This window comes from Nicotiana tomentosiformis, chromosome 7 (assembly GCF_000390325.3).
Source record: "Nicotiana tomentosiformis chromosome 7, ASM39032v3, whole genome shotgun sequence".
Classification (NCBI taxonomy): Eukaryota; Viridiplantae; Streptophyta; class Magnoliopsida; order Solanales; family Solanaceae; genus Nicotiana; species Nicotiana tomentosiformis.
The window spans coordinates 112,180,320-112,252,408 of NC_090818.1; the positions used below are offsets into that span (position 1 = coordinate 112,180,320).

Sequence of the window (72,089 nt, forward strand, 5' to 3'; positions counted from 1 at the left end):
ACTTCAAAAAGGTAAGTGTCTTGCCTAACCTCGAGTGGGGGAATTACCCCTTAGGCATCGCGTCTTATGTGTCATTTGTGAAATGTGAAAAGCCGTGTACGCGAGGTGACGAGTACATACTCGGGCTTGTATTTCAAAATATATTGGGTTTAAGTCTTAGGCATATTGTGTAGTAAATTGAATAATTGTTGGATTTATTTAATCATCTATTTGCCATGCCTAAATCCTTGTTGGTTGAACTTATTTTTATATAACAATTTGATGCGATTGTTATTTGAATATTTATGTAATTCTGTGAGTTTGTTGGCTTGATAATTCTGGGAATTTAATTTCATTTTGAATTTTTTATATGCAAATAATTAATTAAGCAAGTTTAAGAAGAAGCGTTAATATAATTATCTAAATTTAGATTAATGAAGGCTTTGATTTATGCTGAATAATTTCTATCTATGTTGATTGTTTTTGTAGTGTTATACACGTTGTGTGGAGCCTTCGGCTATTTGTTGTGAAATTTATTGATTTGGTTGTATCTTTGGAATTTGGTTGTGGCCATTGGACAAATTGTGATATGAATTGATTTTGTTATGTTATCATGATAAATTCCCGTATAAATTATTGTGTTGTGTCAATTGTTATTTTGAGGATATAAGGGTGACATTTCATTGTTGTTATTTTGAGGATATAAGGGTAGTATTTCACTGTTGATATTATGTGGGTATAAGGGTGGCATTTCACTGTCGTTGTATTTGTTGGAATATTGTCTGGGCGGAGCGATAAGGCTGGCTATAGGAGCGATAAGGGTGGCAATAAGAGCGATAAGGGTGGCTATTGATATTGTTTGGGCGGAGCGATAAGGGTGGCTATAGGAGTGATAAGGTGGGCAATATGAGCGATAAGGGTGGCTATTGTCAGGGACGATATGTGATGATGTGAGGTTGTGGTGTTGATAATTTTCATGTGATGTTGTGATTTTCTTGTGTTTATTTCTATACCTTATGCAGTTTGTCTTGTTGTTAGTAAATTGATAACAATCTGATTTATGTTGAAATTGAGAACCTGTGGCCATTGCCAGGCGGATTATAAAAATGAAATGTGGGCATGAGGTGTCGTGAGTAAATAATGAGGATATTTGGCACGTGAATTGTCCGTGCAAATGTGATATGAAATGAGGGCACGAGGTGCCCGGAAAATATGATGATTTAATTATGGGCACGATGTGCCGTGGAAATATGAAAGTGGGTTGAGACCCGTGTTTATGAAAAATATAAAAATGGGTTGAGACACGTATTTTTATGATTATGAAATAAGGTGTCACATGGTGACTTTTTAATTGAAAGAATTATATTCAAAATATTTATTTGAGAGGATTTTTAATCAAAAAGAATTATATGAAAGAATTATATTTGAAAAATAATTATTTGAGAAAACTACATTTGAAAGAGAGTTATTTGGAAGAATTATATGTGAAGGGTATTTATTTGAAAAACTTGAATTAATTGGGCGTACATGTATTTATTAATTGTTGAGTGATATTTATGGTATTCTTGTTGTCTTGCTGCGCATACCACTGGTTGTTTTATCCTGCCCTTATTGCTATCTATTTCCTAGTATGTTGTATATTATATTGCATATGTTATTAGACTAGTGAGTGTCTTGACTGTACCTCGTCTCTACTCCATTGAGATTAGTCTTGATACTTACTGGGTACCGACTGTGGTGTACTCATACTATACTTCTGCACATTTTTGTGCAGAGCCAGGTATTGGAGATATCGGACTTGAGCTGAGTTACAGCAGGATCGTAAGGATTCAAGGTAGAGCTGCTTGGCCGTCGCAGTCCCTTGGAGTCTTTTCATTTCATTGTACTGTTAATTTGTAATCAAACAGTATTGTATATTCGGTCCTCGTGATCATTCTATGTATTCAGTTGGAGTTCGTGACTCAGTACTACCAGTCTTGGGAAGTTGCATATTCATATTTGTTCCGCTGTCAGTTTTGATTATTTATTTAATTAAAAAAAATGGCTTCAAAATGTAATTGAAATCGGCTTACCTAGTCTTAGAGACTAGGTGCCATCACGACGCCTATGGTGAGATTTTGGGTCGTGACAGAATCCATGGTTATTTTTAACATTTAATGGGTGAATTATGTTAAAAAATTTTAAAAATTCTCTTGGTTTAATTTGTAGATTTGAGGGTCTAGGTTATGTCGGAATTAGGTAAAATTTGTATGGTTAGACTCATGGTTGAATGGGCTTTCGGATTTTGTAACTTTTGTCAGGTTCCAAGACGTGAGCCGTACGGGCGACTTTTGGGTGAAATTTCGGATTTTGTTTGAAAATTAGTATTTTCATATAAAATTAATTCTTATAATTTGTTTTGACTGAATCAAATTATTTGTGGCTAGATTCGAGGCGTTTGGAGGCCGATTCGCGAGGCAAAGACATTGCATAATAAAGAATTACACGGTTTGAGGTAAGTAACAGTTCTAAATTTGGTCCTGAGGGTATGAAACCCCGGATTATTGTGATATGTGATTGGTTTTGAGGTGACGCACATGTTAGGTGATGCGCGTGTGGGCGTGCACCGTAGGAATTGTAACTTTGTCAAATTCCATGAAACTGAGTAGTTGAATAATCTGTTGTTATCTGTACATTTTTCATGTAGTAGAGAAATTGAACCACAAAGCATGTTTAGATTATGTGTTGGCACTGTAGGGACCCACAGAGGCCGTGTACATGTTGAATTGTCTGCTAAATTATTATTTTGTACTCAATCACAGTTTACTTGTTTATTTTATCTCAGTCTCTATTGTTCCTTGTTGATGCATCATATCATTTATGTTGGAGCTTATTTTCATGATTTCTGAGAGCCCGAGAGATTGGAGAGATTTATAACTGAGTGGGGCTGAGGGTCTGATTGTGAGATATTGATACTATAGCACGTGAGTTGTCCGTTCAGCACGTGAGTTGTCTGTGCGGATTCAGATATTATACTATAGCACGTGAGTTATCCGTGCAGCACGTGAGTTATCCGTGCGGATCTAGATATTGATACTATAGCATGTGAGTTGTCCGTGCAGCATGTAAGTTATCCATGTGGATTATAGCGCTTGGGCTGAAGAAGCCCCTCCAAAGTCTGTACACACCCCCAGTGAGCACATGTACCTACTGAGTGCGAGTGTTGAGTGAATGGAATGGCTGAGTGACTGCGGTCCTGAGAGGATGCATTTGATTTCATTATTGTTGCACTTCAGTTGTCTTATACCATTGTTTTAAAAATTCTGAGAGATATTATCTTATGTTTCAGTTGAACCTCACATGAAATTACTGTTTTGGCATTAAATGTTGAACTTGAAAGCATGCCTACCTTGTTATGTTGGAAATTACTGTAATTGGACTCAGCTGTGAAGCTCGTCACTACTTTCAGTTCTTTATTTAGTATTGTTACTTGCTGAGTTGGTTGTACTCATACTATACCCTGCACTTCGTGTGCAGATCTAGGTGTTCCCGAACATAATGGGTGTTGATTTCTTCGCACAATTTATTATCCAAAGATTTCGAGGTAGTTGTCGGTGTTTCGCAGACCTTGTCTCTCCTTCCTTATCTTCTTGATTACTGTATTTCGTCTCAGACTATTATATATCGTATTTTCCAGACTTGCGATGTATAGATGCTCGTGTACTCTGTGACACTCCGATAGTTGGGAATTCCACATTATGTTTTGGATTTTCTATCCCGATTATGAGGACTTTTACTATTAAAAGTGCTTTAAATTCATTCTTGTCAAAAGTGTTGGAAATATTTGTGAGAAATCGGCTTGCCTAGTACCACGTTAGGCGCCATCACGATAGGTTAGGATTTTGGATCGTGACAATTTTATACCTAAATAATACTAGATTTTCTCATGTCTTTCATCTCAAAATTAGAAGACGGAAAAAGTTTTTTGTGTACCAAATCAAGACTAGAACTAAAAATAAGCATATAATCCAAATAAAGACAAATAATTACACAATCATCATATTCACATTTTGTACAAATATTATCTATTTTAATTGATAAAAACCGATACTTGATCAAATTTTTCATGCTACTGTTTGGGTACTTGCGTTAGACCATAAACTGATTTTATCAGCTTACACACTTTATTTCTTACACAGTCACTATATATCCCTCAGGTTGCACCATGTAAATTTTTTCTTCTAAATTACCATTTTAAAAGGGAGTTATAATATCTATTTGATGAATAAAAAGTTTATAAATAGAAGCTAAGGCGAGTAAAATATGAATTGAGAAAATTCTAGTTACAGGAGCATGAAGATCAAAATAATCAATATTTTGCTTTAAATAATTTTTTTTGTTATAAGTCTATCTTTGTATTAATTAATGTGATCATCTCGATTGAGTTTCTTCTTAAAATTTTATTTACACCTAATAGGTTTAGCTCCCGGAGGTAAATCAACTAAAATTCAAGTTTTATTTTATGAAATTAAATTTATTTCTACATCTATAGCTTCTTTCCAAAATAAGCCATCAGAGGAAAAAATTGCTTCTAAATATTATAAAGGATCATTATCCACGAGATAATTATAAAAACTATTACTAAAAGACTTTTCTTTTCTTGGTATTTTGTTTTTTCTTAAATCTTCATTTTCTAACTCATTTTAAATAATAGGAACATGAGAAGTATTATTACTTTGAGTTGCAGAAGCATGAGAAATCTTCTCAAGTTTTAAAGAAAAAATATTTTCAAAAAGTTCAGCATTTTTATTTTAATAATAATGTTGTACTCAAGCACATCACTTTTGACAACTAAAAATCTATAAGCTATACTACTTTTAGTACACTCAATAAATATTCAATCGGATATCTTGGATCCTATTTTTTTTTTGAGGATCGGGTGGTATAACTTTGATACAACACTCCTACACTTTCGAATATTTCAAGTTTGAAGGATAATCTTTCCACAACTCATAAGGAGTTTAACCCGTTTTCTTATAAAAGATCCTATTTTTTCAATAACAAGCATATAATATGGCTTTACCCCAAAGATTGTCCGGAGCATCCAAACTAACAAGCATGTTATCTCATGTATTATGCCATCTTTTTCACAATAATTATTAAACAAAATAAATTCACCACCTTCATCAGATCTTAACTTTTTTTATTTTCATACTTAATTGATTCTCTATTTCTGATTTGTAGTTAAAACCTTATCAAAAGTTTTATCTTTATTTCTCAACAAACAAACTTTTATATATCTAGAAGAATCATCTATAATTATCACATAATATTTTTTTCTCCTCTAGTCATAGTTTGTTTTAAGTCTCCTAAATCAGTAGGAATTAAGCTTAACAATTTAGATTCTCTAAATACTAAAACACATAATTTCTTAGTTTGTTTGGCTTCTTCACAAGCTTCACACTTATCAATATTTGAACAGTTAATATTTAAATAAGACTTTCGTAATGCATCTTCTTAATTTAAGGTAAACTAACATGTCCTAATCTATCGTGCCATAATTAAAGAGTCAATCAAGTAAGTAGAAGAACTAGCATTTTTATTTATAAAATTGAGCACAAACAAGCCATAGTTATAATAACCCTTGCCAACAAAATTATTATTCTTGATCAACGCGACCTTATCAGATTCAAAAGAAATCTTCACCCCTATTTTTTCTAATAATCCCATAAAGACCAAATTGACTCGGGTACTAGGAACGTGCAATACATCATTCAATGCCAAAGGTTTTTCAGATGTGAGTTTGAGAAGAACATGCCTTTTTTAAGAACTTGAATAGTTCTTGAGTCACCAAGATATACGACTTCTTTTTCTTCCTCAACTTGGGTGTAAGAAAAGTCTTTTTGTTAGCACGTATGTGCCTAGTGGTATCAGAGTCTAACACCCAATCTTTCACGTTGGCCACGAAGTTCACATGGAAAACAACCACATCAATTATATCATCTGCTTTGGATTCAATCAAATTTACTTTAGCCTTAGCGAAATTGTCAGTTATAGTCTTTTTCTGGCATTGAGCAACATGCTGGCCATGTTTGCCACACACAAAGCATTTGTCTTTTTTCTTGAAAGTTTGAATATTGGTTTTGGGCTTATAACTATTTTTTTTTAATCATCCATGTTATTTGATTTGCTCTAGCGTTTGTTGTCCTCCACATGGTTGACTCTAGTAGCAATTTTCTTTTCTTTGTCAGCAACAACTAATTGCTTGCGGTTGGTATTTTCAATTATAATGTACCTAACCAAGTCTTTTAGCGACAATTGCTATTATGTTTGTGCTTAAGTTTATGTTTTTAGTCACTCCAAGATTTGAGAAATTTTTCCATAAGCATGCCAGCAATAAACTATTCAGGCAGGGAAATATTTCCAGACTTGAGATCTTCAATCGACTTGTGATATTTATTGATTTGTGCAGTTATGTCCTTGTCCTCCGTCATCTTTCACTTGTAGTAGTTTTCAATAATAAATTTTTGTTTGGTAATATCTTCAGCAGTGTACTTCATAATTATTGAATCCCAAATTTTCTTTGCCTCCTTGTAGGAAACACAGATATCCAACAACTCGTTAAAAAGAGTAGAAATTATATTATGCCTACATACCTTATTAGCATGAAGCCATAGACCTATCTATATATAAGATGCTTCAGTTGGCTTAGGATCAGTAAGGGAGAAAGCAACTCTATGCATATCCAAAACAAAATATATGCATTTCTGCCAGCACTTAAAATTACCTCCACCAAAAACTTTAGTTTTCAAACATCATGGAAATGTTTGGCTTAGGTAATTGGTGATAAAACATCAACAAAAACCGTTGGTGCAGCAGGTGTCGCAACATCAACAACACCATTAGCAGTGTTGTTCTCTATAATAGCAACATAAAGATATGCTTAAGATTGTTGTAAATATTAGTTATGAAAAATAAGAATTAGCTTGAGGCATACTAAGTATACTATCCTTAAGGATGTTTCGTCTACATAAAGTTAGGTGTATCCCCAGAATTCAACAAGCTCTTCTAGTATAAATTAGGAGCAAAAACAATAAAAATTAAATAAAAAAATCAGCACAATAAAATAAAATGAGAAGAAACGTTTTTCACTTTTTCCACACTCTTCAAAATAAACAAAATGAAATATATAGAGTTCAAAAAAGGAGGTGGACATCTGATGAAAACGTTGAAGCTATTAAGGCTAAATGATAAGAAACATTAAGCCTTTAAGACCATCAAATGGTCAATTGACTTGTCAAAAACTAACGGTTATATCTCAATATTATAGGTAGGGGTGTACGTGAGTCGGGTTTGTTCGGATTTTTTAATTATCAAATCAAATCAATTGTATCGGGTTATTAAATCTAAATACCAAACCAAACCAATAAACGTCGGGTTTTTTAATCTCGGGTTTTCGAGTTTTCGGGTTTTTTTGGGTTTTTTTTCATAAAGTCTTCATAGCACAAAACGTAAAATTAGTGCTCCAAATATTTCTTTAATCCTAGTAAGACAGAAATATATAAGGTATTTTTCAATAAAATAACATAAATATGAGATAAATCATGGCATTGTACTAAAATATTCAACAATAAAGATAATAAAATCGTATAAAATAAATATTATTAATAAGCCATAATGAAAACAAATATAATTTAAAATTATGACTAATAAGTACTATTATTTACATGACTAACCACTAAAAGAAAAATAATTTATACATTTTATCTAAACTATGAAAAAACTAAAAAATAGATATCCAACACTATTTTCATTCATAATACAATTGAATTGAATGTCTTTTATTAGTACTAGTATTGATTTGATTTTGATTTAGAAATATAATTTAAAGTTATACAAATTATTTGTTATAAACATCAACAATATATTTAAAATTATTAATATAATAAAGACCAGTGTCGGCTCAACCCCGGCGACTAAAGCGAAAGCTTTAGACCCCAAAAATAGAGGCCCCAAAATTTACTCCCTTTTTATATGTTTATAAACTATAACATACTGTTTTATCTATAAATATAAAATAATTACTACTAAAATTATGATTAATTATAAGAATTTTTCTTCGATCATTTACTGATTTTCTGCCAACTTACACAATCATTAGTCACGTAGTTACATATTTTATGTTATTTTTAATAGATGTGCTTGATGTAATTATGAATATAAGTGGTCGACAAATTAAATCTGCAGCTTCTTTATACTTATTTTATTCTAATTTGAATCACTTTTGTTTACAACTTTAGTTTTGTATAATTTTTTTCTTTTCAGGCTATTGCAGACACGTTTCCAGTAAATTAGCCCATGAAAAAACTCCAAATTAGAATATAAGTATTTAGCACATGATCATTGCTTTGGAAGGCAGTGATCAAAATTATAATTAAAAAATCTTATTTAAAATCAACAAAGTTTCAATAAAGATTAAGTGGATTGGTTACATTAATAATTGAAAAAAAAAATGCTCTATAAAAATTGATCATAAAAAAATAATTAGCAATTTTGCACCGTAAAAAGCTAAAAAATAAACTTCAAAAAGAAAAATATGAGAATTTTATTAAATAAATATTTGGATTTAGGTCACCTACTCTGCTGAGCCGCCTCTGATAGACGCATTAACAAGATATTAAGAGAATGAACGTACACATGATTTTGAATATTTCTTTTTGAGATATCAAAATTATTTTTCTATCATAATTATGTATAATTATATTGTTTACCCTGAAAATCGGATATAGTTGAAATCCGTAAGCTGACTCCGATCTCCTCTATGTTATGGGCGTCTCGAGCTACGGATCGAGTAACTCCCTGAATGCTTTTTTCGGTTCGGAATGTTGGTTCGCCTCAAGAGCCACTTGTGTATTGACATTTAGTGGTACTTCGACTCGGATTTCAGGTACTTCGACTCGAGCTTCAGTGACATCGTTAAGTGGCCTTCCGGCCCTGGGTATCAAGTTGTTGGTTTCATCCTGAAGGCCGGCTTCGTGGTCGATAGGTAAAGCTATGAATCGAGGGTTTGCCATTGCTAATTCGGAGTTGTAAACTGGTGCATATTGCGGATTTGTATAAAACAACCACTATTATCCTTAGCCCCATGGTGGGCGCCAAACTGTTTACCCCGAAAGTCAGATATAGTTGAATTTATAAGTAGTTCTAAGGATATGTGATATGGCTTGACATAAATCGTATGTAGAAGTGGAAATATTTAGATTCTTGGCTATAGAAATGGGATATAACTTATTGAACAAGAAGAGTAAGTATGCTGAATAAAACAAGCTCAAGAGATTTATTCTTCAATAAATAAAAGTAGTCTTTTTTTACAATGTGTGAACCTGCTTGTGCTTACAAGGATTCCCCCCTTTATAGTAGAGGGATCTTACTTTATTTATAATAAAAAATATATAGTGGAGAACCCATGATGAATTATCTCTTCCTTGATTCATGCCAAGATTCTCTCCCCTAGTGCGGTTGCAACGGATCCTATCTGCGAGCTCGATACTAGCTCGACCTCGGTATTGGGTCGAGCCCTCGGCCTTGAGTTCCAGTTCGACATCCGGGGTGAGTGTCAATCAGTCTGTGCATCTCCGACAACCTTCTCGTTGCCTTGCGGTTTGATTGGCCATGGGCTTGATAATGATACCAAGTCGATTCCTTGATCGGTCTTGGAGCTCGAGGCTTGTTTGTACTATCCTCGGAACTCGTCTCGAGCTCTCACTTCGATCGCTTACCATTCGAACTCGATCAAACGTACGGAGGCCGAAATCTATTTCGACCATATACAGATAGTCCCCTCGTTTCTCAGGAAGAATGTGGTGAGAAGCGATATGATTTTCGATGGCTCGATCAGATTATAAGCTGACATTTTCACTGGGCTCGATCGTGACGTATGTGATAGTTGTCCCGTCGATTTAGTCTTTCAAGGTATTTAATGCACGTCAGACGGTAGTCGGCTATCGCTGATACTGAACCACCATGGTATAAACCTATAAATAACCCTTCCATTTATCATTGACTACTTTTACATCTTCAATCTCCCAAATTTTCTTACTCTTTCCGCCTCTATTTTGCCGCTTGTAGAGCCACCTTCATCAGCGTTTGGCACCATCAACCTTTCATCTTCCTTTGCTTTTCTTTCTCTTACGTCAATGGCAAAAACTTCAAAAATCGTACCTCAGAAGGAGAAAGCTTCCTCTTCACGGCCGTCCGGCGACAAGGCGCCGGTGGAGCCGCCTCCCCATGAGTATGTTCCTGGCCCGTGTACTATAAAGATCTATTTTAAGGTTGAAAATCCTTCGTCGGTTTCGGGTCGATGTGAGCATGTGTCGATGTACATGTTCTCGATAACAGAGGGCCATCGCGAGACTGTGAGGAAAGACTGCAACTGGGGTCCAGAGGTTGTGTTGCAAATTACCTCTCCCGAAGAGAGAGTCATCACTTATGTGGAGGGATTTTTAAGTGTTTATACTTACCCCTTCACGTTGGGTCCCGTCGACCCAGTGATTATTGATTTTTGCAAAAGATATCAGGTCACCCTCAGTCAAATTCATCCTTCTCAATGGTGCATAGTAACCTTAATTCGCTTCTTCTCCAAAAAGAACGGGGGGCTGGATTTTACCCTAAATCACCTCATACGATTGTATCGGCCTCAAATCTTTCAAGGACTAATCAGGCTTCATCGTAGGGCATCAAAAGCTTTAATGTCGAGCATCGACGAAGATAAGGATCGGGGTTGGATGGGCCGTTATATTTGGGTGAGGACCCGTGACCTTATTCCTGAAGAGAAGATGCCGTTCCCCGAGGAATGGAATTTCGACCGTAAGTGGTTTTCATAAGGCGTTGCTTTTTGTATCTTTCTCCGATATACAGATTCCCCTTGGATGCACAAGCGGTACCTGACCTCGAGGATTGGGTTCGGAAGTTAGCCTCGACTTCCTCTTATGCCGAACGCGCTTGGTGTGATTTGGCAAAAGGTAGATGGGAGGCCAAGAATCACGGTAAGGGTCACTTCTCGTGTTCTTCAAAATGTTCGAAGGGTGAGGAGGAAGGCAATCACTCTTTCGACGGACTCGGTCCAACAACTGAGAGAAGAAGAAGAAGATGATGATGATGCTTTGGCTTTGGTGGTCCAATCTGTAAAAGCTATCGAGGTCGCCAGATCTTCTGAGCAGATGATGACTATACTGGTCGGGGTCGGTTTTGATACCCCGAGTTTCGATCAGAGCGTCCCGAGCAATTCGCTTGGGACTATGATAGTGGATCATTTGCCTTCTCTTCCGACCTTTTCTGAGGAGACATTAAAGGAAGATCGAGAATTGAAGACCCCCGATATGGGTGGAGGCTCCAGTGTCAGGGACCCTTTTTGGGATTGCTTTACTAAAGTCGATGATGCCTCCGATATTAGTGAAGTTTCTCTTCTCTTAGAAGAGGCCCAACGTTTCATTTCTCGGGTAATGATTTTACTATGCTTGGTTTCTTCGTTCTTTTCTAATCTTGACTTGTGCTTTTTCCCTACTGTGCAGGCCATTAGCAGGTTTCGAGTCGACCTCAGCCAGTATGAGGTCGAGCTTCAAAAGGTCTCGGGGGAGAGAGATTCTCTGCGGTTTTTTTGTAACCAAAACGACGAGGTTATAAAGGAACTCCAAGTAGATTTGGCTAAGGCTCGTGAAGAAGAGGCCGAACTAGATAAGAAGATGAGCCTCGTTCTGTTAGAGTATGGGTTTGACCCAACTGTGGAAGCTAACCCTTCGTTATCTCAGCTGCAGCAAAAGGTTGAAAAGATCGGATTGCTTCGGGAAGAAGTCGATCAAATCAAGGCCGAATGTGACCGGTGGAAGGAGACTATCGACCGCCTGGCTGCAGAAAAAGAAACCATCTTGGCCAAATTATTATCGGCCGATGTTCAGCTTCGAAGCATCAAGCAAAAAGGTTCGGCTCCGGCCAAGAGGATCGAGGAGCTTAAAACAAGGCTTGTTGAGGCCAAGGCGGAGGTTGAGTCGTCGAAAGTCATGGCGGACAAGTCTATTGACGTGTATCAAGCTGATGCCGAGGCTGCTCAAATGGAGGCAAGAGAGGCAGCGGATACTGCCGATACTCGAGCACATTGGGTAGCCAAACTTGCTAAGTGTCGGTCTCGGAGGGAGACCCTCGAAGAGATACACGCTCGAGGTTTCGACCTTGCTGAAGAGATAAAAAGGGCTAAAGAACTCGAAGTTGATGCTGAAGCCTTGGCTTCTGATGGCGATGATGATGATGATGATGATGGTAGCAAGAGCGGGTCCGAAGATGGGGGGAGCCCGGTGGAGAAGAGACCGCTCTCGATGATAACCCAAAAGCTTAGACCTTAGCTTCTTCTATGTTGCATTTATTTATGTAAACCATCTTTGTATATCTATACAAATATCTTTTTCTTTTACTGACTTGCTTCGTGAAGATTTCATTCATGCCTTGCGGATGTTTTCATGAGGATTTAGGTGATTTCATCGAATTCGGCCTTCGTAGCCTTTATGGCCGAGTGAGTGTTTGCTCGAGCTCAAAATTAAAGTAGCCCATAGGCTTAGTAGTCGAGTGGGCGCTAGCCCGAACTCAAAAAAATAAAAGTAGCCCACAGGCTTAGTAGTCGAGTGAACGTTTCGAACTCAAAGTAAGATAGCCCTTAGGCTTTAATAATTGAGTGAGTGATTGTTTCGAACTTGAATTCAGAATATCTTAGCCCGTAGGCCTTTATGATCAAGTGAGTAATTGCTCGAACTCGAAGTAAGATAGCCCTTAGGCTTTAATAATTGAGTGAGTGATTGTTTCGAACTCGAACTCAGAGTATCGTAGCCCGTAGGTCTTTTATGATCGAGTGAGTGATTGCTCGAACTCGAAGTAAGATAGCCCTTAGACTTTAATAATTGAGTGAGTGATTATTTCGAACTCGAACTCAGAGTATCGTATCCCATAAGCCTTTTATGATCGAGTGAGTGATTGCTCTAACTCGAAGTAAGATAGCCCATAGGCTTTGATAATTGAGTGAGTGATTGTTTCGAACGCGAACTTAGAGTATCGTAGCCCGCAGGCCTTTTATGATCGAGTGAGTGATTGCTTGAACTCGAAGTAAGATAGCCCTTATGCTTTAATAATTGAGTGAATGATTGTTTCGAACTCGAACTCAGAGTATCGTAGCCCGTAGGCCTTTTATGATCGAGTGAGTGATTGCTCGAACTCGAAGTAAGATAGCCCTTAGGCTTTGATAATTGAGTGAGTGATTGTTTCGAACTCGAACTTAGAGTATCGTAGCCCGCAGGCCTTTTATGATCGAGTGAGTGATTGCTCGAACTCGAAGTAAGATAGCCCTTTATGCTTTAATAATTGAGTGAGTGATTGTTTTAAACTCGAACTCAGAGTATCGTAGCCCGTAGGCCTTTTATGATCGAGTGAGTGATTGCTCGAACTCGAAGTAAGATAGCCTTTATGCTTTAATAATTGAGTGAGTGATTGTTTCGAACTCGAACTCAGAGTATCGTAGCCCGTAGGCCTTTTATGATCGAGTGAGTGATTGCTCGAACTCGAAGTAAGATAGCCCTTAGGCTTTAATAATTGAGTGAGTTATTGTTTCGAACTCGAACTCAGAGTATTTTAGCCCATAGGCCTTTTATGATCGAGTGAGTGATTGCTTGAACTCTGTCACGACCCAAACTAACCCCTGTCGTGATGGCGCCTATCGTGGAACTACGCAAGCCGACTCATTTCCAAAACAAATCGATATTTTCATTTCAAAGATAATTTCAATGTTATTTAACACAAAAACCTTCGTAAAGGAGTTCCAATCAAAATAAAAGTGCGGGAGGAAAATCCCGACATCGGGGTGTCACTAGTCATGAGCATCTACAACAATCTGTCTAATAATATCAAGGCTAACTCAGCCTGGAAAATAGCTAAATACAACTAGAGGAAGATAAGAGGGAGAAGAGCGGGGCTGCAATCGCCAGGCAGCTACCTTGCTATCCCCGGGAAAATCTGCAATCAGAACATTCAACAACCGCTACCGTGTCCAGCTACACCTGGATCTGCACACAAGGTGCAGGGAGTAACGTGAGTACGCCAACTCAGTAAATAACAACAATAAATAAAGACTGAGCAGAAGTGACGAGCAGTAAAGCGTATAACATTCATATCAGGAAATCTCAGTAAAATACCACATGTTTTTAAAATCAGGATTTGAATCAAAACATCTCGTTTAAACCCAGATCCAGTAAAAATAATTTAGAGATATTTTTCAACAGTTTTCAAACAAAGGAAAAATGCAAAGGTGAGCAAAAATGATGAAATTATAAACAGCCCCTCGGGCAAAACATCACTCATATACAGCCCCTCGGGCAAACCTCACAGTCACTCGTGCCACTCGGGCATACCTCACAATCACTCTTGCCACTCGGGCATACCTCATAATCACTATTGCCACTCGGGCATACCTCACAATCACTCATGCCTCCCAGTCACTCGGCACTCGCACTCAGTAGGTACCTGCGCTCACTGGGGGTTTGTACATACTCCGGAGGGGCTCCTTCAACCCAAGCGCTATATCAAGCCAAATCATGGCCTAAATAACTCAGGCCCTCGGCCGATATCAAACATGATGTGCGTGTGCAGCCCGATCCCCTAAATATGCAACATGTTGCGGCGTGTAGCCTAATCCCATAAATATGCAACATGCTACGGCGTGCAGCCCGATCCCATAAATATCCTCACAAATCAGGCCCTCGGCCTCACTCAGTCATAAACCTCTCAAGCCACTCGGGCATTTCAGTAAAACATAGTGCTCAGCCCAAAAATATATTTATATACATCAAAATAGAGTCATAAAACTGAGTTATGCAGTAAACAAGTATAACCATGACTGAGTATAGATTTTCAATCGAAAATAATGAGAGAATAGTAAGAAAAGGCCCCTAAGGGTCCAAACAACACTAGCACAAGGTCCAAACATGGCATTTAGCCCAATTTACAGAAACTCTTTCTAAAACATAAAAGTATCATATAGTTTCAACAAAGTATGCAACTTTACAGTTGCTACGGGATGGACCAAGTCACAATCCCCAATAGTACACGCCCACACGTAGGTCACCTAGCATGTGCGTCACTAAAAATAGTAGAATGATACAAAATCCGGGGTTTCGTACCCTCAGGACTAGATTTACAATCGTTACTTACCTCAAACCAGTCAAATCTCTAACCCGCAATACTCTTGCCTCTGGAATCGGCCTCCAAATGCTCCAAATCTATTCACAATTAGTACAATACCATCAATATACACTAATGGAATAAATTCCAATGGAAAAGCTACAAAATTAGACCAAAATCCGAAATTGGCTCAAACCCGGCCCCCGGGCCCACATCTCGAAATTCGACAAAATTTACAAAACTAGAAAGCCCATTCACTCACGAGTCTAACCATACCAAATTCATCAAAATCCGACATCGTTTGGTCCTTCAAATCCTTAAATTACTTCTCCAAAAATCCCTAGCCCTAACCCCTCATTTTCACTAATTATAATGACTAAACAACGAAAAATGACCATATATACAAGTATTAGGGCTCAAGCAACTTACCTCACTAATAGCCCTTGAATCACCCTTCAAAAATCACTGCAAAAGCTCCACAAACCGACTTGAAAATAGTGGAAATGAACCAAGTTCGCGAAGTGATCTATTTATGGTTTCTGCCCAGGTTTTCGCACCTGCGGGCTCATTTTCCGTGCATGCGGGACCGCACCTGCGGTCAAGGTGCCACATCCGCGAACTCCACTTAATTCCCCAGCTTACGCACCTGCGCTCCAGGCCTCGCACATGCGAGCTCGCAGGTGTGGCCAAATCCTTCGCGCCTGCGCTCCAGCCTTGGCCTCATATTTTTCCGCATCTGTGCAGCAAATTCTCGCGCCTGCGCAAACGCACCTGCGCGCCCATACTCCGCTTCTGCGAAGCCTGCCCAACATCCCCTTTTCCGCATATGCGCCCTAGGTTTCGCGCCTGCGGGCTCGTAGATGCGACCTCCAACTCGCACCTGCGCAGCCTGCCTAGCCCAGCATTGCCCGCTCCTGCGAACTCCCCACACGTACCAGCGGCCTCGCACCTGTGAATCTTTCTTCCGCATGTGCGAAAATAGCAGTAGCAGCAGCTTCAACTGCATTTTCCAACTTCGACAAATCCGTTAACCACCCGGAATCACCCCGAGGCCCTCGGGAGCTCAACCAAAAATACCAACAAGTCATATATCAACATACAAACTTAGTCAAACCTTCGAATCACTCAAAACAACATCAAATCATCAAATTACCCTCAGATTCAAGCCTAAGCACTTCTAAATTTCCAAATTCGGTAATCGATGCCGAAACCAACCAAACCACGTCTGAATGACCTCAAATTTTGCACACACATCACAAATGACACTATGAACCTACTCCAACTTCCGGAATTCCATTCCGACCCCGATATCAAATTTTCGACTGCCGTCCAAAATCGCCAAATTTTCAAATTTCGCCAATACAAGCCTAATTCTACCACGGACCTCGAAATCACATTCCGGACGCACTCCTAAGTTTCAAATCACATAACGGAGCTAATAGAACCATCAGAATTCAAATCCAAGATCGTTTACATATAGGTCAACATCCAGTTGACTTTTCCAACTTAAGGTTCTAAATAAGAGACTAAGTGTCTCATTTCAGTTCGAAATCACTCCGGGCCCGAACCAACTAACTCGGTATATCATAATATAGCTTAAGAGCATAAAGGAAACAGAAATAGGGGAAATGGGGATATAACTCCCGAAACGACCGACCGTGTCGTTACATCCTCCCCCACTTAAACATACGTTCGTCCTCGAACGTGCCGGAAGTTGTTCCAAAAGCCAAGAAATGGCTGTGTAACTTTCCCATGCACATACCCGGGAGTGATCCCACGTCACCCTATCCCATACAGGTCTGATAGCACAGCTTAACTGAAATTCCTCAATTCAACCTAGCCCACAAGCCTTCGAATCAAATTTCCAACATCCGAAATTTCTTATAAGATCAGAAGTTCGCATCCACATACCGTATAAGTATGAACTAGATATACCAAAAGCCGTAACCATAACTCAGATACTCAAATTCAAATACCGCATAGCTCGAATGCTCGAAGCATTGATTTCAAATCACAGTATCGACTCAAATCAACCCAGTGCTGGTAAGAAACCTCATATCAGACAAAACCTCATTCTAAAACCTTCGTACATTGCCGATAATGAAAGTAACATACCGAATTCATAACTATTCATTAGACCAACAGGTCATGGAGCTCCCGTTCCTTCTACAAGAACTATAGCCAATTTCAAAGCCGGCTTCCGATATTATCCTCCCAATTATACCACAATTAAATCTAATAGCATCTATTCTAGGCCCAATGACCTCGTCTCATCCAACACGACCACTCTAGTGACATGACACATCAATACAATATAAAGCCACAACCCGTGCAATCCGTGCACCAGATGGCAACATTCCAAATGTACCCAATCGTAACAATGACCTAAATAGGAGAACCGTTCCGCAAGCTCGACGAGTACCACCCCGACGCAATGCTAAGAACCCATCACAAATTGCAGAACCATAACACACGAATCTTACATAAGGGATCATATTTCCACATAACTCTGCTGCAATACGCGACCCTATCCAAATACTGGTCCATATGAAACACCTTAAGCCACCCTGCTAAAATCAATAACCATGCGCAATTAAACATCAAGTACCCAAAGTGCATTACCATAACCACAGAGAAGCAAACGACACCATGCCACATAAAATCCGAAAGAACATAACCAATACGTCATCAACCAAGCAATATCCAATACTATTCTCACTCAAATTCCACTATAAGGCCACAATAGAACCGCATCATATGTGCATATAACCAACGAATCACTACTCCTCGTAGCATAGAAGAGTAACTCACAGATTATTTCAGAACACGAATAAGCTTCACATCAACCGAATGGCACATCCTTTAACAATAGAAGTATGGAGCCAATCAATCCGGATCGGTGTAGAATACACATCCTAATTGGGCCTACTAATGGGCCCCAAATCAACTATGGCCAGCCATCATTAGATAAACAACCTCTGAAAGTCCACAATGACGGATTCATAACACCTTCTATCATCTGGCTAGCTCCGGCCACAACTTTACAGTCCACAACCATGAAATAATATGCCCCTGAGAACTCCCAATCTTCAATTCCATAGAACACATGAATCACCATATTTGATTCCACCTCCACCGCCTGAATGCCTAACACCTCTCTCATACACAATCATCCCACGAGAAATACTAAAAAAAAATTATTCCGTGCCACCTGGAAAAAATTTGAATATCAACAGTCGATCAACCAGGAGAGTGCCGCAATACCAGTGAAGTACCCATAAATCAAAACACACTGCCTCTTCTGAAATGTACACTCTTATCAAGCTATACCAGATAGTAATATCATTTACCTAGTCATCGAAAACCGTTCATGCTGCCTAAGAATTTATGTCCTTCCCTTCAAAACTGAACTGTGACCTTGTATATGTAAATCCTATTCCCGCACAACACACGACATATATTATGCCATCATGTGATAAGCATAAGAATTCCATTATCAACTCTGAGTCACTAGCAAATTACATACCTTATTAGTCAGAAACCTATTTCTTGCTTCTTTCTAGGAGGAAATTATAACACACAACACGTTTCGTACATCGGTAGAAAATATCCGGTTCAAATCATGGTAGAACCCATCATGAACACTTTGAAATCCATTTTCACATAACCAAGCTATCTGAACTAAATTCTTCTAACTCCACCAAGCCACACAGGTTGCCAAATTCGAGAGCATTTCCACGAAACACTTGTAGATACTAGCCACATTATAAGTACCCAAAGAACCGATCATACCCATTACTATGCTAACCCAACCTACTATCAAGCTATCTTATTTCTCCAAGCTCTTTCTAAATTGCCTTCAAATTGCTACTTTTTCCTTGTTAGAACACTATTATCCTTAACTAAAACTTACCCCACGAACTCTAGCATAGAATCACGCCGCCCTAAGGCTTATAAGCCGCCGAACTCCCTTTTTGTGTATCCCAAAGGTTCCACAACCAAAAATGCTTACTCCGAAGAGACTTTATGTGAACCTAAAACTGTTTCCTTCACCTTCTTGGTACTAAAATGCATAATTCACAATGATATAAGATGCCACTAGTCTCAATACCGTTCAATGCAACTCCCTATTTTCTAGCCATATTTATAAATCTTGAATCCATTGGAACCATTCTCGAGAGTCATCCACTCTACTCAAATCTCGAATTAACCGACCAAACATACCGAAATGACCTGTGCCCCATTAGCACACCAACACCCAAGGGAATAAAGAGTAACCCACACTCCTACGCAACCGAGCAAATTCCTGCTCCATATACACTACATTCTTTGTGAATAACCACTCAATTATTTTATGGTCCTCCTATAACCAGAGTGTAATACAACTTATGCCCAGAAATTCCTTTACCCGAGTCATCCTCGATCTCGACCTCTACAAGTCATAACTGATTCACCGATATACCCCGAACCGAAACTAATACGACCCATAACCGTGCAATCAATTCGTTGATAGCAGACTCCCCCACTTAGCCTTAAGCTGCAGTTATATAAAATTAGAACCCGTAAGGATTTCTCCTTCTCAATTACCAAGGTCTCGCACCGTTAACCTGCCAGACTTCTCGAAGTCTTTTATTAAGCCTTTCATGAATATTCTGAATCTCCAGCCAAAAATCACACACGCGACCTCCTACCGGGTAGTAAGTAATAGTCCTCGCAAAAGCTTCATCAACCATCACGCCACTGCTAGTTGCACACAGGAGATAACCCACATGTGGAATTCCTTACCCACATCTTCCAATGACACTGCACTGAGTGCAACGACCACTAAATCGGTAAATTCTCCTGAGTTCATGCTCGCCCACCATTTGTATAAGTCTGCACTTTCCCTACTGACATCAATTGTACGTCAACAATACCTTCCGAACTCAAGTCATATTGCACATGACACGATAATTAGATCTTCACGCCTCTATTCATTTCAAACACACTCCTTTCTGCCATATTCAATTTTCCTTTGTACACTAACCATCACTCCAAATAGAGTCTGTAGGCCGATTTACATACTAATACGATTCCAAACCATTCTACACTTTCTCAAGGCGCACGACTACCCTACTAGTGAATTCATATGCTAATCTGCCACTCTTACTTCAGTTAAATCATCTCCTTTAAGAAACTTCTCAACCTTTACTTCTCCTACTTGACTTGCTAGTACATCAACCACGGCTAAACACTTCCCATCATGTATTCCCTCATACTTTGCTACCCAACTACTGCATCAAATCGAAATGTATCTCTGTCACACCTAAACTAATAAAATGTTACCGACTCTAAGTCTCTTCGAATATCATCTTTCTCGAGCCATCAACATCAAAAATACCCATTCGTAACCATAATTACTACACAATCACTTACTCTTCTTGAGTCCAAACTCATTGACAAAACATGAGAATTTAATTTGCCCCAAAATTTAACAACGTGAAAGATCCTTCAAAACATTCACACTCGAGACCGTACGTCACATCAAAATAAAAAATCAAGCACCCAATGGCCTTCCTTTACATTTCAAGGAAACACTTCTCGTCACATTCAAATCGTCTTAACACATCCCGCAGTTACATCATACTCATCACAAATCCATTCCACTGCTCACCGAGCCATGAATTCCACTCGTAGAGGCATTACTGGACATATGAGTCCAAATGTACAGGTTACAATTGAAGCTACCAAGCCAAAACTACAGTTTAAACCTGGCCTCAAGTCCTCCAGACTAGCCCATCACCAAAACACATAATACACATCTCGAACCTCATTCATAGAATCACAAGTCGGCGATGCACAACTGAGACCGAGCGCTCATGAGCGCTCATGTGCTCATGACTCATGAGACCTATGTAACCTAGGCTCTGATACCAATCTGTCACGACCCAAACTAACCCCTGTCATGATGGTGCCTATCATGGAACTAGGCAAGCCGACTCATTTCCAAAACAAATCGATATTTTCATTTCAAAGATAATTTCAATGTTATTTAACACAAAAACCTTCGTAAAGGAGTTCCAATCAAAATAAAAGTGCGGAAGGAAAAGCCCGACATCGGGGTGTCACTAGTCATGATCATCTACAATAATCTGTCTAACAATATCAAGGCTAACTCAGCCTAGAAAATAGCTAATTATAACTAGAGGAAGATAAGAAGGAGAAGAGCAGGGTTGCGATCGCCAGGCAGCTACCTTGCTATCCCCGAGAAAATCTACAATCAAAACAATCAACAACCGTTACCATGTCCAGCTACACCTGGATCTGCACACAAGGTGCAGAGAGTAACATGAGTACGCCAACTCAGTAAGTAACAATAATAAATAAAGACTGAGCAGTAGTGACGAGCAGTAAAGCGTATAACATTCATATCAGGAAATCTCAGTAAAATACCACATGTTTTTAAAATCAGGATTTGAATCAAAACATCTCGTTTAAACCCAGTTCCAGTAAAAATCATTTAAAGATATTTTTCAACAGTTTTCAAACAAAGGAAAAATGCAAAGGTGAGCAAAAATGATGAAATCATAAACATCCCCTCGGGCAAAACATCACTCATATACAGCTTCTCGGGCAAACCTCATAGTCACTCATGCCACTCGGGCATACCCTACAATCACTCGTGCCACTCGGGCATACCTCACAATCACTCGTGCCACTCGGACATACCTCATAATCACTCTTGCCACTCGGGTATAACTCACAATCACTCATGCCTCCCAGTCACTCAGCACTCGGCACTCGCAATCAGTAGGTACCTGCGCTCACTGGGAGTTTGTACATATCCGGAGGGGCTCCTTCAGCCCAAGCGCTATATCAAGCCAAATCATGGCATAAATCACTCAGGCCCTCGGCCGATATCAAACATGCTACGACGTGCAGCCCGATCCCATAAATATGCAACATGCTGCGGCGTGTAGCCCGATCCCATAAATATGCAACATGTTACGGCGTGCAGCCCGATCCTATAAATACACTCACAAATCAGGCCCTCGGCCTCACTCAGTCATAAACCTCTCAAGCCACTCAGGCATTTCAGTAAAATAGGGTGCTCAGCCCAAAACAACATTTATATGCATCAAAATAGAGTCATAAAACCGAGTTATGCAGTAAACAAGTATAACCATGACTGAGTATAGATTTTCAATCGAAAATAATTAGAGGATAGTTAGAAAAGGCCCCTAAGGGTCCAAACAACACTGGCACAAGGCCCAAACATGGCATTCAACCCAATTTACAGAAACTCTTTCTAAAACATATAAGTATCATATAGTTTCAACAAAGTATGCAACTTTACAGTTGCTACAGGACGTACCAAGTCACAATCCCCAACAGTGCACGCCCATACGCAGGTCACCTAGCATGTGCGTCACTAATAATAGTAGAATGATACAAAATTCGGGGTTTCGTACCCTCAGGACTAGATTTACAATCGTTACTTACCTCAAACCGGTCAAATCTCTACCCCGCAATGCTCTTGCCTCTAGACTCGGCCTCCAAATGCTCCAAATCTATTCACAATCAGTACAATACCATCAATATACACTAATGGAATAAATTCCAATGGAAAAGCTACAAAATTAGACCAAAATCCGAAATTGGCTCAAACCCGGCCCCGAGCCCACATCTCAAAATCCGACAAAATTTACAAAACTAGAAAGCCCATTCACTCACGAGTCTAACCATACCAAATTCATCAAAATCCAACATCGTTTGGTCCTTCAAATCCTTAAATTACTTCTCCAAAAATCCCAAGTCCTAACCCCTCATTTTCACTAATTATAATGACTAAACAACAAAAAATCACCATATATACAAGTATTAGGGCTCAAGCAACTTACATCACTGATAGCCCTTGAATCACCCTTCAAAAATCACTCCAAAAGCTCCACAAACCCACTTGAAAATGGTAAAAATGAACCAAATTCGCGAAGTGATCTATTTATGGTTTCTGCTAAGGTTTTCGCACATGCAGGCTCTTTTTCCGCGCTTGCGGGACCACACCTGCGGTCAAGGCACCACATCCGCGAACTCCACTTAATTCCCCAGCTTATGCACTTGCGCTCCAGGCCTCGCACATGCGGGCTCGCAGGTGCGGCCAAATCCTTCGCGCCTGCGCTCCAGCCTTGGCCTCACATTTTTCCGCATCTGTGCAGAAAATTCTCATGCCTGCGCAAGCGCACCTGCGCGCTCATACTCCGCTTCTGCAAAGCCTGCCCTACATCCCCCTTTCCGCATCTATGCCCCAGGTTTCGCACCTGCGGGCTCGCAGATGCGACCTCCAACTCGCACCTGTGCAACCTTCCTAGCCCAGCATTTCCTGCACATGCGAACTCCACACGCGCACCAGTGGCCTCGCACCTGCGACTCTTTCTTCCACAGGTGCGAAAATAGCAGTAGCAGCAGCTTCAGCTGCATTTTCCAACTTCGACAAATCCATTAACCACCCGGAATCACCCCGAGGCCCTCGGGACCTCAACCAAAAATACCAACAAGTCATATATCAACATACAAACTTAGTCGAACCTTCGAATCACTCAAAACAACATCAAATCATCAAATTACCCTCGGAATCAAGCCTAAGAACTTGTAAATTTTCAAATTCGGCAACCGATGCCGAAACCAACCAAACCACGTCCGAATGACTTCAAATTTTGCACACACATCACAAATAACACTACGAACCTACTCTAACTTCCGGAATTCCATTCCGACCCCGATATCAAATTTTCCACTGCCGACCGAAATCGCCAAATTTCCAAATTTCGCCAATGCAAGCCTAATTCTACCACGGACCTCCAAATCACATTCCGGGCACACTCCTAAGTTTCAAATCATATAACGGAGCTAATAGAACCATCAAAATTCAAATCCGAGATCGTTTACACATAGGTCAATATCCGGTTGACTTTTTCAACTTAAGGTTCTAAATAAGAGACTAAGTATCTCATTTCAGTCCGAAACCGTATCTCATTTCAGTCCGAAACCACTCCGGGCCCGAACCAACTAACCCGGTATATCATAATATAGCTTAAGAGAATAAAGAAAATAGAAATGGGGGAAACAGGGCTATAACTTCCGAAACGACCGGCCGGGTCATTACAAACTAGAAGTAAGATAGCCCTTAGGCTTTGATAATTGAGTGAGTGATTGTTTCGAACTCGAACTCAAAGTATATTAGCCTGTAGGCCTTTATGATTGCTTGTATCACAAATTCCTTTGATGGTGGTTGGCCTTTAAGCCTATTTAAATCATGAAGCAGGAAAATCTTTTTAAAGTGTGAGATATGTGAAAAAGAAGTTCTCCTTTATAAGTCATTACACATGTGTTTGTATCTTGTGCTAGAGTTCGAACAAAACTACGTGGGCATGGTTCGTTTTGACCATTTGGCCCTTATACGTTTCTCAATCGAGACCCTGTTCGACATGAATTTGATATGGAACAACCTTTTTATGCCGAACTTGATTTATTCGATTGGTAGCCCCCCAGTATTCGAGGTTGATTATGAAGGAGCCTCGGATACTATTGATTTGTCCCCGGGTAGTACATAGTTGTTATCTCGTTAAAAAACCTTGCCAGAAAAACCCCTTTGGAATAAAAGCCGAACTTAAGGGGAAAAGAGTATAACGCGTGCTTTGAAACCAGAGGTCTTGATGTTTTTCATTGAATTCCTGCAATGAGTTAGTGTCGAATATATGTATATAGATGATAGAGAAGAGAAAATCATACCTTAACAGTAATATCATTTGAGAAGCGATATGTTCCAATTGTTTGGTAATGGTTTTTCATCCATTGCTCCAAGTTTATAAGACCCTTTTCCCGACTATATCGAGGACTTGATAAGGTCCTTCCCAATTTGGGCCGAGCTTCCCTTCATTAGGATCTCGAGTGTTGATGGTAACCTTCCTTAGGACCAAGTCCCCAGTCTTGAAATGGCGGAGGTTGGTTCTTCTGTTGTAGTACCCTTCGATTCGTTATTTTTGTGCAGCCATTCGAACTAGTGCCGCTTCTCATTTTTCATCTAATAATTCGAGGCTAGTATTCATTGCCTCGTAGTTTGATTCTTCCGATGTATGTCAGAACCTTGCACTTGGTTCCCCGACTTCGACCAGAATTAAAGCTTCGGAGCCATACACTAAGGAAAATGGGGTCGCTCTTGTACTGGATTTAGATGTTGTCCGATATGCCCAAAGGACTTCGGGAAAAATTTCTCTCCACTTTCCTTTAGCTTCGTCCAATCTTTTCTTTATGTTTTGGATGATAATCTTGTTCGTTGATTCGGCCTGTCCGTTCCCGCTAGGATGATATGGTGTAGACAGTATTCTTTTTATTTTATGGTCTTCGAGGAATTTTGTCACTTTATCGCTGATAAATTGTCTACCATTGTCGCATGTTATTTCTGCTGGTATCCCAAATCGACACACGATGTGGTCCCAGATGAAATCTATAACCTCTTTTTCTCTCACTTTTTCGAACGCCTATGCTTCAACCCATTTAGAGAAATAGTCAGTCATAAACAAAATGAATTTAGCTTTACCTGGGGATGATAGTAGAGGGCCAACGATATCCATTCCCCATTTCATGAATGGCCATGGAGAAATGACCGAATGAAGCTGCTCTCCGAGTTGATGGATCATCGGTGCAAACATTTGACATTTATCATATTTTCGAACGAACTCCTTAGTGTCCTTCTCCATGCTATCCCAGTAGTACCCTGCTTTGATGATTTTGCGAATTAATGGTTCGGCGCCGGAGTGGTTTCCACAAGTGCCTTCATGGACCTCTCGTAAAATATAATCTGTGTCTCCTGGTCCCAAACATACTGCCAGTGGTCCGTCGAACGTCCTTCTGTATAATGTTCCATCTTCAAACAGCGTGAATCGAGTAGCCTTGGTTCGTAGAAACCTCGATTCTTTAGGGTTCGATTGGAGTTTTCCGTTCTTTAAATATTCAATATACTCATTCCTCCAATCCCAGGTTAAGCTCGTGAAATTTATTTCGGCATGTCCATCCTCGATTACAGATCTCGAGAGTTGAACAACATTTCCCGAGTTGATCGTATCTTCCTCGACTGATGACCCCAAATTTGCGAGTGCGTCGGCCTCACAGTTTTGTTCTCGAGACACATGTTGTAGGGTCCATTCTTTGAAACAATGTAGAGTTACCTATAATTTGTCCAAATACCTTTGCATCCTATCTTCTCGAACCTCAAAAGTTTTGTTTACTTGGTTCACCACTAGTAAAGAGTCACATTTGGCTTCAATGACTTCTGCTCCCAAGCTTTTAGCTAGCTCGAGACCTGCAATCATGGCCTCGTACTCGGCCTCATTGTTAGTTAATCTAGTGGTTTTGATGGATTGTCTAATAATGCCACCTGTGGGAGGTTTCAGTATGATGCCAAGCCCGAACCCCTTCACATTTGAAGCACCATCTGTGTAGAGGGTCCAAACCCCCGACGACGTACCTGATTTTAATAAGAGTTCCTTTTCAACTTCGGGTACGAGGGTTGGCGTGAAATCGACCACGAAGTCCGCTCAAATTTGGGACTTGATGGTCGTACGGGGTTGATATTCGATATCGTACCCACTGAGTTCGATGGCCTATTTGGCCAATCGACCCGATAGTTCGGGCTTGTGCAAAATATTGCAAAGTGGGTAAGTGGTTAAAACGCATATGGGGTGACATTGAAAGTATGGTCTTAACTTTCTAGAGGCGCTTATTAGTGCAAGTGCTAATTTCTCTAAGTGAGGGTATCTAGTCTCTGCTTCCCCTAAGGTCCGACTTACATAATAAATAGGAAATTGTGTACCTTGCTTTTCTCGAATTAGGATGCCACTTAGCGCGATTTTCGATACCGCCAAGTATAAGTAAAACTTCTTATCTATCCTCGGAGTGTGAAGCAGTGGTGGGCTCGATAGGTACCGCTTCAATTGTTCTAGTGCCTGTTGGTATTCCGGGGTCCAGGCGAAATCGTTCTTCCTTTTGAGTAGAGAGAAGAATTTGTGGCTTCGATCTGATGACCTCGAAATGAATCGGCCTAAGGCGGCTATCCGCCTGGTCAGCCTTTGTACTGCTTTCACGCTATCCACGATGGTGATGTCTTCGATGGCCTTAATTTTGTCGGGGTTGATCTCGATTCCCTGATTCGATACCATGAAACCAAGGAACTTGCCCGATTCAACCCCGAAAGCATATTTCTCGGGGTTGAGCTTCATGTTGTTTTTCCTTAAGATCTTGAACGTTTCCTGCAAATGAGTCAAATGGTCCTCTGCGCGCAGGGACTTAACTAGCATGTCATCAATGTAAACTTCCATCGACTTACCTATTTGTTCTTCTAATATTTTATTCACTAGGCGTTGGTAAGTAGCTCCTGCGTTTTTTAGCCAGAATGGAATTACATTATAGCAATAGGTTCCGTACTTGATGATGAATGAAGTCTTTTCCTGGTCCTCCGGGTTCATTCTAATTTGATTGTACCCGGAGTAGGCGTCAAGAAAATTAAGGATCTCGTGGCCGGTTGTGGCATCGATCATGCGATCGATGCTAGGTAGTGAAAAAGAATCTTTGGGGCATGCTTTTGTTTAGATCTTTATAATCTACGTACATTCTAAGTTTGTTCCCCTTTTTAGGGACTATAACTACGTTGGCTAATCACTCAGGATATTTTACTTCCCGAATTGACCCTATTTTGAGAAGTTTAGTTACCTCATCCTTTACAAATGCGTATTTTACCTCGGACTAAGGTCTTCTTTTTTGCTTCATCGATTTGAACCTAGGGTCCAAGCTCAGCTGGTGCATTGTTATCGATGGTGGGATCCCTGCCATGTCTAAATGGGACCAAGCAAAATAGTCTATGTTATCGATAAGAAAGTGAATAAGTTTTTCCCTGAGTTCGGGGGTCAATCCCGTTCCCAGGTATACCTTTCTCTCGGGCACATATTCGATTAATATAACCTGCTCCAGTTCTTCGATCGTAGATTTGGTAGCGTCGGAGTCGTTGGGGATGATGAAAGCTCGAGGTGTCAGAAACTCTTCCTCGTCATCCTCTATTTCCTGTTCCACCGGTTCGGTCGAGACTGGTAGCTGTGATTGCTATTTGGTTTCTTATCTATATTTAGTGCTTAATCTTTTCGAGGCCGATAGCGTTGGTATCAGTGTTACCTCATCGACCGCAAATATTTCCTTCGCAGCATGTTGCTCCCCGTATACTGTTTTCACGCTGTCCGACGTAGGGAATTTCTTTACTTGGTGGAGGGTCGAAGGCACTGCCTTCATATTGTGGATCCAAGGCCTTTCGAGTAGGGCATTGTACCTCATATCCCCTTCGATTACGTGGAATTTGGTATTTTGGATGGCTCCAGCTACATTCACTGGTAGAGTAATCTCCCATTTAGTCGTTTCACTTGCCATATTGAAACCGTTCAAGACTCGAGCTGCGGGCACGACTTGATTCTGCAAACTGAGCTTCTCTACTACCCAAGATCGGATGATATTCGCAGAGCTAACTGGATCCACTAAAACACGCTTAACTCGAGCTTTATTTAATAGGATAGAAATTTCCAGAGTGTCGTTGTGAGGTTGATAGATGCCCTCGATTTCTTCAATTCTGAATGATAAAGTGCCCTCGGGTACATAACCTAGAGTTCATTTTTCCCTCGTGGCTAGTATCTTGCCGTACTTGAGCACGGGTCCCTGTGGAGTATCGACCCCACTGATGATCATATGAATGATATGTAGAGGTTCCTCTTGTTTATATTTATTGCTGGCGTCCCTTTCTCTCAATTGATTCTTGGCTCGGTCATTGAGGAACTCTCGAAGGTGGCCCTCATCGAATAGGCGGGCAACTTTATCTCTTAATTGTCTGCAATCCTTGGTCCTGTGGCCATGCGTACCATGATACTTGCACATCAAATTCGGGTTCCTTTGATAAGGGTCGGTTTGCATGGGTCTGGGCCACCTAGTATCTTTGATTCTTCCGATCGCCGATACAATTCCGATGTGTCGACGCTGAAATTGTACTCCGATAGTCGAGGTGCCTCTATAGGATCTCCATATTTATCGAAGCCACTCTTGCTCATAAGCCCCCGAGAATTTTGTTCTCGATCACTCCTTTGATTGTTCCGAGCGGAATTGCGCGCTGAGCCGTTGTTCATTCTATCTGCGATGTACGGTTGATATCAATCTCTGTTCGACCTTCGTTCTCTGTCGATATCCCTCTAGTTTTTAATAGTTGTTCTGTTCTGATGCATGGGTCCGGAAGGAGCTCCCAACTGGTCGTCTTCGACCCTGATTTTTGATTAATATTGGTTGTGTACATCCGCCCAAGTTATTGCTGGATACTCGATCAAATTTTTCTTCAACCGACGTGATGCTATTGAACTTTGCTCGTTCAACCCTTGGGTGAAAGCTTGGACGGCCAGGTCATTTGTGACCTGTGGCAATTCCATGCGTTCCATTTGAAATCGGGACACGAACTCCCTCAACATTTCATTACCCCTTTGCTTTACTTTGAAGAGGTCCGATTTCCTTGTTGCAGCCTTTATGGCACGAGAATGTGCCTTTACAAATGAATCCGCTAACATGGCAAAAGAATTGATGGAATTTGGGGGCACATTATGATACCAAATCATCGCTCCCTTCGAGAGGGTCTCTTCGAATTTTTTCAATAACACAGATTCGATCTCATCGTCCTCCAAATCATTACCCTTGATGGCACACGTGTAAGAGGTGACGTGTTCGTTGGGATCGATCGAATCGTTATATTTGGGAATTTCTGGCATACGGAATATTTTGGGGATTGGTTTTGGGGCTGCACTCGAGGGAAAAGGCTTTTGGATGAATTTTTTTGAATCCAGCCCTTTTATCATTGGTGGAGCTCCTGGGATCTGATCGACCCTGAAATTATATGTTTCTACTTTTTTATCGTTGGCTTTGACTCATTTTGTGAGTTCCTCGAGCAATTTAGTAATTTCGGGAGTAGTCCACGATTCTTGCTCGTTTGACTTCAATATGGCTAGCTCCGTTCTGTGGGTGATTTCCCGAAGCGGATCGGGCTCCGGCCTGCTTTGTACATGAGTTTGGCTCTGCAACTGAGCTATCACTATTTGCTGGGCTTGTAACATCAAGAAGTTCATCCGTAAGCTGACTCCGATCTCCTCTACGTTATGGGCGTCTCGAGCTACGGATCGAGTACCGCCCTGAATGCTTTTTTTTGGTTCAGAACGTTGGTTCGCCTCAAGAGCCACTTGTGAATTGACATCTAGTGGTACTTCGACTCGGATTTCAGGTACTACGACTCAAGCTTCATGTCACGCCCCAAACTAGGGGAGGCACGACTGGCACTCGATACTGTATTCGATCGAGTTAGCCACTAAACATACTAGCTAACTAGACTGGGGGCCCAACAGATCGGGCAGCACAACATATGAAATACTAAGCCTGGACCGTACGGTTATGACATGAATAACAATAAGCCATATAAACATAGGTAGACAAGCCAAAATAATAAAATACTAGCTGGCTGACGAGGCCGCGACTGAAGACAAACATGCCTACACACCTATATATACATGCCAAGCCTATGGGCTGGAGACTGAAAGCAGCTAAAAGAAACCCAGAATATTGTGTCCACAATAGTCTCTAAGAGTGTCATAAGCACTGTCGGGATAAGGCCCCAACTATACCCAAATAGTACAACAAAAGTAACCATCCTATGAAAGCTCCAGGAAGAGGTGGAGCTTACCAACTCAAAGCTGAACCCCGAAATCCTAGTGGAGGGGTCGATCAGAGTCCCTACCCGGACCTGCATGCACGAAACAAAAATGCAGTGTCCCCAGGCAACGGGACATCAGTACGAATAAAAATATACTGGTATGTAAGGCAGAAAGTAGAATCATACATAGCTGATGTAAAAAGGTAATAAAGATACCACCTGACACTGAAACTCTGATAGCCTCCATGGCCGACATCCGACCTCATAGTAATAAAATATGCATGGTATGCTCGTGTAATCGTATGTCGTGAATACATATATATTGATGTAAATGCATGACATACCCAACCAAATGCTAGCAATGGCGGTCTCTCCTGGTAGCTAACCGATATCATATTGCCAATCTGTGGCCATCTGTACAATATATATAGTCTTTCGGGCAAATAGGCCCCTTACCTCCGATTATAGCTCGAAGTCCTTGCATAATATGTCATGTATGATATGAACTTTGAATGCACATAATAGGCCATAACAAGAACTTAGCCAACCTTAGCTCATTGGTACTCTTATTCTCATAATCTCATAATCACCTTCGTATCGCATACAAATGTCTCGTGGAATCTCATATCTTTTTTAATAAGTTTGAAAACTTAACTCGACTTTTAGAAAGATAACTTAACTCTGAATATGTTAATAAAAAGCTTAAGGTGCTTCACTTAGTCCTTATACCTGATTTCTTGATAATTAGTAAAAGAAAGTATTTCAAAAAAAATCAAATGTTTTAGTAGTTTAAACATAAAAATTATATTTGAGAATTTTAAAATCGACGTGTCACTTTAGAGATTTTAAAATACACTTTAACAAGGAAGAAGGACTGATCGCAAATACTAAATGCCTTTATTTTTAAGTCACACAACCCAAAGACGAATAAGAATTCATATATATGGACATATATTTAAGAAAGCCGACAAAATGACATATATAGATGTCGAATACCCTTTTTAACCGAACGAGTGGAATATCAACCTAATAGCATCATGAAAATACTTCAGCTACGATACCAATGCCTTTCACAGAAGGTCTTTCTAGCAACATAATAGTAAAATATCACATTTGGCGTCTTAGGAATTTCCCAAAATTCGTGCTAAAAGGAAGGACGAAGTTTAGCCTTAACATACCTCTCCAACGAACGTCTGAATGCCTGTAGTTCCTTCACGAAAGTTGTTTCTTACGTCCTAAGCTTCGAAAACACTATATATATGCAGCTTATACGGACCTATAAATAGTTCATAAATGAGTTTAAATCGGCAGATTTGCCATATGACCCTAACTTGACGAAATGCCCGTAGAACTTTGTAAAAACGATCATAAAAGAGTCCCAAGATGATTACCTTGGCAAACCAAGTATAAATCCTGAAGAACCAGCAAGAACAACAATTTCCTATCTTCCAAAAATAGCTCCAAACACAGCTAATAGAAGGGGAATACGATTGCAAAACGTAGAGATTGCGCTTCTAGGCACGGGGGCAAACTTTAACGATAGAAATCGTTAAAAACGCACCTTAATCACTCAAGAACACCATAAAACCCTCTCTTAAGCTTTCTCACTGTTTTGGGACGAAGATGAAATGTTTTGGGGTCTTAAAAGTCGAATTTTCCGACTTATACCACTTGTTTGACCCGACCCGGTTCGCGACCCAATTTCAGCCCGGATAGTCCGCGGTCAAACAGTCATAACCTTTTACTCCAATGTCGTTTTGATGTGAGATTTCTTTGGTTGCAAACTAGACTCGTAGATCTTCGATGTGGTAGGTTGTGGGTCCCATAACTCTTTATATATTGGGAGAAATGATCTGATACATTTGACCTAAAGTTTAGAAAATTTATTAGAGAAATTTACGAAAACTTTGCCGACCTTTATTTCGCAACTTTCTTGACTCCAAAACTTAACATGTGACCAGTGTGATATTATAATACCTCATAACACATTATTCTTAGCATATTATACCCTCTTAGTCTTATCCCACAAGTGCAAGTTAACTTAAACCTTCCGAACGCGCGGGGTGCTACCCGAGCCATTTCTTTAACCATGAACCTTTGTTTAAGGGATTCCTTTGACTTAAAGCTTTAGTTTAGTTCCTTGATATTACCACACATTTTCAGTCTTATTATCCCAATGTGCTATACCTAATCATATATACCTAATATAACCACGCCACGTTACGTATATTATGTAAGAAAAGAGAGAAACACCTTGGGTCTCACAGTCTCTCCCCCTTAAGAACATTCGTCCGCGAATGGGTCAAGTCAATTCTTTGGTTTCATTTCTTGTCCACTAATACGTTATTTTTGAGGCTATATTTGTTACATTTGCAAAGCATAAATCAAATTCTGAAGATTCCAACTACTAGGCTTCGTATAGCTATCTCGCAATAAGAAATTTAAATTGCACTTTTAAGTCATTTAAAATCCAATTAAGTTGTTGTAAAGAAATAATTGGCAATTATTTAAATGCGACTCACCTTAAGTCGTAAATAGGTGGGGGGTACTTCTTCTTCCTCATTTCCTCCTCAGCTTCTTAGGTCATTTCCTTGATGTTGTTATTTCGCCATAACACTTTCACGGAAAGCCACTTCTTTAGTTGGAAACTTCCTTACCTGCCGATCTAAAATAACTACTGGTACCTCTGCATAAGATAAGTCTTCAGCAATGTGAATATCCTCAATGGGCGTAATACGTGAAGGATCTCCAATGTACTTCCGCAACATAGATACATGAAACACAGGATGGACTGCTTCCAATTCTAAAGGCAAATCAAGCTCGTACGCCACCCTACCAATCCTCTGAATAATCTTATACGGTCCAATATACCTGGGGCTGAGCTTCCCCTTCTTTCCAAATCGCATGACGCCCTTCATAGGCGATACTTTCAGGAAAACCCAATCTTCTACATCAAACTCTAAGTCTCGACGTCGAACATCTGCATAAGACTTTTGCCGACTTTGTGTTGTACGCAGCCGGTCTCTAATAATTTTTACCTTTTCCATTGCTTGCTGGACTAAGTTAAGACCTATCAACTCTGCTTCCCCGACCTCGAACCAACCGATCGGCGGCCTACACTTCCGCCCGTATAGTGCTTCGTAAGGAGCCATCTGAATACTAGCTTGGAAGCTGTTATTATAAGCGAACTCAATAAGAGGTAGATGATCATCCCAACTTCCTTTAAAATCTAGCACGCAGGCACGCAACATATCCTCAACTGTCTAAATAGTACGCTCTGCCTGTCCATCAGTTTGCGGATGAAAAATGGTGCTAAGATTTACCTGCGTGCCTAGACCCTTCTGAAAAGATTTCCAAAAATATGCTGTAAATTGAGCCCCTCGATCAGAGATAATAGATAATGGCACTCTGTGAAGACAAACAATCTCTCGAATGTAAAGCTTGGCATAATCCTCGGCTGAATATGTCGTCCTGACTGGCAGGAAATGAGCAGATTTTGTAAGCCTATCAATAATTACCTAAATAGAATCATACCTCCGTGGAGTGCGAGGCAAACCAGTGATGAAGTCCATATTTATCATGTCCCATTTCCATAATGGAATCTTAATACACTGAGTTAGGCCTCCAGGCCTTTGATGTTCGGCTTTAACTTGCTGGCAGTTGGGACATTGGGCTACCATCTCCGCGATATCTTTTTTCATTCCATTCCACCAATAGATCTGTTGAAGGTCCCGATACATCTTTGTCGCTCCAGGATGAACTGCATATCTAGAATAATGGGCCTCCGAAAGAATCTTGGCATGGAGCTTTCCTACTGACGATACACATAAGCGGCCCTGGTATCTAAGGACTCCATCTCTAGTTAGCTCAAATAAAGGTTGTCGCTGCTGTGGAATACTTTCCCTCAGTTTTATAAGCTCAGGATCCTCGTGTTGTCGCTCTTTCACTTCAGTAACAAAAGAAGATTTTGCCGTATTCTGAACAAGAATGCGTCCACCCTCTGCATCTACCAAACGCACCTGCAAACTATCTAGCTAGCATAGATATTTGGTCATCTTGACCTTATCAGCTTCAACATGGCTTAGACTGCCCATGGACTTCCGGCTAAAGGCATCAGCAACAATATTAGCTTTGCCGGGATGATATAAAATATCAACATCATAGTCCTTTAGTAATTCTAGCCATCTTCTTTATCGTAGGTTCAACTCCCTCTGTTTAAATAAATACTGAAGGCTCTGGTGGTCGGTGAAAACATTAATATGAACACCATATAGATAATGCCGCCAAATCTTTAGGGCAAATACAACTGCGGCTAACTCAAGATCGTGCGTATGATAGTTCTGTTCATGTTTTTGCAACTGTCTGGAGGCGTACGCGATAACCTTACCATGCTGCATAAGAACTCAACCTAGGCCAATTCTCGAGGCATCACAATATACAACATAACCCTCGGTGCCATCCGGAAGAGTCAAGACAGGTGTCGTAGTAAGCCTTTTCTTTAGTTCCTGAAAACTTTGTTCATATGCCTCAGTCCACTGAAACTTAGCTCCCTTATGTGTCAGTTTCGTCAATGGTGCAGAGATAGAGGAAAATCCCTCCACAAACCTTCGGTAATACCCTGCCAAGCCTAAAAAGCTACGAACCTCTGTCGGATTCAAGGGCCTCGGCCAAGTCATCACAGCTTCAATCTTTTGGCCATCAACCTTGATACCATCGCCGGTAATAACATGACCAAGAAAAGCTACAGAAGTTAGCCAAAATTTACATTTAGAGAATTTAGCATATAACTTGTAGTCCTGGAGAGTCTGCAATACAGCTCGCAAGTGGTCCGCATGCTCGGCTTCCGATCGTGAATATATCAGGATGTCGTCAATAAACACAATCACAAATTCATCCAAGAATGGTTTGAATACCCGGTTCATAAGATCCATAAAGGCTGCTGGGGCATTTGTAAGCCCGAAAGACATGACAAGGAATTCAAAATGGCCATACCTCGTCCTAAATGCTGTTTTTGGGATATCAATATCCTTGACTCGTAGCTGATGATAACCGGATAGCAAGTCAATCTTCGAAAAGCATTTGGCACCTTGTAACTAGTCGAACAAGTCATCAATCTGTGGAAGAGGATACTTATTCTTGATAGTGACTTTATTTAGTTGCCTGTAGTCAATGCACATCCGCAAGGACCCATCTTTCTTTCGAACAAAGAGCACCGGAGCACCCCATGGGGATGTACTTGGCCTAATAAAGCCTTTATCGAGCAAGTCCTTCAGTTGTTCCTTCAATTCCCTTAGCTCTGCAGGAGCCATTCTGTAGGAAGGAATGGATATAGGCTGCGCATCAGGAAGCAAATCTATAGCGAAATCGATTTCCCTTTCGGGGGAATTCCTGGAAGCTCGTCAGGGAATACCGTCGGGAATTCATTCACAATAGGAACCGACTGAAGAGTCGCTGGCTCCTTATTTATATCCCTAACATGAACTAGATGGTATATACAACCTTTAGCAATAAACTTCCGAGCCCTAAGGTATGAAATAAACTTACCCTTGGGCGGGGCTGTATTACCTTTCCATTCAAGGACAGGCTCACGGAAAATGAAATCGGACTAACTTTGCACGACAATCAATATTAGCATAACAAGCTGCCAACCAATCCATACCCATAATGACATCGAAGTCTAGCATAACCAATTCAACTAAATCAACAGAGGTTGGATGGTCATTAATTAACACTGTACAATCTTGATAGACATGATTAGCTACAATAGAGTCGCCAACTGGCGTAGACACCTCAACTGGATGTGGCAACAACTCAGATCTCATGTCAAGCTTACCAGCAATAAATGGAGTAATATATGAAAATGTAGAGCCGGGATCCATCAATGCATAAATGGCATGAGAATGTATTGTCAATATACCTGTGACAACATCTGGGGATGCCTCTGAATCCTGTCGGCCTGTGAGTGCATAAAAGCGGTTCTGGCCACCACTAGAACCTGAGGTGTCTCCTCCACCTCTCTCCCTACCACGGCCCTGAGTAGACTGTGGACCTGGTCGGGGAGCACGGACTGAGGGCGAAGAGGGTGCTGTGAATCCTGAAGGCTGAGCTGGTGTACCTCTGCCTAACCCTGGGCACCGGCTAATATAATGTCATGTCTGCCCACAATGAAAACATGCACTCGAACCCTGTCTACATTGCCTGGTGTGCAGCTTACCGCACTGAGTACATGGAGGAGTAAGCTGTCTCATTGTGCAGAACGCTCCTGTCGACGGCCCTCAGGCTGGCCTGAGCTCTGCCCCGGTCCTGACTGAATATAACGATCAAACCGCTGGCCCTGCATCTATGGTGGGAAACTACCTGCTGACCGAGGTGGATATCAATGGAGTGGGGGCCTAAAATCAACTTGTGGCTCCCTATAAGACCCCATAGTACGAGCCCTCTTACTCTGCTCCCTATCCCTACGAGTATCACGAATCCGACGGGAAAGGTCCTCTGTAGTCTGAGTGAAAGCCTGTATGCGGGAAATATCTACATCATCCGATAGGGATGCAACCCTACAGTCTCTAATCAGATGATCCCCCAAACCATCCACATAATGATGAACTCTAGCCCTCATGGTACGTACTATATCTGGTGTATACCTTGCCAAAGAATTAAACTTATGGCTATAATCCCTCACACTCATATCCCCCTGCTTTAGGCTAAGAAATTGGTCAAGACGGGCCTCCCGAACCTCCCGTGGCAAATAATGGGCTAAAAAGGCCTCAAAGAAGTCCTCCCACTCTGCTGGCAGAGCATCAGGTCCTCTAGATCTCTCCCATGCCTCATACTATAGGACGGCTACATCACGTAGTTGAAAAGAAGCCAACTCCACAGCCTCGGTGATGGAGGCATCCATCACCCTCAATACTCTATACATATGGTCTATAAAGTCCTGGGGATCCTCAGTGGAACTGGATCCTGTAAATAATGGAGGGGCTAAGTGAAGAAACTCTCGTACCGTCGAGCTTCCTATCCGATCTCTCCGGGCATCTGCTCCTGACTCTAGCTGTCGCTCATGAATAGAAACCATCCTAGTCAGCAACTGAACAGCCTCCCTCATCCCCTGCTCCCCAGTCTCTGATGGGGGAACAATAGGTGTTGGAGGTCCTGTGTCTCTAGCTGCCTCAGGTACCAATGGAACTGGTGAGGCTGGGGGTACTGCATCTCCCTGGGCTCCAACAAGTGCTGGGGAAGCTGAAACTAGGGGTACTGGAGACTCACTGTGAGCCTCTAAGGGAAATCTATCCCTCGGACCCGGTGGGGAACAACTGGTACCTTCTCCCGAATCCATACCTATCTCTCGCTGTGCCATCTCCTGAGCGTAGGTAGCCTGTTAGATAGGAAACACAAAGCACGATTTAGATTTCATATGTTCTTATAACTTCTGCTCTATAGCACGATCTATTAATTGAAAGAAATGTAACCATTCCTAAATGCCTCATAGCCTCCTGATTATAAGTGTGGTGCACAACACACCCATAAGCAAGACTCTACTAGACATGGCTTGTGGACTCCCTAGGATACTACCTGCTCTGATACCAAGTTTGTCATGCCCCAAACTAGGGGAGGCACGACTGGCACTCGATACTGTATTCGATCGAGTTACCCACTAAACATACTAGCTAACTAGACTGGGGGCCCAACAGATCGGGCAACACAACATCTGAAATACTAAGCCTGGACCGTAAGGTTATGACATGAATAACAATAAGCCATATAAACATAGGTAGACAAGCCAAAATAATAAAATACTAGCTGGATGACGAGGCCGCGACTGAAGACATACATGCCTACACACCTATATATACATGCCAAGCCTATGGGCTGGAGACTGAAAGCAACAAAAAGAAACCCAGAATATTGTGTCCACAATAGCCTCTAAGAGTGTCATAAGCACTGTCGGGATAAGGCCCCAACTATACCTAAACTGTACAACAAAAGTAACCATCCTATGAAAGCTCCAGGAAGAGGTGGAGCTTACCAACTCAAAGCTGAACCCCGAAATCCTAGCGGAGGGGTCGATCAAAGTCCCTACCCGGACCTGCACGCACGAAACAAAAATGCAGTGTCCCCAGGCAACGGGACATCAGTACAAATAAAAATGTACTAGTATGTAAGGCAGAAAGTAGAATCATACATAGCTGATGTAAAAAGGTAATAAAGATACCACCTGACACTGAAACTCTCATAGCCTCCATGGCCGACATCCGACCTCATAGTAATAAAATATGCATGGTATGCTCGCGTAATCGTATGTCGTGAATACATATATATATTGATGTAAATGCATGACATACCCAACCAAATGCTAGCAATGGCGGTCTCTCCCGGTAGCTAACCGGTATCATATTGCCAACATGTGGCAATCTGTACAATATATATAGTCTTTCGGGCAAATAGGCCACTTTCCTCCGATTATAGCTCGAAGTCCATGCATAATATGTCATGTATTATATGAACTTTGAATGCACATAATAGGCCATAACAAGAACTTAGCCAACCTTAGCTCATTGGTACTTTTATTCTCATAATCTCATAATCACCTTCGTATCACATACAAATGTTTCGTGGAACCTCATATCTTTTTTAATAAGTTTGAAAACTTAACTCGACTTTTAGAAAGATAACTTAACTCTGAATATGTTCATAAAAAGCTTAAGGTGCTTCACTTAGTCCTTATACCTGATTTCTTGATAATTAGTAAAAGAAAGTATTTCAAAAAAATCAAATGTTTTAGTAGTTTAAACATAAAAATTATATTTGAGAATTTTGAAATCGACGTGTCACTTTAGAGATTTTAAAATACACTTTAACAAGGAAGAAGGACTGATCGCAAATACTAAATGCCTTTATTTTTAAGTCACACAACCCAAAGACGAATAAGAATTCATATATATGGACATATATTTAAGAAAGCCGACAAAATGACATATATAGATGTCGAATACCCTTTTTAACCGAACGAGTGGAATATCAACCTAATAGCATCATGAAAATACTTCAGCTACGATACCAATGCCTTTCACAGAAGGTCTTTCTAGCAACAGAATAGTAAAATATCACATTTGGCGTCTTAGGAATTTCCCAAAATTCGTGCTAAAAGGAATGACGAAGCTTAGCCTTAACATACCTCTCCAACGAACGTCCGAATGCCTGTAGTTCCTTCACGAAAGTTATTTCTTACGTCCTAAGCTTCGAAACCACTATATATATGCAGCTTATGCGGACCTATAAATAGTTCATAAATGAGTTTAAATCGGTAGATTTGCCATATGACCCTAACTTGACGAAACGCCCGTAGAACTTTGTAAAAACGATCATAAAAGAGTCCCAAGATGATTACCTTGGCAAACCAAGTATAAATCCTGAAGAACCAGCAGGAACAACAATTTCCTATCTTCCAAAAATAGCTCCAAACACAGCTAATAGAAGGGGAAAACGATTGCAAAGCGTAGAGATTGTGCTTCTAGGCACGGGGGCAAACTTTAACGATAGAAATCGTTAAAAACGCACCTTAATCACTCAAGAACACCATGAAACCCTCTCTTAAGCTTTCTCACTGTTTTGGGACGAAGATGAAATATTTTGGGGTCTTAAAAGTTGGATTTTCCGACTTATACCACTTGTTTGACCCGACCCGGTTCGCGACCCAATTTCAGCCCGGATAGTCCGCGGTCAAACAGTCATAACCTTTTACTCCAATGTCGGTTTGATGTGAGATTTCTTTGGTTGCAAACTAGACTCGTAGACCTTCGATGTGGTAGGTTGTGGGTCCCATAACTCTTTATATATTGGGAGAAATGATCTGATATATTTGACCTAAAGTTTAGAAAATTTATTAGAGAAATTTACGAAAACTTTGCCGACCTTTATTTCGCAATTTGCTTGACTCCAAAACTTAACATGTGACCAGTATGATATTATAATACCTCATAACACATTATTCTTAGCATATTATACACTCTTAGTCTTATCCCACATGTGCTAGTCAACTTAAACCTTCCGAACGCGCGGGGTGCTACCCGAGCCATTTCTTTAACCATGAACCTTTGTTTAAGGGATTCCTTTGACTTAAAGCTTTAGTTTAGTTCCTTGATATTACCACACATTTTCAGTCATATTCTCCCAATGTGCTATACCCAATCATATATACCTAATATAACCACGCCACGTTACGTATATTACGTAAGAGAAGAGAGAAACACCTGGGGACTCACACTTCAGTGACATCGTTAAGTGGCCTTCCAGCCCTGGGTATCAAGTTGTTGGTTTCATCCCGAAGGTCGGCTTCATGGTCGATAGGTAAAGCCATGAATCGAGGGTTTGCCATTGCTGATTCGGAGTTGTAAACTAGTGCATATTGCGGATTTGTATCAAACAACCACTGTTATCCTTAGCCCCATGGTGGGCGCCAAACTATTTACCCCGAAAATCGGATATAGTTGAATTTATAAGTAGTTCTAAGGATATGTGATATAGCTTGACATAAATCATATATAGAAGTGAAAATGTTTAGATTCTTGGCTATAGAAACGTGATATAACTTATTGAACAAGAAGAGTAAGTATGCTGAATAAAACAAGCTCAAGAGATTTATTCTTCAATAAATATAAGTAGTCTTTTCTTACAATGTGTGAACGTGCTTGTGCTTACAAGGATTTCTCCCTTTATAGTAGATGGATCTTACTTTATTTTTAATAAAAAAATATATAGTAGAGAACCCATGATGAATTGTCTCTTCCTCGATTCCTGCCAAGATTCTCTCCCCTAGTGCGGTTGCAACGGCTCCTGTATGCGAGCTCGATACTGGCTCGAGCTCGGTATTGGGTCGAGCCCTTGGCCTTGAGTTCCAGTTCGACATCCGGGGTGAGTGTCAATCGGTCTGTGTATCTCCAACAACCTTCTCGTTGCCTTTGCGGTTCGATTTGGTCATGGGCTTGATAATGATACCGAGCTGATTTATCGATCGGTCTTGGAGCTCGAGGCTTGTTTGTACTATCCTCGGAACTCGTCTCGAGCTCTCACTTCGATCGCTTACCATTCGAACTCGATCAAACGTACGGAGGCCGAATTCTATTTCAACCGTATATATATATAATCATATATAATTGTGGGTATATACACACGTACTCAAGGTTATACATAGTATATACACGTCATTGAAATTAATTTTCTCTAACTTAGACATATATTGAGTTAAACCAGGTAAATTTGTGGAGGGTGGCTAAAATGTGCTATATTATCCTTCTCAATTTTCAGAGGGTGTCATATTTCCTTTCAAAAATTGAAGCGGAATATTCTTGATACTATTCAGTCCAGTAAAAGCGAAATCCAAAAAAGTAAAAGACGAAAGAAAAGAAGGTAAAAATAAAAAAAAGTTCTGACACTTGCCCGATAATCCACCAAACAGCAACGGGCACCTACCCGATCTCTTACCGGGCAGGAACAAACTCCGAGGTTACTTCTCCACTCCTTTTTTAACCTTTATCTCCCTCTTACACTACCATAACTCAGCGCCTAGCGCTTATATTTTACTCCCACCACACACACACACACACACACACCCACCCGTGCCCCTCCGCCGTGGTGGGTGGCGCGTGATATCCACTCGCGGGGCACTTCACCTCAATGCTAAGGAGGTGATGGGGCAGAAATTGAGTTGTGTACAGCAACCCCATGAACATGGACTGTTCAGTGCAGTCCAAAATGGTGAGCTTGAAAAAGTTGAAGCTATGATTAATGAAGACCCAAATGTGCTTCATTTTACCAGTGTTCGTGGGAAGCTCTCTGCACTTCATGTTGCTGCTGCTAATGGACAGATCGAGGTTGGTTTTTCATTTTCTTGAAATAATATGTTATCTTTACTTTCTTATTCTTTTTTTTAAGGTGATGTATTAAATGTTAATGGCTCTTGATCTTTGATAAGTCATTTTGGGTTTTCCCATTTTGCTTGGTTTTGCATTTCTCGAAAAAAAAATGTAATCTTTACTTTCTTGTTAGTTTTTTCATTTTGCTTGTTGGTTTTGAATTTTGATCATGGATAGGTGCTATCTGTGCTCTTGGATCGTGGGGTTAATCCAGACATTTTGAATCGCCATAAACAGGTAAGTGGAAGTATTAGTGGTGGTGATTCGTCTGTTTCTGGTGTATTTTGGCAATTTTATACTCTACTTCTCAAGAAGTTTCATTTTGTGATGTTCATTTGTTTGCAAAAATGTCCTTTTTTTAAACACTTGGCATAGATAATTGTTGAATTTGTTTTTTTTGATTTGTTTCATTGTGGAAATATTTCAGACCCCATTAATGTTAGCTGCTATGCATGGAAATGTGTCCTGCGTGGAGAGATTAATTCAGCGAGGTGCTAATGTAAGTGAATCTTTGCAAATTTTCTTTCATGATAGTTTCTTTGACTGATTGAAATGGGTAGTTAATTGGTTTTTATTGGTCGAATGTTTTAGATTTTAACGTTTGATTCACTACATGGAAGAACCTGTTTGCATTATGCCGCTTACCATGGCCATTCTGACTGCCTGCAATCGATCCTTGCATCCGCTCATTCGGCACCTGTTGCTCAATCTTGGTAAGTTCCAAGGCTAGTTTAGTGACATTTACTTCAAAAGACGACTTATTTTTTATCTACCCTGTCAAAGTCCCCTTTTTTTCCTTTTGTGATGCCTTATAAAGGGCTTCATGTATTAGAGTATTATCACTTTATTAATGAAGGGCTATATGTTTACTCTTTTGCTTGGATCGGAGTGCAGGGGATTTGCGAGATTTGTGAACATAGGAGATGGAAGTGGTGCAACTCCATTGCACTTGGCAGCCCGTCATGGTAGACCAGGATGTGTCCGGATTCTTCTAAGCAATGAGGCTCTTGTCTGTGTTTCTACTGGTGGCTATGGGTATTAAAACTTAGCCAGAGTGGTTTTGTAACTTTAGTGATATATATTGAAAGTCATACTGACATTAAAAATTTTGTAGTCGTCCAGGAAGTACACCACTGCATTTGGCAGCTCGAGGGGGTTCTTTGGATTGTGTGCGGGAGTTACTTGCTTGGGGTGCAGATCGACTTCAGAGAGATTCTTCTGGGTGAGCCCATATGCACTTTCTTCAAGTTATCTGGCTTTGTGAACTAAACATTATATACTTTTTCAAGCAATGTGGGCTTCTGCACTAACCATGTGCAGCAAGTATCTTAGTTACTTCTTGATTATTTTACATTCTTGATCTCTATCATTCTATTTATGAAGGTTGACACTTTCAGAATATGAAGTCATCACAAAGTAAATTCGCTTGTTGTTTTCATTCTATATCTGTATTATCGTGCTCTTTTTTGAATAATAATAATAATAATGACAGTTAGGGTAGGCTGTCATTATGATTATGAAAGGGAGCTTTGGAGCAACTGTAAAGTTCTCTCCATGTGATAGGTCACGGATTTGAGCCATTAATGCTTGCATTAGGGTAGGCTGTCTACATCACACCCCTAGGGGTGCGGCCCTTCCCCGGACCATGCGTGAACGCGGGATGCCTTGTGCACCGGGCTGCCCTTTTAATAATAATGACAGTTAGACAAGAAACCAGAATATAAAGTCACCACAAAGTAGTTCCCTTAAAAACATCCAATTTACACTTTGAATCTTTCTCTCAAAAAATATGAGGTTCAAGCTAAAAGCAAGATGAAAAATGTCAAGGAGAAATTGGGTCTGAGTTACATACACGGAGACCATCGGTAACTTCTAGATTGTCAAAGTCTGTCGTAGTCGAAAGCCTTACTTTCGTTAACCCTTTCCCGTAACTTTCATTTAGTTATTCCAAATTCTTTCAGTTCTATTTGTGGTATTATTCAACTCTTTGCAAGTAATCCTTTTTCGAATATGGAACTAATCAGTTGTAAATGGGATCTCTACAGGCGAATACCTTACTTAGTTGCTTTGAAGTACAAGCATGAAGCATGTGGTGCTCTCTTAAATCCATCATCTCCAGAGCCTTTGACCTGGCCTTCGCCTTTGAAGTTCATTACTGAGCTTGATGCCGAAGCAAAAGTTTTACTAGAGAATGCTCTTATTGAGGCGAACAAAGATAGAGAGAAGTTGATATTGAAAAAGATAGATGTCTCACTTACATCACCTTTGCATTGTGATTCTGGCCTTGAGAGTGATGACTTTGAGGTAATAAGTTTCAAGCCCTATAAAACATAAGAAATTAAAAAATTAACAATTAAATTATTCTGCATCGGCTGCTGCAATTGTTTGCCTGGACTTGTATGTTTGATATAACATTTTGCCCAAGAAGTTACGCTTAGAAGTTTGCCGTGGAGAATAAATAAATGGGTGTACGTATAGGGTTATGACACTGTTGCTTGGACGCAATGACGTATCTTGTTAAAATGTGTAGACATTTGTAGAGGAGATTATCGTCATTTCATTTTCTTTTTGGGTAATGTGGTAGTAGAAAATATGCGATGTGGTAGTTGGATAAATGTTAACGAACCACTTCTATTATTCGGCTCTTGTTTGTTATTACAACATACCCAGTGTAATCCCACATGGTGGGGTCTGGGGAGGGTAGTGTGTACGCAGACCTTACCCCTACCTCGTGGAGAAAGAGGGAAGCCATAATTTTGCATAACATTTGAATTGATGGTTGGCTGTTATGTTGCATCAAGGACTCATCTGGTTTAGTTACAACTCTTTCTACTAATCAGCAAATGAAGAAAAAGGAGATTTAGTAACACATTTATGTTAGACCTTTTACTATGAATCTGCTTTTCACAAATCGTGTTTTTGTTTCCAAACAGGGCAGTGATTTTGAGCTGTGTTGCATATGCTTTGAGCATTCCTGCACAATTGAGATTAAAAAATGTGGCCATCAGATGTGTGCTCATTGCACTCTAGCCTTATGTTGTCACAATAAGCCCAATCCTACAAGTAACAGTGAGAAGGTTCCTGTATGCCCCTTTTGCCGGAGCGATATCACTCATTTAGTCGTGGTCCAGAATAAAATAGACAGTTACGACGAGGAATTGAGTCCCTCACGGCCAAGAAAATCAAGAACATCTTTCAGTCTTACTGAAGGTGGCAGCAGCAGCAGCAGTAACAGCTTGAGAGTTTTGTCACCCTTAGCCTCATTCGGGAAGTTGGGTGGTCGCCATTCAGGCAAAATTAGTGCAGAATGCATTGAAGTGTTTGCCAAGCCTTAAGAATCAATTCCAATGGGACGATGGTAACTAGTCGTCTATTCCTTGATATCCTCTGCTGAACCATCAGTCTAAATTTAGCTATCGAGGAGTCTTGTTTCCAATATACCATACATATATATATATATGCATATCTATATCTATAGAGGGCCGGGAGGTTTTTTTGGGGGGGGGGGGGGGGGGGGTGAAGAATACTTTTGAGCTGTTTCAATAGCAGCTCAACTACCCCTTAACAATTTATAGGGACTTAGATTATGGAGCTGCTTAGATTATGGAGCTGCTGCATACAACTTGCCATGTCTCCAATAGTTTTATGAAGAACATTTTGTAGTATTCCATCTTTACGAGAAATGTTGTTGGACTTATTGGTGGTTATTCTTTTTCTTTGTTGTGAAAGAGCCTCTAGTATGCAATCCCCTCTATAATGCGATCCATCGCTTTTAGTTTGGTCGAGTATAAGCAGAAATGTTACAGTTGAGTCATTGACTGTATTTTCTGATTCTAAGATTTGTCAGACTAATGTGTGTTTTTGGATAGTCAGCCCAGTGCACTAAGCTCCCGTTATGCGCATGGTTCGGGAAGGGTCGGATCATAAGGGTCTGTTGTACGCAACCTTACCCTGCATTTTTGCAAGAGGCTGTTTCCACAGCTTGAACTCGTGATCTCCTGATCACATGACATCAACTTTACCGGTTACGCTAAGGTTCCCTTCTCCTTAATTACAAGGATATATATCCTTAATTACAAGGACAGTTTATATGAATCTTGTATCTAGATATAAGATACTGACAAATCCAAAAAAATGTACCAATCATCACTAACTTTTTCCCAACAGAAGCATGGTTTGGATTACCTGATAGTGCAATCGAAGCACCTAATTATTCCTGTTAAAGTTTTTGTACAAATGCATGGAAAGAGTCTAACGCATGCTTATTTTCAGGGGTCAACCTAAGGTAAAGCTGAAGATAAGAACATAGTATTATTTTTATTATGGAGAATTTCAAACACTAAATGGGATCCTTTAGGCAGCCTTTAGGAAGGTGAAGGTCTGATGGCTCCAAAAGAAAAGAAAAAAAAGAAGAAAAGAGAGCGTGAGAAGACGCAAAGTTGGTAGTCTCTAGCCAGTGGAGATACTAGGAAATTATGTTTCAATAGGAAATTATGTTTCAATTTATGTGAAATCATATAATTGGATACGGAGTTTAAGAAAAAATAAAGATTTTATGGTCTTAAATATGCCATAGGCAACAAGATTTTTGAAACTTATAGTTTTAAATATGGTATAACATTTGTAGCTGTAAAAGCTTTTCACAAAGAGTAAAATGGGAAGTTGAAATTAAATTGTTTTCAAATTTAGAAACCAATCATTCTTCTCGAAACAGATTAAAAAAAATAATAGATTTACATAAACTGGAGCGGGGGGAGAGTACAAGTATAAGAATTTAAAGAGGGGAATCTTATAGAAATGTATCAAAAAAAGATATCTTTTACCAACAACTAGGCATTTTTAGTCATGCTAACAAAAATAACCAAAAATATTACCAATAATATACAACATTAAAAAACATAGGCAAAAAAAGATTTTTTAATGGATATTATTGCGATTAGTTGAAAACACATAGACGAGACATTATATAAACTTGGAAGTGAATTAGACTAGTTTGGAGTCAAAATTCATTACCACTGATATACAATATTATAAAAAATAGGCAAAAAAGTTTTTTTTCTTCTTCCAATGTGTATGGTTGAAATCATTGAAAACATATAGATGAGTTAACACACAAAGTTTAAGCAAGATTGGAGGTGATTTGGACTGGTTTGGTATCGAACATAGTTAAATCAGTTTAGAAAATCTTCTGCGACACATGTATCACACGCGCAGGTATACATGGACATACATGTGATACACATTGATACACATATGATACATATGTGATACACAAATGATACAAAGTGTAATACACATATTATCTTTTTTTATGTTCATCTTTTACCTTGAATTTTTAATTCAAACCACCTCAAAACCCCACCAAATCATCCCAAAACTAAGATTAAAATTTCTTAAGATGTACCCAATCTATTCCAACAACACCCACTCAAAAGAAAGTAAAACTTTAACCTTTTGTTGGCTACAAATAACTAATTGGCTAATATTTGTAGTATTTGGCTAATAGTGACAATAATTTATGAATTAGCTAATTTTTATACTAATTTACTTATGAGCGGACATACCGGGTAGTTTCTCTTTAACACTTTTGATATATGCACCAATAAGTTCTTTGAAAATTTTGACTAAAAATAAGAAGAAAACGAGAAAAAAGAAAAGGAGAAAAGAAAGAAGAAAAGGAAAAAAGAAAAGAAGCATAGAAATAAAAAAGAATTGGAGAAAAAAGAGAAAATTTTTCATAAAAATTACTATGGGCAGGAAATATAATTAGTTTGATGGGTAGAAAAATAAATGGATAGGTAAAGGTAAATAGTTTTATTTTTGTGGATAATTGTGTCATTCACCCTTACTATTTAGAAGCGTCAGTAAGCAGGACTTCGTCGTCCTGCCTGTCCACACAGGGTTAATATTGGAAATGTGTGCTCTTGTGGAGTTTTTGACCAATATTGTCCCTTATTTTTGAGGGTATGTCTATTTTAGTCCCTTAGGTATGCTAAAGTGCAGCACTTTTAGTCTCACTGACACAATATGTTCAAAAACTAACGGTGTTACCCAACTCTGATTCATGAAGTAAATCTTCTGCTCTGAATCAAAACATTTCCTCTCCTTTTATTGGATAACACAAATTATCACTTTAATTCCTCATTTTTAGATAATGTCTTCTAAAATTTTGACCTTGAAAATATCCCTTTCTATGCCAGTTTTCAATAAGAAAATAATACTATATAGCTGCTGTAAAAATAATAGTCGAAAAAATATATAAAATTTGTATATATATATAAATAAAAATTTCGGTTGATTTTTCCAAAAAGAAAAGTTAAAATTTGAAAAAAATAGAGGTGTCAGGATCACTTCTAGGCATATTATTGAAGTAAACGAATAACCAAGTTGTATTATCACTTTTACCCCGTGCCAGAAACTATTTACATATGGTAGTGAAAAAAGTATATAAAATTTGTATAATTTTTGTATATTAACATATACAGTGTGTGTGTGTGTGTGTGTGTATATATATATATATATATATATACAAATTTATATATTTTTTCGGCTATTATTTTTACAGCGGTTATACAGTGTCATTTTCTAATTGAAAACAGGTATATAAGGGGATATTTTCAAGGTCAAAATTTTAGAAGACATTATCTAAAAATGAGGAATTAAAGTGATAATTTGCGTTATCCAATAAAAGGAGAGGAAACGTTTTGCTTTGGAGCAGAAGATTTGCTTTATGAATCATAGTTGGATAACATCGTTAATTTTTTAACATATTATGTCAGTGAGACTAAATGTGCTCCATTTTAACATATTTAAGGGACTAAATATATTCATCGCTATATTTAAGAAATCAAAATAGACATACGTTCAAAGACAAGGACAATATTGACAAAACCTCTATTTTTGTGCTTTTAAGTGTACGATTTTGTATGGATGAAAATTTTTGCGGTGTACTTTGCTTCAAACACGTGCTGTGCAAATTCTTCAATCTTCCCGCTCTCCTCTTGCTAGACTAGAGATCTCTGTTTGTTTAACAAAAAAAAAAGATGTCTGTTTGCTCCTCTTCGTTTTCTTCCTTTTAGGTTTCGAATTAAAATTGTGTATTTTGGGTTGAGTTCATTGTTATAGAGTTTGTTTGTTTCCATCTCTCTTTTTATCACGAATATCTCTCTCAATTCCATCGCCATAGTTGACGAAGAAGTGAAGAACATAGGTCTTCTGAGACTTTGAAAATCCCTGGTTCTACTGAGAACCAGCTGGCTCAAATGCCTTTCCTTCCATACTGGCGGACGGCGCCCAACAACTCGACTGTGAGTCCTTTTCGTTTTCCTTTCAGATTTCGTTTTTCTCCTTCTCTATTTCTATTTTCTCTCTGAAATAGCGGCACCATCTTAGTTCTTGTTGATTAGTTCTGTGTGTCTCTTTTTTCCTTTCGAAAAGACACCTCTGTAAGTTGACAAGTTCTGTTTAACAATTATATTCCGAGTATCGTAAAAGAGGAAAACCCCAAAATCATACATGATCTTTGGGTTTAGACTCAAAGGCATACATATTCTTTTACGAGGAGCACTAAATAGTACATTTACTTTAATAAAATGGTACACTTTTAGTCATAACACTGAAAAAAATCCCCAAAACATATATTATTTTTGGCTTTAGACTCAAAGTCATACATATTCTTCCACGTGGAGCACTAATAGTCCATTTACTTTAACAAAGTGGTACACTTTTAGTCATAACACTAAACACATTTTAATTTTTAACAGAAATCTAAGATCTGACAAAATATATGTTCCCTTTATTTTCTTGTTACCGAAAGAAATAAAGATGACAGATTTATCTAGATAGCAAAAAGTAAATATACATAGAATTTATTTACTATTTATCTATTTACTATACGTAAATATTTTACTAAGAAATATTAAACACCGTTAATTTTTATTTGCAATGATTTTTATCTAGATAACCTCAAATGTTATCTAGATTTTTTATTATATACATAATATTTATTTTTATTTTATGTATATTTACTATACGTTGACTCCCATAAAATAAAAAAATCTAATAAATATATATTTATTTTATGTCAACGTATAGCAAATATTTATTTATTCTCAGCAATGATTTTACGTATATTTATTTTATGTCAACGTATAGTAAATATTATGTATATAATAAAAAATCTAGATAACATTTGAGGTTATCTAGATAAAAATCACTGCAAATAAAAATTAACGGTGTTTAACATTTCTTAGCAAAATGTATATTTTACGTATAGTAAATAGATAAATAGTAAATAAATTCTATGCATATTTACTATTTGCTATCTAGATAAATCTGTCATCTTTATTTCTTTCGGTAAACAAGAAAATAAAGGGAACATATATTTTGTCAGATCTTAGATTTCTGTTAAAAATTAAAATGTGCTTAGTGTTATGACTAAAAGTGCACCACTTTGTTAAAGTAAATGGACTATTAGTGCTCCATGTGGAAGAATATGTATGACTTTGAGTCTAAAGCCAAAGATAATGTATGTTTTTGGGCTTTTTCTCAGTGTTATGACTAAAAGTGCACCACTTTGTTAAAGTAAATGTACTATTAGTACTCCATGTGAAAGAATATGTATGAGTTTGAGTCTAAAGCCAAAGATCATGTATGGTTTTGGGCTTTTCCTCACCGTAAAATAAGCCAAGTTGATTCGCAGTTTGCTTAAAGTATTTGCTTTGATACCTCAATGTTAATTATTATGTGTTGTAGAAGAATTAAAAAGCTCATTTTTCTTGGTAGAAAAGGGTTTTTCTTGTGGGCATTTACAAGTGAATTGGTAATCGAGAATTTGAATGCCATATGATTTTTTGTCTGAGTTAGATATCACGGAACAATATTGCTATATGGTAGAGATAATGAAAAGGTCATCAATCACACAAATAGCATAAAAAAACTTAGAAGAACAAACGGACCAATAATTTCAAGATTTAACTAATCCTCTTCGTTTGAGCCATGGTAGCTTGTACATCACTTTCAAATTTCTTTGATCCTGTTCACAAGTAAATAGCAGCCACCGGAGAGTGTAACTTGCATAATGCTGTTAATATGAAAGGCCTCTATGTGCATGAAATATGAACCCATTAAGTGAAAATAGTTTTCTTCTAAAGTTAATGAAAAAAAGTCATAAAAACTTATTAAAAAAAGGAGCAAATTCCATGTCGAGCCAACAAATAGATGGCTCAAGCTTAAAGTTTTAGTCAAACTTACCTTACAAAAATTGAACCCTAAACTTGATTTTGCAAAATAAGAACATACAGGAAGTTGTAGGTGGAAAAGTGGGGGAAATTGAATCTTTATAATATCAAATTTAGATGCACCAAAAATATTACAATATCGGAAGACGAGAAGTTTTTGAAAGAAGGAAATAAAGTGCAACGGATGAGCAATTAAGTCACAAAAATTGGAAGGTTTGAGATGACGTTAAACGTGACCTTGCCGCGATCTACGATTTCATTGTTAATCCCATGGACCCGTGCCTAAGTGAATTCGGTGAGTACTTACTTCAGTTAGGATGTTATTCCATTAGATCTGGTTTACTTTGTTTAAAATCTCCATTATGACAATCTATATGTTGGTGTAGTGTGATCGTATTTGTTGATAGACTTTTTTTATTTAGGAAATTTTTAGGGCCATCTTGTAGGAAGACTAGCAGATACAACTGCACCAGTTCAGGAGAAGGCTCTCGATGTCTTCATTTGTTACTTGAAATATTGATGTTGAGGCTGGGAGGTAATGCTTTAGTTCATTTAGTTTTAATTTTATTTTGCTTCATTTGAATAAGTAGTAGATATGTGAAAGAAGTATGTGATGCAATAGTGGCAAAATTCTTGATCGGGAGGCCAAAGACAGTGGAGAAGGTGTGGATGGTGTTTTTTTGCTTTGCATAGAGTTGGAGGCCACTGAGGCAATTTTGGTATGCTCTGTCAGTGATATTTTAGCAACTAGGTTGTACTCAATATTGTCATGGCCGACTTTTGACTGACGCCATGACGATATTGGCACTTTATTCCACTTTTCTTCTCATTGATTGAACATTCTGGTTTTCAGTATTTACTTTGCAACAAGTTATAAGTGACACATGACGCTTCTCTAGATATTTAGTGTATGCTTGTGAAGTTAAATCACGAGTTTTATGTTTGACAAGCTAAACAATATAAGTTGTATGTTATGGAAACCTGTAGTGTCGTTTTGATCTCTAATTATTCTGTAGAGTCATTAACAACTGGTAGATCACCCAAATCTCATCAACTAATTGGATATTGGGGGGCTGAAGGAAAGAGGTATTTAGAGGCTACCTATGTAAGAATTCCTACCAAATAGAAGCGTACACGGTCATTTTTCAGTAGTGTATTTATTGTTCTTTCTTGCCAAAGAAACTGCACATAGTGCTTGGACAGCTCAAGGATGGCTTATTCGCATAAAGAATCACCAGTTCAGGTATTTTATTTGAATATCTTCTGAAGTTCTCTTCCTATTTTTTCATTATAAAATTACTGGAGTATAAACTTGAGTATAAATTTTTGGCCAGATATTCCCTCATTATGTAACCCTATTAGTGTTGTCATTGTATGGACTAACTGACCTACTATTAGCATCAACCAGTACATAGGAGAACTGAAATAGATGACGAGTATGAATGAGTTCTAATTGTGATGTTTATCCGTAAGAGAAAAAGTTCAAAACCACTAGAAGTGAGTTTAGTTTAGAAACAATCTGAGAGAAATTGTTACCAGGTAGTGCAAATTGCAACTAGATATTACCTGACTGTATTCTGCTGAAATATTAAAGAGTGATTGGGATAAAGTACTCAGTTGATAATTACATGACCAACTAACACTTTGGATTGGACGAATCTTACTTCTGGAAGCACATTTTGAGGGGTCAGAACTCTATAAAAGAGTTTAATCCAAATGTTTAACTTTCATAGTTTTGCTTCTCATTTTTTTCATTTGACGTCCTTAAAATAATTTAATGTGGAATGAAATTCGTTGTTGAAGGTGAAGAATCAATAAAGTGGCTTCAGTGTAACGAGCTAAAACTTGTTTCTTCATGGAGTATTTTCCTAAATGTTCCCATTTATTTTCTCCCATTTTTTTTGCCAGAGATCTTTGTTTGCTGATATTGGTTAGGGATTTAATTTACTACATTTAATTTCTTTCTAGCCTCCAAGGAAAATATCCGCATTATAAAAAAATGAATATTTCTAATTCTTTCCTGGATTAAAAATAGTTTCTTTCCTAACTTTTGACCATTGTGGGTCATTTCAGATCAAATTTCAAAGGGTATCTATGTGTTTCTAAGATATTTATTGCGAACCCTTACAAGTTTTCACGAAGTTGTGCGAACTAATTGGTTTTTTTTCCGTCGTTGCAGTTTATTTAGTCAATAATCTTGGAATTCCAATATTTCTTGGATGGTTAGCTAGAATTTTGTATATAGCTTAGAGAATTTATTTTCATTGGGCTACCTTCTTACATTCTAAAATTCGTTAGTTAAATATAATACACTTACCAAAAAGTTCTAGGTGGAGAATGGTGTGGAGTTATCCTATTACTCTACCGAGTTTTGAATCGTGCGCCATTTGTCCTCAGGGATATCTCATTACTGGTACGAAAGCATGAATTTCAAATAAGCTATTGCAAAGGGGCAGTCGTTCTCAGGTTAAGAAATTGACCAAACAACTGGGACTGGTGTTTTTGCGCTATAAGAGAGTTCATTTAGCTTGACATCGTGGTCAACCCCCTTCATCTCTCGGACTCTCCGTCAACATTGACTATTACCCGCAAAGGATGAAACTTATGACTGTTGGAGGACTTTTGGTTGCTAATATAACGAACAAGTTAGTATCTGTCCAACCTACAAAACTTAGTAGAAATGGAATACTTACTTTATTTATCTTTTTCCCTTTATCATTTTTTTTGGTGATCTTGCTATTCATTTTATTGACTCTCTAGCTGAATATAATCTCTCATGCTCAGCCATGCTCAGTAATCAAATAGCTGATCGATGAGTTTAGAGATGGAGATTTGCTGTTTGCGAATTAAGCTTAATTTAATCTTTCTAAAAAAAATAAAAATTTAAGCTTAATTTAACCAAATGTTTGCTGGTTTTCTTTCGATGACAAATTAGGGTTAAATTGTATAAATGAGACTGACCAAACATGTTTTGCATGATGACTTTTATACTAATATTGAAAGAGGGAGCGGTAGGCCGTCCTTCTTGGTAAACTTAATAACATTTTAAATGTTTTGTTGCTGCTTTAACTTTATCTTGATGTTTACTTGTCCATTTCGGAAGCTGCAATTAGAAACATATTTCAATCCTGATTCTATGGGGAGAGATCATGGTTTATAGTGATGCATGAATATCTTTGTTAACAAGTTGTTAATCTTTGTTTAAAAAAGGAATATCTAAATCGAAATTGCTGCATTATTTTTGTTATACCTTTTTACTTGATAACAGATCACAAGTCTGCTTTATTCCGGAAACAGTGAAGTGTGGACACATAAAAATTGCTACCTTTATTTCTTCAATTGATTAGTTCTGCAACTTAAATTTTTATTGAGTGGTATTTATTTAGTGATTGAGTTAAAAACAGATTTGCCTTTGGCATATTTTATTGCTATGAACTTTTCAAAGAAGCCTTGAGAATGTAACTTGAATTATTTTTAAAATCTTGAGTTTAGGCGCGGGTCCGCTTTAAGATCGTCTGCCCTACCCTTAAGGTCCTCTTCGTCGTCCTGCTTCCGCAAATTTACGAATAAGTCCTTTTCGTTGTCCTGCTGGGCTACTCTACACTTTATGTGCAGATCTAGGTGTTGCCGATAGCAGTGATTGCTAGAGAGCTGTTATTTATATCTGCACGGAGATTTCGAGGTAGCACTGTTGTCCCCATTCGTAGGCCTTGAAGTCTGTTCCCTTATCTCATTATTACTACTATTTAGTCTTTTAGACAATTCTGTATTTTGTTCAGACTTTTTAATTATTCTCTATAAAGCTCATGCACTCGATGACTCTAGATTTTGGGATGGTTTTCAGTTGTATAGTCGTTGATTTCAGTTATTTATGATATTCCACTATTGAGACTATTTTCTTACTGTTATTGATGTTTATTTCTACATATGTTATTGTTGGCTTGCCTAGTAAACGCTATTAGGCACCATCACGACTCCGATGGGATTTTGGGTCGTGACTCTAAATCATTGCGTCTAATCATAGTTAAGACTCATCACGTGGTCATAAAATCAACGAAAACACAAATAAATAATTAACACAATCCAAGTAAGGCATACTGTAAGCCTAATTTTACCCATGCATGATCATAATCTAGCTAATGCATATACGCTCGTCACCTTGGATAGATAAGAGACTTACCTCCACCCTGGATGACCTTCAACCTTCCAAAACCGCTTTTCCTTTCAAATCCACCACCAAATGACTCGAATCTAGCCAAATATTACTTAAATTAGTCAGTACAAGCTATAGATTCAACCCCAAACAATAAATCTTCAAAAATCTTAAAAGGTCAACAAAGTCAATCCGGGCTAAAACATCCTAGAAACCTCCAAATCTAAATCCAGACATACGCCTAAGTCCAAAATCATCATATCAACTAAATTGAACCATCAAAATACCAATCCGCGATCATCTACTCGTAAGTCAAACCTTGATCAACTCTTACAACTTAAGCTTCCAAAAATGGAACTAAGTGTTCCAATTCACTCTCAAACTTTTCCGAAACCAAACCAACCATCTCCGCAAGTTACAAAACAACAAGCAAACATACGGAAAGCATTAAATAGAGAAATGGGACTCAAATACAGTAAATAATTGGCCAGGTCATTACATTCTCCACCTCTTAAACGAATGTTCATCCTCAAACGGGTTTAGAAACATACCTGGGATGTCAAAAAGATGAGGATATTTGCTCTGCATATCATGCTCGGTCTCCGAAGACATCTTCTCGACCGGTTGACCTCTCCATTGAACCTTCACTGATGCAATCTTTAGATCTCAAGTTCCAAGCTTGCCTATCCAAAATGTCCACGGGCTCTTCTTCATAAGGTAAGTTTTCATCCAACTGCACTATACTGAAATCCAACACATGTGACTGATCCTAATAATACTTCTGAAGCATGGAAACATGAAACATCAGATGAACTTCTGACAAGTTGGGTGGCAAAGCGAGTATATAAGCAACCTAACCAACTCTTCCTAAGACCTAAAATGGACCAATACAACGAGGGCTTAACTTGCCCTTCCTCCAAAATCTCATCACGCTTTTCATATGCGAAACTCAAAGAAGAATCTTCTCACCCTACATGAAAACCACATCACGAGCCTTCCTATCAACATTACCCTGTGGCCTGGATTGTGCTGTACGAAGCCACTAAAGTATCAATTTCACCTTCCCCAAAGCATCACGAACCAAATTTGTGCCCAACAACCTAGCCTCCCCAGGCTCAAACAAACCAATCAGAGAATGACATCGCCTCTCGTATAATCCCTCATATGGAGCCATCTGGATACTAGAATGATTGTTGTTGTATGCAAATCCATTAATGGTAGAAACTAATACTACTGGCCTCCGAAATCAATAACACAGGCCCTCAACGTATCCTCCAAAATCTGGATGGTCCGCTCGGACTGTCCATCAGTTTGAGGGTGAAATATAGTGCTCAGCTCAACTTGATGCCCAATTCACACTGAACGGCTCTCCAAAAGTGCAAAGTAAAGTGAGTGCCTCTATCCTAGATGATAGACATATGCAAACCATGCAACTTCTGATGTAGATTTTAGCCAACTGCTCCAAAGTGTATGAAGCCATGACTGGAATGAAATGTGCATACAAGGTCAGTTAGTCCACAATGACCTAAACAACGTCAAATATCCTCAATGTCTATGGAAATTCAACCACAAAGTCCATAGTAATGCACTCCCACTTCTATTCTAGTATATCTGACCTCCAAAGCAAATCATCTGGTCTCTGATGCTCATACTTGACCTACTGACAATTCAAACATCGTGCAATGTAACCAACAATGTCCTTCTTAATACTTTGCCACCAATAATGCTGCTTCAAGTTACGATACATTTTCGTAGAACATGGATGAATAGAATACATCGAACTATGAGCTTCCTCAAGAATCAACTCTCTCAAACCATTCACATTAGGAACACAACTCTGAACCTGAAGCCGCAATACACATCAATCACCAATAGCCACTTCCATAGCACCACCAGACAACATCGTGTCCTTAAGGACAAGAAGATGGGGATCATCATACTGACGAGTCTTGATGCGCTCAAACAAGGACGACTGCGCAACGAAAAGATCGAGAATCCTTCTAGGCTAAAAAATATCACATCTCACAAATCAGTTAGCCAAGGCCTGAACATCCAATTGACAAAGGTGATCCATAGCAGGAATATTGGCCCAAATCCCCATGCTCTCCATCTTCCTACTCAACGCATCTGCTACCACATTCGTCTTCCCTTGGTGATACAATATAGTGATATCATAATATTTCAACAACTCCAACCACCTCTGCCACCTCAAATTTAAATTCTTGTGCTCGAACAAATGCTGAAGACTCTGATAATCAGTGTAGACCTCACAAGACATGCCATACGAGTAATGTCTCAAAATCTTCAGCGTATGAACAACATCTGCCAACTCCAAATTATGAACCAGATAGTTCTTCTCATGGGAATTCAACTGGCGTGACGCATAGGAAATCACCATACTATCTTGCATCAACACACAACCAAGACCAACACGTGCATCATCACAATAAATAGTATACATCCCCGATCATGAGGGAAATACCAAAACAAGAGTTGTAGTCAAAGAAGCCTTGAGCTTCTAAAAGCTCTCATCACACCATCTTAATGGAGCACCCTTTTGAGTCAACTTGGTTAATGGAGCTGCGATAGACGAAAACCCTTCCACAAAGTTACAATAGTAACCGTCTAACCCTAGGAAAATTTTAATCTCTTTAGTGGTAGAAGGTCTAGTCCAACTTTAAACTGTCTCGATCATCTTCGGATCCACCTTGATCCCTTTACTAGACACCACGTGGCCCAAGAATTCCACCGAGTCAAACTGAAACTCACACTTCAAGAACTTAGCATATAACTTCTTCTCCCTCAATGTCTGAAGCACAATCCTCAAATGCTACTCGTGCTCCTCCTTACTGCGGGAATATTCAAGAATATCATCAATGAATGCAATAACAATATAGTCCAAATAAGGCTGGGACACATTATTCATCAAATGCATGAAAGTTGTTGGAGCATTAGTCAACCAAAAGACATCACTAAAAACTCACAATGATCATAACGCGTCTTGAAAGCCGTTTTAGGAATGTCTAAAGCCCTAATCTTCAACTAGTGATACCCCGATCTCAAGTATATCTTTGAGAACACCTTAGCACCCGGAAGCTGGTAAAATAAATCATCAATACGTGGGAATGGATACTTCTTCTTGATGGTAACCATGTTCAATTGTGGATAGTCAATACACATTCTCATGGACCCATCATTCTTCTTAACAAATAACACTGGCGCACCCCAAGGTGATACACTAGGCCTGATGAACCCCTTATCCAATAACTCATGCAACTGCTCCTTCAATTCCTTCTACTTAGCTGGAGCCATGCAATACATTGGGAATAGATATAACTTGAGTGCCCGGTGCCAAATCAATACAAAAATCAATATCCCTATCGGGTGGCATGCACGGTAGGTCTGTAGGAAACATATCCGAAAACTACCTCACTACTAGAGCAGACTAAATAGTAGTAGTATTAGCACTAACATCTCTGACAAAATCTAGGTACGCCAAACATCCGTTCTCAACCACCCATCAAGCCTTCAAAAATGAGATCACTTTTCTAGGACTACAACCAAGAGAACCCCTCCATTCCAGCCTCGGCAACCCCGGCATAGCCAATGTCACAGTCTTCGCATGAAAATCAAGGATAGCATGGTACAGATATATACAATCCATACCCCAGATCACATCAAAGTCTACCATATCTAATAATAAAAAATCCCCCCTGATCTTGAAACCACACATAGTGACCACACATGACCGATAAACTCAATCCACCATAATGGAATTCCCAACTGGTGTGGATATATGAACCAGGGTAACAAGAAAATCACATGCCATATCCAGACAAGAAGCAAAGTATGAAGACACATATGAATAAGTAGAGCTAGGATCAAACAATACCAAAGAATCTTTGTGGCACACAAAAACAATACCTGTAATTACACTATCAGAAGCAACAACCTCTGTCCTCCCTGGAAACGCATAACATCTAACCTAACCTCCACTAGACTAATCTCCCCTATAGGACAATCACGTCTTGGATGACCTCCAACCCGAGCTGGCTGAATGGGCGGTGTAGAAATCGGCACATCAGTCATAGTCTAATCTCCCTATTGCCACGAACCTCTACACAAGATGGGACTGAATTTCCTGACGTGCCCCAAGTTCCCAAACTCATAGCAACCTCTATCGGAACTGACTGAGGGGCCTAAATCTGATCCCGTGAACCAGTATATCTACTAGAAGAACCTGGTACAAATGAACTCTGAATAGCTGGAGCGCGATGAGAACTCTGCATTAGAAGTGCACTGAATGAAGACTGCACGGGAGCTCCTCGACTAGGTGGTGGTGCATGATATGTTGGCCTACTAGAATGGCCTTTCCCAAATCGACCTCAGCCTCCAGTTGAGGCACCAATGAAACTACCCGAATGTCGGGACCTCTTGTCCATATTATGCATCATCTTCATAGTCTCGCTGCGGAAGCACTCAACATGACGCGCTATTTCCACAACCTGATGAAATGAAGTCCTGGTTTCTACCTCTCTAGCCATAGCAAGGCGAATACTGTGGTGAAGAACATCAATGAATCTCCTCACTCTTTTCTCCTCGGGAATCAAAATAGTAGCATGACGAGACAACTTTGTAAACCTCATTTCATAATCAGTAAATGACATCTGACACTATTGAAGATGCTCAAACAACTCTTCTCTCCTGGTGTGGGGCACAAACTTCTCCAAAATGACCATGAAGAATTGAGCCCGAGTAAGTCGAGGGGAACCAATTGCTCTACCCTGCTCAAAAACATTTAAGCTTAATTTAACCAAATGTTTGATGGTTTTCTTTCGATGACAAATTAGGGCTAAATTGTATAAATGAGACTGACCAAACATGTTTTGCATGATGACTTTTATACTAATATTGAAAGAGGGAATGGTAGGTCGTCCTTCTTGGTAAACTTGATAACATTTTAAATGTTTTGTTGCTGCTTTAACATTATCTTGATGTTTACTTGTCCATTTCAGTGGTAGCAACTAGAAACATATTTCGATCTTGATTCTATGGGCAGAGATCATGGTTTATAGTAATGCATGAATATCTTTGTGAACTAGTTGTTAATCTTTGTTTAAAAAAGAAATATCTAAATCGGAACTGTTGCATTATTTTTGTTATACCTTTTAACTTGATAACAGATCACAAGTCTGTTGTATTCTGGAAATAGTGAAGTGTGGACACATAAAAATTGCTAGCTTTATTTCTTCAATTGATCACTTCTACAACTTAAATTTTTATTGAGTGGTATGTATTTAGTGATTGAGTTAAAAACAGATTTGCCTTGGTATATTTTATTGCTATGAACTTTACAAAGAAGCTTTGAGAATGTAACTCGAATTATTTTTTAAATTAAATTTAATTATTTTGTATCTTGAGTTTAGGCACGGGTCCGCTTTAAAATCGTCCGCCCTGCACCCACCCTTAAGGTATTCTTCGTCGTCCTGCTTCCGCAAATTTCCGATAAAGTCCTTTTCGTTGTCCTGTTGGGCTTTTGATGTTGCATCAACACTATTTTTATCATATTTTACATGGTGTAGCATTGGAAACTAAAACCTTCCGCTATTGGCACGCGCCTCTTCGTCTATTTGGTTACTGATGTGGAAGCTAAACACGCTCTTGCTTTTGGCGATGTGTAGCTCTGCAACTGCGTACTTCTGGTGTTAACCATTATCCTTGAAGTCAGTTCACTTTGCTCTCCTTGTTTTTGCTAATTTGATCTTTAACCTCAAGGGTTATATCATATAGTTTACCGCAGAATAAATTTTAGAACATGCTCTCTGTTTCGATTTGGTCTCCGCTTGCTGATAGGTCAGTACTCTAGCCTTCGTCTTTCATCTCCTCCTTTATATTTGTATGCCTGCGTTAATAGACTACAAAGGGTTTTGGTTTGATTTCCAGAAACTAATAAAACTAAATGCTTCTACTTATGGATTTGATGAAGTGTTTTTAAAAAGGTCTTCTAGACATTTTTCAATGTTTAATTCCTTGTCTATTTTTCTTATTCTAGAAACACGACAACTTACATTTTATTTATATGGTAATCTGGTGATTTCACTCATTTGTTAGGGTGACCACCATTTGGGTTCTCTTTTGCCTCATAATGTCTATTGTCGATCCTTTTCCTCACTCTGCTTTGCCCTGCGCTCTTCTGACTATTATGAATCTTCTTCCTTACTTTGTTTAATTTTCTCTTTATGCCTACTTGGTCACTCTATTTTCTCGTTGTGAACCACGACATAATGGCAAATTAATTTTGTCTTATTTGAGGTTTGCTGGATTTGTGGTGGGATAATGTTCCCCAATGAAAATTGTTGTCAGAACACAAGTTAGTTGAGCATGTAACTGTAATTGGAGAAGTTCAATACTTTTTTTAATTTTTGGAGAAACTATTATTACTTATTTGTTTAATATTTTTCTTAAAATTATATTTCTATAAATAATTGAGCATGAATTGAGCAGTTTTGTTACTCTCGCAACATGGGGTACCATGTGATTTTTCCAATTGAAGTACAATTATTGAAATGTAAGTTGTAGAGGTACTTCCTCTATCCTAATAGGCTCGACTCCTTTTTTTTTTTCTATCTATGAAAAAGTTTATATTTTGCTTCTATTTTAAGAATCCAATTACTCAAGATTTCTATTTGATATTTTAAAAGCATAACCAACTGGTTGACTTTTGGTGGGTTCTCTAGGGTTGATTAGGAATAGGGCTTGAGAAATTGAACAAGGGAAGAGAAATAAAGAGAAGAGAGAGACACACACGGGAAAAGAGAAAGTGATTGATACTGCTAATGCTCTTTAGCATAATTAGCATCTGAATTTATATATGTTTAGAGCATTTGAAAATGTTAGATCTATCTAATAGATTTTGAATCAGTCTCAACTCTAAAGTTTGAAACTCTCATAAATTGCATGATAACAACGAGAAATAAGTATTTATGCATGCTGCTAATTAATGCTTTTTAGGTTGATATGCATTTGAATATAAATGTTAGAGAATTTGGTGGCGTGATAGTGTTAATGATGTAGGAGATAACTTCGAATGGTTTATTATGAATGAATACTACAATAACAATTAACCTAGCTAACAGGTTCAATGTTCTTAAATTGTTTCTAAACAAGAGTGTGGTGTATTTAGAATTTAGAAACTTAGTGACTAACCTAAGCGTCTTTTTTATTTTTTAGTTAGATATATTTGATCTAGCCAACTTGAGAATTGAATGAATTTGTGACTAACCTAGCGTCTTTTTTATTTTTTAGTTAGAAATATTTGATATAGCCAACTTGAGAACTGAATGAATTTGTGTGATTTCAGTCTGAATTTGTTATTTGTTGCTCCTGTTTGAAGGGTCTACCCACACCCCATAGCGATAGATCTCAATGACCAAACAAACACCCTTACTTGCTTAAGGAACTGCTGGTAAGAATGCTAAACGACGTGAAATATGAAAATAGTTAGATTTGGATTTTAATGTAGACAATAACTTAATTCTACTTGTAGGAAACCAATCCCAAAGGATGTCATGAGAATGGAAAAGACTCTAACAACAGATCTAGAAGCAAAAATCAAGGAGGCAAGAATCAAGATGTAACTGCACGTTCTATAGAAACTGGATATTCAAATCAACCATTAACGGAAGGTATAAATCAATCAGTAGAAGATGATCAATCAATCAATATAGAAGATCAATCACGTAGATCATTTATGGAATGCATCAATCAATCACGTGGATAATTTATGAAAGGCATCGATCAATCAGTATAGAAGATACTTTGAAAATATTCTTTCCAACGACCCACAAGGAAAAGGAAATCAAGGAAGCAACGAAAGGAAAAGTCCATTCTATTTCTGAAATGAAATCATCTTGATTGATTCACAAAAATCAACTCCCTTGGGTTGCTTCTCAATTATTTCACTATCACGCTGTGAAGAATGAGAGCCAATTCACCATATATATTCTACAAAAGACGTCAGGGATTCATATACTTGGATCAAACCAAAATCAATCTATTTGTCCTACTTCAAACAAGCACGGTAGTCTATCATAGATTTCTTGTGTAACTAAGAAGAGAATAGAGAGAGAGAAAAGATCACTGATGAGGCATTGTATCAACCATAATAGAGAAGAACAAAGTGATTAAAAAGCCGTTAGTGTATAACAACATCAACCCATATGTACTAAGTCACTTCATATTTGAAAGAGATCACCCTTGCAACCCAGGGGGACTAGACGTAGGATTCACCCTGAATTCGAACCAGTATAAAAATACTCTGTGTCATTTAATTTCTACAATTTTCTTTCTTATACTTTATTTCGAAAATATCAGTCGACTAGAATACAAGTTCGTCGACTACCTCGAAAAAGAAAGAATAATTTTCAATTCACCACCATTTTGCACTTTCAATTGGTGTCAGGGCTAGTCTCACACTTTTTGCTTAACAACTTATGAGAAAATATCATGGCAAATCAAGTAATTGTTGGAGCACTCTTTCAAGAAGGAACGTCACAAGTCAGGCCACCATATTTCAATGGACAAGATTTTTCTCACTAGAAAGTGCGAATGGAAATATATACAAAATTCTATGATGTCAAAGTATGGCGCATTATCAAAAGGGGTAACTATCCATTACCAGCAGCATCTCAACCACCCGCTGATCCTGAAGATATAGATGAATACATAGACGAGCAAATGAAAGTTGTTCAGGTCAATGCTAAGGTATGAATTTACTCTATAATGCTATAAGTGGAGAGGAGTATGAGAAAATCTCAAGTTGTGATACAACCAAAGAAATGTGGGACAAACTGAAAGTCCCTTATGAAGAAACCAGCAAAGTGAAAGAAACTCGAATAAACATGTTGGTCCATAATTATGAACTCTTCTAGATGAAAGAGGAGATTTCATCGAGGAAATGTTTGCAAGGTTCAGAAAAATCATTGGCTATATAAAAGCCTTTGGTAAACACTACTCAAGTGGTGATCAAGTTCGAAAACTTCTAAGGCGTCTACCTACCACTTGGCAGACAAAAGTAGTCGCACTCGTATCTCAAGATCTAAACAAACTTTCATATGATGAACTATGAGGAAATCTTATAGCATTCGAGAAGACCTATCTCAAGAAAACAAACTAGGAAGAAAAGAAGAAAATAGTTACCTTCAAAGCTACAATTAAATGACCTGAAAATGATATTGACGACGACCCATAAGCTCTTGAAGAAGAAATTACCATGGTATCAAGAAACATAGATGGATTAATGAGAAGGTATAGAAATACAAGAAGGGGAAGGATGCCACCCAGGCAAAGCAAGCAATTCAATGAATGAATGCCCAGATCTTAAAAGAAAAGTCTCCAGAGGATTCAATAAAAATAAATCCTTCGGAAGCTGGAGTGATGAAGATAGCTCAGAGCACAAAGAAATAACAAACCTGTGCTTCATGACCATTTTGGAAAACAACATGAACATATACTATGGATGGTAGACCGATAAAGATGCATCAGAGGATGAATGCAAAGAATATGCTGAAAATTGTTTCATGGAACGAGGTGAAACAAGCGAGGTAAGATCCTATAACTGTGATAGATGTAATAAATTACAGGATATTCTTGACCTTACTCTAAAGGAGTCTAAAAAAATATTGAATGAACTAAGGAGACTCAATAGAGAAAAGAAGGAATGAGAAATTAAACTTGAAGTCTGTGAAATCAAAAGAGATGTACTTAAAGATGAAGTTCAGGAATTGCAGATGCAACTTAATGGCATGCGCAAGTCCAACAGTCATAATTCTATCAAATCTAACCAGGAGACATACAAGTCAACTGGAAAAGAACTGACTAGAACTAAGTCCACAAGTACTAATACAAGTGGGAGATCAAAAACTGGATCAACCATGTGTGTCATTACTGTAACAAATTTGGTCATAAATACTCTTTTTGTAGATTTCGTAAATCGAATATTTCAGGATGGATTTGGAAACCCAAAACTAATTCTGATTCAAGTAATACTAACCAACAAGGACCCAAGCAAGCTTGGGTATCTAAAATAAGGTGATAATTTTATTTTGCAGGAACACCACAGAAAAAGTCGCAAAGGAAAATGGTATTTAGACAATGCGTGTTCCAGTCACATGACGGGTGATAAGAATCTATTCAAATAAGTTACAAAAATAAATGGAGGAAATGTCAAATTTGGAGATGATTCAAGAGTAAATATAGTTGGTACTGACACAGTTCCATTCAGCAATAATTGCGATATTACTGAAGTATATCTAGTGGATGGAGTCAATTACAATCTTCCAAGTATTAGCCAACTATGTGATTCGGGGTACAAAGTTAATTTTAAGAAAACTGATGTGCTATTGAAGATGAGACAAGTAAAATTATTCTTCCAGGTAAAAGGTATGGAAACGTTTACATTCTTGATGGCATTGAAAATCTAGATAGTCATATCTATTTAGCATCATCCGATGATCCATGTCTCTGGCATAAAAACTCAGTCATGCAAGCATGCATCTTATTGAAAAGCTCTCCAAGCATGACTTAGTTATTGGTCTTCCTAAGCTCAATTTTTTTAGAAATCATGTATGTGATGCATGTCAAATTGGTAAACAAACTAGAAACTCTTTCAAAAAACAATGTGTCTATTTCCAAGCCTCTATAATTGCTTCATATGGATCTGTTTGGACCTACTAGAACTGAAAGCATTATAGGAAAACGATATGATTTCGTTATTGTTGATGACTACTCACGCTTTACATGGGTGATTTTCTTATCTCATAAAGATGAGGCATTGAAAATATTTGAGATTTTATGTAAAAGAGTTGAACGAGAAAATGGGCGTCTTATAGCAACTATTCAAAGTGATCATAAAGGAGAATTTGAAAGCAGAATTATTGAAGAATTCTGCAACGATCAAGGATACACTCATAATTTCTCAGCACCAAGGTCACCACAGCAAAATGGAGTGGTTGAACGTAATAATAGAACTCTGCAAGATATGGCAAGACCATGATAATAGAACATTCTCTCCAAAATCAATTCTGGGCAGAAGCAGTTAGCACAACTTGTCACATTCTCAACATGTGTTTGGTTTGACCCATTTTGAAGAAAACTCCATACGAATTATGGAAAGGTAAGAAATCCAATATTGGATACTTTCATCCTTTTGAAAGTAAATATTTTATCCACAATAATGGCAAGGACAATCTTGATAAGTTTTATCCAAGGAGTGATGGAGGTATATTTCTGGGCCACTCGAATAATAGTAGATCTTTTAAAATCAATAATAAGCGTACCCTATGTGTAGAGGAATCAATTCACGTTATTTTTTTTTTAATAATAACTCTATGGCCGAGAAAGGAGATTTTGCAGGTGATGAAGAGATCAGCCAAAACCAGCCAAAGAATAGTGAACAGAAGACTTCAGAAGAAACTGCTGACAAAATGACTGAAATCCCACAGTCGACTAATGAAGGCATAAATGAGCACGATCAACCTCAAAACGAGTCGACTAATCAACATATGGAAACAATACCAAATGAGTGGAGAAGCGAACCGAAATATCCTCAGAAGTTCATCATTGGAAATTCAACTGATGGAATGAAAACAAGAGGAGCTTTAAAGAAAAAGGCCAACATCGCACTCATATCTCAAATAGAGCCAAAGAAAGTTGACGAAGCCTTGAAAGACTCAAGTTGGGTTCAGGCAATGCAAGAAGAACTTGATCAATTTGATAAAAATCAAGTCGGGACATTGGTGACCAAACCAACAAATACAACAATCATAGGAACCAAATGGGTATTCAGAAACAAGCTGAATGAAGAAGGTAAAGTTATATGGAATAAAGCAAGGCTAGTCGCTCAGGGTTACTCTCAACAAGAAGGAATCGACTATGATGAAACATTCGCTCTGGTAGCACAGTTAGAATCAATTCGTATTTAATTAGCATATGCTTCTTTTAAAGGTTTAAATTTTTTTCAAATGGGTGCTAAAAGTGTTTTTTTAAATGGCTTCATTGATAAGGAGGTTTATGTTAAACAACCTCCCGGTTTTGAAAACTCGTAGTTTCCTTAACATGTGTTTAAGTTGACTAAGGCTCTCTATGTGCTAAGACAAGCACCTAAAGCCTGGTATGATTAACTGAATAGTCATAAGTTGTTTTACCCTAGTCGAGTACTTGCATTGTATTTTTCTTGAGTCAGTCTAGTGAATGTATTTTAGGAAATTGAGATGTAATCAAGTGTCATTTACAATTAGTGAGTTGGAGTGAGTGTTTGCTTTACAAGTTAGAGTAACTTGTAAATGAAATATGAGTAGTAGGAGTACTAGAGAGTATTGAATTACAATCTTGCAATTAATACATTTTGGCTTATTGTTTTAGTGGAGTTGGAGTTGGAAATCATACGTGGTAGGTAGTGATTTTTGCACCTTTTGAGATGGGTGATTTTCCACGTAACAATCGATGTGTTCATTGTATTGCTTATTTGCTTCACGCTTAAGGAATACGGTAAAGAACCAAGTTCTTTAGTAATCCATACGAGCACTCAAACTAACAATTGGTATCATAGCAGATTCTTTCAAATACACGACTAACACCAAGAGAGATCTTGGAAGCAAGATGAGTGCTCCAATAAAGGAAAATTCCTAGGCAAAGGATTTACTGAAGTAATGAAGCAGGCTTTCTTGGCAGCATATAAGGACAGTGGAAGTTATCAAGAGGAAGAAAATGATGATGAGGCTATATGTCTCTATGTTGTGATTCATGAACGTTGTGGAGACAGAACCCCTAGTACAACTTGGAATGCACATTGGAAGACCACCTCTGATTGATGAACACCACTATGATGAATGGAAGCTGCGTGTGGAAACATATTTTTAGGCTACTGACTTTTACCTATGGGTAATTGTCAGTCATGGACCAATTCTCCTAACCAAAAGGGATAGTGAAGGTAACAAGTGCAATAAAAAAGAAGAGGAATATGATGAGGAAGATCGTTAGCTAGTTCGGAAATATGTTAAAGAAAAGGACCTGCTCTATAGAAGCTTGTCCAGAAACACTCTCTTCAGAGTGTCCTCTTGCATCTTTGCTCGTGATATATGGAGGATCTCGGAAACTGACTTTGGAAATGAAAACATCAAAGTGGCCTTGATAGCGATTGAAGAATCCAAAACAGATGAAAAAGTGATAGGGATGATGGCCATGAGTGATTCGGAAACTGAAGATAAAACAAACCAGGTAAGTATATCTGACTTGAAAGAAAACATTCATAATATGTCCCAAAAAAACTGATGGCCATAATTTTGACCTTGATGAATGAAATGGATAAAATGAGTACTGGAAATGATCAGCTAATAAGCAACCTTTCATGTGTCAAACTTGATATCAAATAGCTTGAATCTAACAAAGTTAATTTAGAGAAACAATTCAAGGACCTTAAGAACCATGTTCTTGAGCTTACTTCTAAGAATGAGAAGTCTCCGGATATACATGGCAAGGGAAAAATGAGTGATATGCAGGATAAGCTTGAAAAGAAATTAAAAATTGCTAAAGATAATCTTTGTGATGCTGAATGTAGAAATAAAGTCCTGCAGGAAAACCTAGAAAAGGATAATTATGAACTCTCTAGACTAATCAAATGGCATAGATCTTCTAATGCCTTGAATTGGATGAATGAAAACTATAGCTCTAACAAATCTGGAATTGGCTACAGAAAACCTGTCCCTAAGTTTGACCTAAACTATGTAGGAATTTCTGATAATATCATGTGCACTCATTGTGGAAAAGTAGGACACTTTAAAGATACTTGTCCTGCCTTAATTTATGCTCAGTTTAGAAGAACCTTTGGTAATTCTAAAAATGTGAAGAAGGAAGAGAAGCCAAGGTCAATCCTCCTGTCCATACTAAGTGGATTAAGGTTAATAAGAAAAAAGCTTCTAATCATCTCTCTTTCCAGGCAAGAAGGGATCTGATTCATCCTTTTTCCAACAAAAAGGGACCTAAGCTTGTTTGGTTTCCCAAAACTAACTTGTGAATTTTAGTGCAGGCTAAGGTGAGAGGAAGCAATCAAGACTGATATCTAGATAGTGGATGCTCAAGACATATGACTGGAGAAAAGAAAAAATTTCTCTCATTGACATCCTTCTAAGGAGGGAGTGTGTTATTTGGAAATAGGAAAAAGGGTCAGACAACAGGTATTGGCAAGGTTGGTAAGACACTCTCTCATGCTATAGAAGATGTGTATTATGTGATAGATCTTAAACACAATCTTCTTAGCATCTCTCAAATGTGCGATAAAAAAAATGAGGTAAAATTCAATTCTAAAATTTGCTCTGTCGCTAACTTGATATTGATGAAATTATGTTAAAGAGAGACATAACAATGTCTAAAAGATATGGATTACGTCACTTCCCCGGAGTGAGCACACATGCTTGAGTGAAGTGGAAGATGATCCACTACTATGGCATAGAAGACTGGGACATGCTAGTCTTTCTCAACTCAACAAGTTGGCAGCAAAAGACTTGGTCCTTGTGCTACCTAAAGTTGAGTTATCCTCTGACAAGGTGTGTAATGCTTGTGTTAGAGGGAAACACGTAAGGCCATCCTTTAAATATAAGAAGGTCATTAGTACTTCTAAATCTTTAGAACTCTTTCATAAGGACCTTTGTGGACCAATGAGAATAAGGAGCATAGGAGGTAAGAGGTATGTGCTAGTGATTGTTGATGACTTCTCCAGGTATACCTGAACTTTATTTTTGGGATCCAAAGATGAAACCTTTGATATTTTATGTGTATTTGTTAGAATGATTCAACAAAAACTAGGGTACAAGTTATTAAGGATAAGAACTGACCATGGAACTGAATTTGAAAATTCAAAATTCCTTGAGTTCTGTGGCTTGCATGGTGTTGACCATAATTTCTCTGCACCTAAAACTCCACAACAAAATGGGGGTTGTAGAAAGAAAGAATAGATCCTTAGAAGACATGGGGAGGACCATGTTGATTGCTAGTGGATTGCCTAAGAGTCTCTGGGCTGAGGCAATCAATACTGCTTGCTACCTGCTAAATAGATGCATGGTCAGACCCATTCTTGAGGAAACTCCCTATGAGTTACTTCGAGGAAAAAAACCCAACATCACTCACCTGAGAGCCTTTGGGTGAAAATATTTTGTGCATAATAATGGGAAAGAAGCTATAGGTAAGTTTGATGACATAAATTATGAGGGAATTTTCTTGGGTTACTCTCCACATAGTAAGGCCTATAAAGTTTTTAATAAAATAACTATGTGTGTAGAAGAAAATATTTATGTTATCTTTAATGAATCTAGTAATTTGGTTGAGAAAGGTTTGCAGGATAAAGATTATGACATAGGACTCACTGGTGATGAAGTTGCAAAGGAATATGAAACACAGTATGAAGATGGATCCAAGGACCACAAGAAAATTGACAGTGATCACGAGGAACAAGAAAAAGAAAGAACCACTCTAACTGCCAACTAGACTGATGAAGCCACACCCATTGAACTTGTTCCTTTTGGTTATTCCTTAGGTGAATCTTCTCTAGGTATATAGATCAGACTATGGAAGCATCAAATCTCACATCCTCTTGAGAATATCATATCTGATCCAAATGTAGGAGTGCAAACCAGGTCTTCTCTAAGAAATCTATGTGCATTTATAACATTTCTCTCATATGTTGAACCTAAGACCATCAAAGAAGCTCTAAAGGATCCATACTGGATCATAGCCATGCAAGAGGAGTTAAATCAGTTCGAGAGAAGCAAGGTTTGGCACTTGGTACAAAGACCCAAGAACAGAACTGTCATAGG

General features: G+C 38.6%; 3 protein-coding genes and 2 long non-coding RNA genes across 6 annotated transcripts; 4 read left to right on the forward strand and 1 right to left on the reverse strand.

Annotated features, from left to right (window-relative positions):
• Positions 1 to 33,522: 33,522 nt before the first annotated feature.
• Positions 33,523 to 37,607, reverse strand: LOC138896216 (uncharacterized). The gene is made up of 5 exons (XM_070181003.1): positions 37,367 to 37,607; positions 36,533 to 37,049; positions 36,159 to 36,232; positions 34,457 to 34,928; positions 33,523 to 34,093 (listed from the first exon to the last, which is right to left on the reverse strand). The coding sequence occupies exons 1-5, from the start codon at positions 37,605 to 37,607 to the stop codon at positions 33,523 to 33,525; spliced, it is 1,875 nt and encodes a 624-aa protein (XP_070037104.1).
• Positions 37,608 to 42,457: 4,850 nt separating this feature from the next.
• Positions 42,458 to 46,528, forward strand: LOC104113094 (putative E3 ubiquitin-protein ligase XBAT31). The gene is made up of 8 exons (XM_009623185.4): positions 42,458 to 42,789; positions 43,009 to 43,068; positions 43,259 to 43,330; positions 43,423 to 43,544; positions 43,726 to 43,866; positions 43,946 to 44,053; positions 44,877 to 45,135; positions 45,765 to 46,528. The coding sequence occupies exons 1-8, from the start codon at positions 42,607 to 42,609 to the stop codon at positions 46,164 to 46,166; spliced, it is 1,347 nt and encodes a 448-aa protein (XP_009621480.1). The 5' UTR covers positions 42,458 to 42,606; the 3' UTR covers positions 46,167 to 46,528.
• Positions 46,529 to 49,787: 3,259 nt separating this feature from the next.
• Positions 49,788 to 55,291, forward strand: LOC117280758 (uncharacterized). 2 transcript variants are annotated; one of them, XR_004511332.2, is made up of 2 exons: positions 49,788 to 50,138; positions 52,493 to 55,291. It is a non-coding gene; the product is annotated as an uncharacterized lncRNA (long non-coding RNA). The 2 variants fall into 2 exon arrangements; XR_004511333.2 differs by lacking the exon at positions 49,788 to 50,138 and adding an exon at positions 51,949 to 52,365.
• A 6,688-nt stretch (positions 55,292 to 61,979) lies between these two features.
• On the forward strand, positions 61,980 to 64,531 carry LOC104113092 (uncharacterized). Its single transcript, XR_690160.4, has 3 exons — positions 61,980 to 62,076; positions 63,617 to 63,688; positions 63,770 to 64,531. It is a non-coding gene; the product is annotated as an uncharacterized lncRNA (long non-coding RNA).
• A 3,079-nt stretch (positions 64,532 to 67,610) lies between these two features.
• On the forward strand, positions 67,611 to 68,204 carry LOC138896217 (uncharacterized mitochondrial protein AtMg00820-like). The gene has a single exon (XM_070181004.1). The coding sequence runs from the start codon at positions 67,611 to 67,613 to the stop codon at positions 68,202 to 68,204; it is 594 nt and encodes a 197-aa protein (XP_070037105.1).
• The last annotated feature ends 3,885 nt before the right edge of the window (positions 68,205 to 72,089 follow it).

What these genes read in the sequence shown, in the direction of transcription:
- LOC138896216 (XM_070181003.1), bottom strand. Translation starts at nt 37,607, where the DNA reads ATGAGTGTGAGGGATTATAGCCATAAGTTTAATTCTTTGGCAAGGTAT. An exon ending in TCGTAGGGATAGGGAGCAGA is followed by an intron (nt 37,050 to 37,366) that starts GTAAGAGGGCTC and finishes GCCGGTGCCCAG; the next exon opens with GGTTAGGCAGAGGTACACCA. An exon ending in TTGCCTCGCACTCCACGGAG is followed by an intron (nt 34,094 to 34,456) that starts GTATGATTCTAT and finishes TTATAATAACAG; the next exon opens with CTTCCAAGCTAGTATTCAGA.
- LOC104113094 (XM_009623185.4), top strand. Translation starts at nt 42,607, where the DNA reads ATGGGGCAGAAATTGAGTTGTGTACAGCAACCCCATGAACATGGACTG. An exon ending in TAATTCAGCGAGGTGCTAAT is followed by an intron (nt 43,331 to 43,422) that starts GTAAGTGAATCT and finishes CGAATGTTTTAG; the next exon opens with ATTTTAACGTTTGATTCACT. An exon ending in GTTTCTACTGGTGGCTATGG is followed by an intron (nt 43,867 to 43,945) that starts GTATTAAAACTT and finishes AAAATTTTGTAG; the next exon opens with TCGTCCAGGAAGTACACCAC.
- LOC138896217 (XM_070181004.1), top strand. Translation starts at nt 67,611, where the DNA reads ATGGCCGAGAAAGGAGATTTTGCAGGTGATGAAGAGATCAGCCAAAAC.